This window comes from Gossypium raimondii, chromosome 9 (genome assembly GCF_025698545.1).
Source record: "Gossypium raimondii isolate GPD5lz chromosome 9, ASM2569854v1, whole genome shotgun sequence".
Taxonomy (NCBI): domain Eukaryota; kingdom Viridiplantae; phylum Streptophyta; class Magnoliopsida; order Malvales; family Malvaceae; genus Gossypium; species Gossypium raimondii.
The window spans coordinates 25,526,105-25,598,193 of record NC_068573.1 but is presented as its reverse complement, the minus strand read 5'-3'; the positions used below and the strand labels follow the sequence as shown (position 1 = coordinate 25,598,193).

At 33.3% G+C, this 72,089-nt stretch overlaps 2 protein-coding genes across 2 annotated transcripts; one reads left to right on the top strand and one right to left on the bottom strand.

The window, feature by feature from the left end:
• The first annotated feature begins 27,289 nt into the window (after positions 1–27,289).
• On the top strand, positions 27,290–59,624 carry LOC105798591 (myosin-8). Its single transcript, XM_012628710.2, has 37 exons — positions 27,290–27,430; positions 29,054–29,197; positions 35,467–35,612; positions 35,687–35,846; positions 36,008–36,066; positions 36,166–36,325; positions 38,853–39,002; positions 39,086–39,222; positions 39,320–39,466; positions 39,578–39,679; positions 40,009–40,066; positions 40,156–40,257; positions 41,187–41,224; positions 41,355–41,481; positions 41,990–42,160; positions 42,252–42,383; positions 42,461–42,570; positions 42,716–42,776; positions 42,994–43,171; positions 43,283–43,488; positions 43,739–43,858; positions 46,184–46,408; positions 46,538–46,656; positions 46,773–46,887; positions 46,994–47,014; positions 47,119–47,199; positions 47,295–47,471; positions 47,663–47,803; positions 47,999–48,172; positions 48,350–48,484; positions 48,574–48,644; positions 48,729–48,828; positions 48,982–49,038; positions 58,605–58,661; positions 58,928–59,008; positions 59,100–59,182; positions 59,259–59,624. The coding sequence occupies exons 1-37, from the start codon at positions 27,290–27,292 to the stop codon at positions 59,374–59,376; spliced, it is 4,404 nt and encodes a 1,467-aa protein (XP_012484164.2). The 3' UTR covers positions 59,377–59,624.
• A 1,548-nt stretch (positions 59,625–61,172) lies between these two features.
• Positions 61,173–63,019, bottom strand: LOC105798593 (persulfide dioxygenase ETHE1 homolog, mitochondrial; the record flags this gene model as incomplete). The annotated part of the gene is given in 8 exon segments (XM_012628716.2): positions 61,173–61,348; positions 61,469–61,493; positions 61,902–61,955; positions 62,035–62,094; positions 62,200–62,228; positions 62,231–62,240; positions 62,874–62,920; positions 62,923–63,019. Coding segments are annotated over 8 exon segments (498 nt in total), but the record flags the coding sequence as incomplete, so codon positions are not given.
• Between the last annotated feature and the right edge of the window lie 9,070 nt (positions 63,020–72,089).

The window sequence follows — 72,089 nt, the reverse complement described above, 5'->3', positions numbered from 1 at the left end:
TTCTAATTTGTACACTTTGTCGACAAAGCTCATGGGATCCAAATAGAGATTCATACAACCTGCAATTACAAGAACGCATGAAAAACGAAGTGCTTCAAATATCCCACTGTCGCAAGTCCTATTTCTCAGGTGTACCCAATACACTCCCTCAACAATTCCTTGGTCTGGCCTGTCGAACTCCGTCACCCGAAACCATAGGTTGTCGCGTGAGTGATAAATTGTCATCATGCAGTTAGCTCATGCCTTACCATTATTAATTTGTTCCAGTACCGTCAGGCACTATACATGACCTCCCTGCAATTGCCTGACATAACTCGTTGCTTGCTTTGGGAACAGTTCTGCCAAATGGAAGTATGTCCTTTCACAATCGAGGTTATCGACAAATGACACATTCCTTTTATAATAGAATTGATGCATTCAGCTAGGTTTGAGATTGTGTGGCCATATCGTAGCCCACCGTCGTATGATTGTGTCCACTGATTGAAGGGTTTGTTAGTGAGGTATGTTGTCCCTGCCGAGCTAGTTGACTGCAATATCTTTAACATATCATGAAAATGGTCCTTCATGATCTCATACCCTGTCAATATAAATAGATAACGGCGATTACATACCAAAAAATTTAAAAAGAAACAAATGAAATATTACAAACCAAATAATATTTGTGGCGATTAAATACCCACATTGGTCACTTGTCGTCACTTAGCGATAGACCAATATTACTGGTAGTAGTTGGACACAACCTGCCTTAGACAATACTAATGGTGTGCGATATCCCAAAGGCTTTCCTGTCATTCAATTGCAGATAGTATTCCAGTTCCTCGATTCAAGATGACGCATATATCAGGTTGGGGGCAGACATGCCTCGTCAACCTAGATAGAAAGAAATATCAGTCGTTTACTTTCTCCCCCGGTGTTATTGCAACTGCAATTGAAAGGATCCTCTGATTACAATCTTGTGCCACAGTCAATAACAGCTGATAGGTATGTCTACCATACATAAAGGTATCGTCTATTTGTACCAATGGCTTGAAGGTCCAAAACAGACACTTGAACATTTGAAACCTACGGAGCAAGCAATCATTGTAGTACGCGAGACCCATTTCAATATCTATTACGCAACTTAGTACGTACCTCTCCAACACCTGACACTACTGTTATACCTCGTTATATAACACGTACCACCCACTGTGCATCTTCTCTAAGGCCTTCTGCTTAGCTATCTATGCCTTGCGGTACGAAGACGTGTAGTTGAATTGGCTACAAATATTGGCAATTAAAGCTAACACAATAATCCTCGGATCCACTTTTACCATTGGTAGTATTAAGCCCGTGATCATATCTAAATCCAACTTCAGATGATCCCGTAAAACACTTGCAACCCCACGAGTATATTAAATTAATTGGAACTAACCCTAAACCTTAAATAAAACCCTAAGAATCCAATTATACTGTGCCAGAGGTAATACATGTATGCAGACCGGTAAACTTTTTTATCGTCCATAACTCCGTCTTCTTCTTAACAAAAGCCATGGTTTTACATGCGCAGCTACCATCTCACATTGCACACTTGGCCTCGAACTTATCAGATTTAGATTTAACCACGTGGAAGTTAACCCCGTTCTTAATGTTGTATCACTTTAATGCAGCGAGAAAACCATCTTTACTAGAAAACTCCCAGCCCACTTCCAAATCACCCAAATCCAACGATGCACTTTCATGGCCAGGCCTGTTGTGTGGTAGTTCTGCAAACCCCAACGCATCCTTTACCAAAATATCGACATTATGCATGTGGGCTGGAGGCAAGTACGCCGTGAATTGTGGATTTTCTTCTTCATTTTCACCTCTTTCACCGTCTTAAGGTTCAATTGGAACATGTTTTGATTCAGAAAATAATGCAACTTCTAAACCATTAAAACCGAGATCTCGGGGTGGATCTATATCAGATTCATTACCATCTTCGTTCTCTGACCCACCAACATCTGACATGTTGGAGGTCACCTCACTGGTGGACATCGTAAGGAGTAAATCATCCCTTCCCTTATACATTTCAAAACGTCCAAAATCACATGTCGATTGCCAACAAGTGGAAGTTGATGTCATTCCCCAGTAAGAATTCCTAACGTTGAACATAGACCCATCGAGGTGCATGTCCTATCCACTCACTGAGTGTCGTGCAAGGGTCATGTATTCTATTCTACCACCAAAACCCGGTGGTTCGGTATTCTGCCTCTCACGATTGAAACCTAAGGCTGAGACAGATGAGTGTCTTCCCATTGATGATTTTGGATTATCATAATGGGAACTTGCTAACAAAGTGATTGGACTATCGATATTTTCAACTGTTCTCGCCTCTCGAACAGGAAGAGATGTTGAAGTCGCAAGTCTTTCATCTAGCCTTGAAAATTCCACATATAACTCAAGAAATGGTAATTCATTGTCGAGGTACATCTGCACCATCACCTCCAAGCCCCGAGCACCTTTGATATCAAATGAGTCATATCTCATAGGATCGACCAAAGCACAAAATCGACACTTAATAGACAAAACTTTCATTGCCATAGATCCGAAGATTTTTCGCCTAATTCTTACATTGTGTTCTCCAATAAAAAACCACGTCGTTCTCGGTGTCACAAACATCACCGTCATAATAAATAATAACACTAATCCGTCCACTCCTTTTTAACCAAATTATCTGTCGAGAGAAATTCAAAACAAAAATATTATGCAAAAAATTTAATGCTTCATATAAATATTAACTCGAAAAATCAGCTTATACCTTCCCTACGAATGTATATTCTTCTAAACTTCTTCAATTTCTATTGCTTCAACTTATACCACCAAAGACTTAAAATATGGGTCATTTATAGCCTAAGGGATAACATCTCACTCCTTTTTGTAAAATGTTCCGGATAGTGGAGGTTGAAATTTGTAGAGGAAAAATGCTCCAAGCAGGACGCACTATCAGCAGCAGTACCGAAAAGAACGTCCAGTTGAAATTGTTTTTCTTCTATAAACCTCAACCCCCACTATTCGGGGAATTTTTCACAAACCTTTCAAAAATCCTAGGAATCTCAGGATATTTTTTCAAAACCATCTCCTCAAATTTATTTTTCGGAAGCAGCAATACTTAAAAAGGCATCCAGCTGGAAGCGCTTTCAATACTTTTGATGACTGTGCATCCTGCTTAGAGCGTTGTTTTCTTCAAAATTATTTCTTCAGAACCCATCTCCTCAAAATTATTTTTTTCAGAACCCCTAAAGCCTAGAAATTAAATAAAACCCTACACCCCATAATTAATAAACACTTGAAAATAAATAAAACCCTAAACCTAAACACTTACAAATTAAAAAAACCTAAACTCTAATTTAAAATTCCCACAACCCAAATTTCATAAACCCTAAGCCCTAATTAGCAATTAAACCAATGAGAAAACACGGGAAAAAGCGCGCTTACGTGGAAGCAATTTAGTAAAGCACACTGATGTGGATGCTATTTACAGGTCAAAGAGGCAAAAGCACTGAGCTGGACGAGCTTTTCTGATTTTCCCCTAAAAATGACTCCAACTCAGCGCATTTTACAAAAAGCGAGTCATTCCAATAAATATCAAGCAAAATGACCTATTTCCTTAAGTTTTTTTTTGGAAATGGGCATTTTCTGGTAAATTAGTCTTTGTTTTCTATATTTATTTATATTAAATAAAAATATTTATTAAAACTTGATGTAAATAAATATTTTAATTATTATAAATTTTAAAATTACTTTAATTACTATTTATTTATAAAAGAGTGATTAATATAAAATATAGTATATAAGAGAAAACAAAACAAGAAAAATACTAACATGTGACACAAAGCCTCCCACGACGCAATGGAAGATAAACAGGTAAAATCTTTAAACTTTTGGTTTTTATTTCTTTATATTTTTCGAAAAATAAAATAAAAGAAGGGCAAAATACCAAAAAAAGTCCTATTTTTTTAAATTTTATCGAAATGGGCCCGGTATTTTATTATTTACCGGAATGGGTCATTTTCCCCGAAATCGCGTCCACGTCAGCGCGATGTCAGGGGACGTGTCAGCAAATCGCGTCCTCGTAAGCGCGATTTGTTGCCCCCCTTTTTTTTGGTATTTTGCCCCTAATAATACATATTAATGTATTACTGTAATATGTAGCTCAAATTATGTATTGTAGTTAATATTAATAATATTGTAGCTCAAATTGTCAATCCTTCTATCCTATTGTACTAATAATATATATTAATGTAATATTGAAGAGTTAATTGATTAAAAAATAAATGCAACAAGTACAAAAAGATTCAAAATTATTACCAACAAGATTTGAACCAAGGTACTAAGGAAAAGAGCAAGCATCTTAACCAACAAAGCTAAACTAATTAACTAACATATTATAAAAATACTATTATTATCTTAATTATATTACTTACGTTCTAATGATTTATCAGACCTATTCCATACACGTGTCAAATCATAAAAAATAATACAACAATTCTGTAAAAAAAAAATACGGTGTTTACTTCAAATAAATAAGGAAAATAATGATTTGAATGTTTCAAAATTCAATTTTAAACCGAAAAAATCAAAATTTAGAGGCAAAAAAGGATCTTTTTCTACGAAAACTGCGGCAAACCGCCTTCGGTTGTTTGTCAGCGCGTATATCTCGAAAAGTTATTCGAAATAAAAAAAACCGTCTCAATCGGACAATCGAGCCAAAAGTTATGGGCTTTCAAAGTTTTCCAAGCTAAAAACATAAACTGTTCATGAATTATATTGCTTCCACGTCAGCAAATCGCGCTTACGTGGACGCGATTTGTTGCCATGTAAGTAATCGCGCTGACGTGGACGCGATTTGCTGACACATCCCCTGACATCGCGCTGACATGGACGCGATTTCGGGTAAAATGGCCCATTCCGGTAAATAATAAAATACCGGGCCCATTTCGGTAAATTTTAAAAAAATAGGGCTTTTATGTGTAATTTACCCATAAAAGAATAAAAAATGGATTACCCTTTTTACTTTGTTGTTTTTTCTTTTTATTCTATTTCATACGGATGTTCAAAGGGTTACGTGCCTTTTTATAAAACTAACCTCAAAAAATTAATTAATTACGTAAATGATCTATTTTTTGATAAAATACGTAAATAACTTAAAATTTACAGTAAAAGTTGGTGGAGCCAAAGTATTTGGCGCCACCAACATGCTACGTCAACAACCGGTAAAAAAAATTAATTTTTTGGTAGAGCCATGTAGAATGGCGCCACCTGTATAAATACTCGGGAAATACTATGATTTTTGAAAAAATGGGGAGGTTTTAAACAAAATTTCCTCTTTTTGGTGGAGTCAAATATTTTGGCGCCACCAGATTCCAATGCCTCTGTTACCTTATATCCTTTTTCTATTTTTTTATTTGTTTATTATTTATTTTATAATATTTTATGTATATTTTTTTTGGTGGAGCTATTCTAAATGGTGCCACTAGTATGTATTTTTTAATTTATTTTTTTATATTTAAAATTTTTAAAAAATAATATTTTATTTGGTGGAGCCATTCTATTTAGTGTGACCAAATTTGTATATATAAGCCTCTCAATGACACATGAATCTGAGTTAAAAGAATAAAAAATTACTTATACTTTGTTAGAGGATGAATGGGAGAGATGTGAGAAGCCTTTTTTTTATGTATTTGTGTTTTTTTTTTAATTTGAAAGTATGTTTTATTTAACGATAACCCGATGCAGCTTTGACACCAGTAAATTTAATGGTTATTTTCCGATGCCAATTATTTATTTGGTAACGAGTTCAAATTGGTTATGTAAGTGTTTCTGTTGGTTGTGGTAGGATGATAATGCGTTCAAATTGGTTATGCAACCAACGGCTAAATTATTTGGGATTCCCTAGGTCAATGGGATATTTAAAGGTTAAAAGGAATCTCAAATCGAACTGCACAGGTGAGATCATCAATATCGGCAGCATTCGAGCTACAATTTAATAACACGAGAAAATTGCTTTTGTTACAGTTAAACAATTTATTTTTCAATTTGTAAGATAGAATGCTGTCAGTTTTGAACAAAATTATTTAATTATGTTTTGTTTGTAAGACACAATATTGTCGGTCTTGAAAAAAATCATTTAATTTATTTTTAGTATTGAGAAAGTTGTTCATGTTGTAAAATGATATATTGTAAGTTAAGTGAAACTATTTAGGATGTTTGAAATGTAAAATTATATTTTGTAAAATATATTTTTGAATAATGTAAATTGATAGTTATTTTGTGAAATATATTTTTCATGTAAATAATTTATGTCATGTGAAATCAAGAAAATTAAAAGGAAATTTTAATAGAAATAAAAAAACTGAGGACCAAAAAATAAAAAAAATTGAAAAAAAAATTAAAAAATAGAACGTCGGTAATGACAATTTATTGCAAAGAAAAAGAGAGAAAAATAAAGAACACACAGATTTTACATGGAAACTCTTTCGGGAAAAAACCACGGGTAGAGGAGAAGATAATCCACTATGTCAAATTCGAATGATTACAAGAGGAGTAGACTATGTCTATTTATAGGCTTGTAAAACCATATTCTAATAGGAATGTAGTAAAATTGAAACACCTTATTCTAATCAATATCAAATAGATGGAGCATAATAAGTTTTAAAAACTTTATTCTAAAATAAAATAAAAGAAGTTCAGTTCTATATGGATTTTATTTTTATTTTATTTTACCAATGTATTTTATTTAAATAAGGATTCGGGTCACTTAATTCTAACAATCTCCACCTTGGCACAAATTCTCAATGAACAAGTTCTTCATCGCGAACTCTCAACGAATAAGTTCTCTACCACTTCCATAAAACCCCTTAAGGGTTTAACTTTAACAATGAACACCAACCAAGTCTAAGCAATGCTCAAACTTAGTTATAGGAAGTGACTTAGTCATCATATCTGCAGGATTTTCATGAGTACTAATTTTGCTCACAACAATATCACCACGAGCAATAATATCACGAACAAAATGATACCGAACATTAACGTGTTTTGTTCTCTCATGAAACATTTGATCTTTTGTAAGGAAGATGGCACTCTGACTGTCACAAAATACTGTATTGATTTGAAGGTCTTCATCGAGTTCACTAAAGAGTCTCTTCAACCAAATGACTTCTTTACAAGCCTCAGTAATCACCATGTAGTTAGCTTCAGTGGTAGACAAAGCAACTGTAGTTTGCAAATTGGTTTTCCAACTGATTGCACAACCTCCAATTGTAAAGACATAACCTATGAGAGATCTTTTTCTATCAAGGTCTCCAGTAAAATCAGCATTAACATACCCAATGACTTTATCTCTAGTTCTTCCAAACTGTAAGCAAACATCAGTAGTACCTCATAAGTATCTTAAAATCTACTGAACTGATTTCCAATGTTCATTACTAAGATCGCCATGTATCTGCTAACTGCACTGACTGCATATGATAAATCTGGACGTGAATAAACCATAGCATACATGAGAGATCCCACTACACTAGAGTATGAAACATGTGACATGTACTCAATCTCATCATCTGATTGTGGAGACAAAGCCGATGAAAGTCTGAAATGGGCTGCTAAAGGAGTACTAACAGGTTTAGCACTCTGCATATTGAACCTGCAAAGAACTTTCTCAATGTACCTCTTCTGACTTAGGTACAATTTACTTGCTTTTCTATCTCTGAGAATCTCCATACCAAGTATCTTATTTGCTGGTCCCAAATATTTCATCTCAAATTCTTCACTTAGTTGGGCTTTGCCCTTTCTTATCTCTCATTTATTTTTCACTACTATCAACCTGTCATCAACATAAATGGGTAGATACACAAAAGAACCATCAGTGTTTATCTTAAAGTAAACACAACTATCAAAGCTATTTCTTTTGAAATCATGAGAAGTCATAAAGGAATCAAACCTCTTGTACAACTGTCTTGGTGATTGTTTCAAACCGTAAAAGGACTTTTTCAGTAAGCAAATATAGTCCATTTTTCCTGAGACTGTAAAACCCTCTGGTTGTTACATGTAAATATCCTCCTCAAGTTTTCCATGCAAAAATACAGTTTTTAGATCTAACTGCTCAAGCTCCAAATCATGCATGGCCACAATTCCAAGTAAAGCTTGAATCGAATTATGCTTCACAACTGGGGAGAACACATCTGTGAAGTCCACTCCTGGAATTTGACTGTAACTCTTTGCAACAAGCCTTATTTTATATCTGGGTTCTTCAACTCCTGGAGTCTCTTCTTTCTTTTTACCTTTAGGAAGTTTCACAAGATCCCATGCTTTGTTTTTGTGGAGTGATTACATCTCCTCTTGCATAGCAAACATCCACTTTTCTGAGTCTTCACAACTAGTTGCATCAGAATAATTAGATGGCTCTTGGTTTGCATCTATAACTTTAGCCACATTTAAAGCATAAGCAACTAGATCAGCCTCAACATACTTCTTTGGAAGTTTAATTTCTTTTCTAATTCTATTTTTGGCGATAGAGTATTGTGGTGAAGAAGCAACTCTATTTTGAACTTTTGTACTGGCTTGAGAAGTAGACTCTGTTGTAGATTCTGAATTAATCTGATGCTCCACCTGTTTTTGATTTTCTTTATTAGAAGAGTCTTTAAGAGATAAGTTAGGTAGCATAGCAGTTCCATAAAAAAATATCTCTTCTAATCACAACTTTTCTATTTTCAGGACACCATAACTTATACCCTTTTACACTAGCTTTATAACAAAAAAAAAAACACATTTAGTGGATCTTGGTTCCAATTTTCCATTATCAACATGAGCATATGCAGGACAACCAAAGATCTTTAAATTAGAATAGTCAATAGGATTACCAGACCATACCTCTTGTGGAGTCTTTTTCTCAATGGCAATGGATGGAAATCGATTGATCCAAAAAAATATAGTAGAGGCTGCTTCGGCCCAAAACAACTTTGGCAAGTTGGCATTAGACAACATACATCAAACCTTCTCCATAATCGTTTTGTTCATTCATTCTGCAACACCGTTTTGCTGTAAAGTATGACGAATTGTCAAGTGTCTTATGATCCTTTCTGACTTGTACAGTTTATTAAACTCATTAGAATAAAACTCTAAGACATTGTTTGTGCGAGGTATTTTATTTGTTTTCCCATCTGTTTTTCAATCATAGTTTTCCAAGACTTAAATACGGAAAACACATCACCTTTCTCCTTCAAGAAGAATGCCCAAACTTTTCTGGAAAAATCATCTATAAAAGTTAGCATATAATTAGCTCCACCTCTCGAAGGCACTCTGGATGGCCCCCACAGATCAGAATGAATATACTCCAACATTCCCTTCGTGTTATGGATTCCTCTGGTGAATCGAACTTTCTTTTGCTTCCCAAAAATGCAGTGCTCACAGAACTTCAGTTTGCAAATTCCTTACCCATCAAGAAGTCCTCTTTTACTCAATTCCGCCATGTCATTCTCACTCATATGCCCTAAGCGTATATGCTAAAGTTTAGTAATATCATTATCTGATAAGGAAAATGAAGCAACAGCTGCATCATCAGTAACAATAGAACCCTGCAAAACGTATAACTTGGCAGTCTTTCTCTGCCCTTTCATCACAATGAGGGAACCTTTGAAAATCTTCAAAACCCCACTTTTAGCTATGTATTTGTACCCTTTTGAATCAAGAGTACTTAACGAAATTAAATTTCTCTTCAATTCTGGAACATGTCGTATGTCACTAAGTGTTCTGACAACTCCATCAAACATCTTAACTTTAATTGTTCCAACATCTGTAATTCTACATGAAGCATTATTTCACATCAAAACAACACCTTCAGACACTGTTTCGTAAGTTGTAAACCAATCCCGATTGGGACTAATGTGGAAGGTGCAACCTGAATCAAGGATCCGCTCCTCGCTCACTTTAGAATTGTTGACTTTACCAAAATTTTTTGCTTGTTTTCCATTTTGATTTGCAGTCTCCCTTTTGATCTTGTTCTGTAGCTTATAGCACTCAGATTTAATGTGTCTTTTCTTCTTATAGAAGTTACAAGTTTTACCTCTATTTGACGACTTTGATCTACCCTTAGATTTACTGCGAGGATTCTATTCCTGTGTCCTTCCACGATCATCATCAGCATTCCGATCATGTCTTCCACGAACAATGAGACCTTCTCCCTGAGAGTCAATTTTAACCACAAGCTGCTTCATCTTATCATACGAGGTTAAAGAATCATAAATCTCATCAACTGTGACAGACTCACGGCTATATAAAATCGTACCTCTAAAGGTTGAATAAGACGGGGGCAACGAACAAAGTAGAATTTACCCTAGATCTTCCTTATCATACTGAACCTCCATGGCCTCCAAGTTTAAGAGAATTTTTTTAAACACTGTTAAGTGTTCGTACACAAACGCACCTTCCTCCAAACAATGAGTATAAAGACGTTGCTTTATATGCAGCTTGCAAGTTAGAGTTTTCAACACACATATTTGTTTTAACATTTTCTATAATCTAGCGACGGTCTTCTCCTTCATCACATTCTACAAAATTTCGTTAGACAAATGCAGATGTAACTGTGTTAACGTCTTTCAATCCTTGCTCTTCTTCTTTTCCTCCGTCAATGTTGAAGGCATCTTATCTACCCCTAGCAGGGCTTCCTCTAAATTCATCTATGCAAGAACTGTCTGCATCTTTATCTGCCACAACGTGAATATGGTGTTGCGATCCAACAGCGAAATTTCATACTTCAAAGACACCATTACCGTGATTGAGATGAACAACCCAGAAGCTCTAGTACCAATTTGAAAAAATAGAACGTCCGTAATGACAATTTATCGCAAAGAAAAAGAGAGAAAAATAAAGAACACATAGATTTTACATGGAAACCCTTTCAGGAAAAAACCACGAGCAGAGGAAAAGATAATTCACTATGTCGAATTCGAATGATTACAAGAGGAGTAGACTATGTCTATTTATAGGCTTGTAAAACCATATTCTAATAGGAGTGTAGTAAGATTGAAACACATTATTCTAATCAATATCAAATAGATGGAGCTTAATAAAGTTTAAAAATATTATTCTAAAATAAAATAAAAGAATTGTAGTTCTATATGAATTTTACTTTTATTGTATTTTACCAATGTATTTTATTTAAATAATTATTCGAGTCACTTAATTCTAACGAAAGCGAAAGTTGAATTGATTAGAAAAAAATTTTGCTAAAAAACTATGACTTTTTAAAATATATATATTAAAGATTTAAAATACATATCATGACTAGACACATTGTGTCAGTGACATCAGCGATGTGACTGGTCAATAAGTTTATAATGTTAAAAATTGTTAGTTTAAAAAAAAAATAGAAGGAGAGAAGAAGAACCAACGTCTCTATTTAAGAAGGTGGGGTTTTGGTCCCCTTTCAAATATTTTGTATTTTGTAGAAGAAGAGAATGAAGAAAAGAGAAGAAAAAAAAAACTCGTAAGGTATTTATAGTTTGTATTTTGTATTTTACAATTATTGTAATATAATAATTAATTATATTTATTTTTTTTTTTAAAATTATGCAGATATCAAAATATATTCTCGAGTAAATACGAATCACACTTCATCGAGGATCAACGAAATAGTAAAATTAATTATAAATTAAATAAAAAAATTCGTTTTAGTTTTTCGTTTTTCTTGTTCAACGCTACTTTGCTCAATGTGTTTTGATTGCATAAAACTGCTTTTTATTTGGTTGTTGTTAACCCTTAACTTCTTTTTGCATGAAACTGATCTCTACGTGTTAATAATATTTTTTTAATTATGACACATTCATAAATTTATATATTAAATTTTTTAATACAATGACCTTTCTGCTTAATTTTGCATTGATGCTATACTTGGTTCCATTTGTGGGGTGCAAAAAAGTTACATTTATCTTCCACTAATTTGACACCATCTAAATAAAAACTAAAAATTGCATTCACATAAGGAAGCTAAGATTATATATTAATTTGGCTTCAATTAATCTATATATCATATTATAAGTGTTCAAATCAGATTGAATCAAGCTCGAAATTATTAGAGTTACAATTAAATTTATCTTTAACAAATGAATATATATATTTTATAAAAGTTCTCGTATTTAAGATAAGTTTTGAGTTTGAATATGCATGGTTTATATTATATGTAAAACTCTATGTATTATTATAGATATCGATTCAATAATATTAAGTCTTTTTATTTTTATATTTACCCATACAACCTATGTTTTTTAGGACATTATTGTTTTTTTTTGTTTGATGTACTTTTGTAGTTATATGGTTGCCTTATGTTTTAATGCTTAACTATAATTTGGACATAATAATGAAAGGGAATTAATGGTACGTAAGCTTCAAAGAGATTTGGAAATCACATTTGATCTGTGCGTGTTTTTATTAATATTTATGACAAATCTTCTTTCTATTATTAATATTTTATTACTCATTTAATTTAACTTAAATAAAAAATACTTAGAATGGCTACGTTTGTATAAGAAAAGTCTGATGTTTTTTGTTTTCTCAAGCTTTAAGTTTTACTCTTCAATATATAATTTTATGTTTAAATTATATAGATAATTGATTTATCATATTTTTATAAAAATTTTACCATACAAAATGGATATCGAGTTTTGAGGTTGCGGTTTTATTTTCCCAAGTACAATTCAGATGAGCTAATCATGTCATACTTACAATTGGTAGGATTTGGGGATGTCACATTGATCTGAAGGTTTGACCTGAGGGCGAACTTAATATCCGTCTTGGTTGAGCGGTGGTATACGAAGACCCACACCTTCATTATACCGTGCGAGGAGTGCACTATCACATTGGAAGACATCACTATGCAACTTGGGTTACGAGTTGATGGTACTATGGTCACGAACCACAAAAAAAGTGTTGGAACCTTCAATACTATGCCACAGATTGCTTGGATAGTCCCCTAGTGATGGGGAACAGAATTTCACATGCTTGACATTGGCATGGTTGAGAGCAAAATTTAAAATGTTATCAAGTACCGCCACTAAGCACAAGGTGATGTGTGTTGCTCGAGCCTATATTATGCAGCTGATCAGAGGGTACTTATGCCAGACAACACGTCTAAGAGGGTCCACTTAAAGTTCTTGCCTCTATTGGAGGATTTCTCTAATGTCGGTACTTACAGCTGGGGATCAATATGTTAGCCATATTGTACCATGAGCTTTGCCAAGCAACAAAACATGGGGTCAGTAACATGGCTAGTTGTTTTGGTCTGCTGCAGTCCTGGGCTCTATACAAGATGCCGTTTCTAGCGGCTGTTAGGCACCAATCAAATTTGTGGCCACTTGTAAATAGGTAAAAACAAAATTATACTTAACATTTAACGACTCATAAATGTGGATAATATTTTCTCAAGTTTAAGTGCTAATGTGTTTGTTTCGGTTTCAAATAGGCCACATCTTCGGGAATTGATGTGAGCTAGACATTAAAAATTTACCGCCGAATGATAGAGGCGTCCGCCGGAGAGAAAGTAATATATATTAATATGGTTTAAGTAACGTTGATTTAACTTATCCACTTGCAGTATGTGATGTGACTTGACTCATTATGTTATATTGTGCAATTCTTGTAGATGTTGTATTCTGCACCGAACATTGCAACCCTTATTCTTCAATGGGTTCACGTCGAAGCCCATGTGTGGTGCATTAACACGCTGGTGCTCAACTTCTCAACCATTGACTGGTACAACACCGATCGAGTTATGCGACAGTTTGGGTGTAGACAAATTGTGTCAGTCGATCCACAACAATTTGATGATGCCTACAGTAAGACAATGAGGGGAAAAGATGCAACAGATTGGAGCGTTGTACATAACTCCTGCATATAGCACTATGGAATTCTCAGTACGACAGGCGGCCTGATATGCACTCCTACATGTTTGACTTCAATCCCTCGACTGAATACATGCAATGATATATGACTCGATGGCGCGTTTATTTATATGGTGGAAAACTTATGATAGTACTGGATCACGGCTACAGACATGGAAGTCAACCTATGGGGGAGCTCGACCCAAAGGATCAACATATAACGGAGCTCGACTTGGAGGACCAACCTTCGAACACATCGGACCAATGGGTTGACACTTTTTGTGATGGGTCGCAGAGTAGTTTATATCACCCGGACATGGACGATTCGAGTTCATATCACCCAAAGCAACTACCGATATGATTTGATATGTTTGGTAATAACATGTACTCCACCCCGCCTCAAGTCACATTCAATTTTGCTGCCAATCCTCCTGATTGTACAGTACACCCCAACATCCACCCCGTCAATAAAGGCCCGTAAACCGCTATACCTCAAACAACGATACCACTCCCCGTTCATTCAAATTTTGATACATGTAAATTTTAAGTGTTATGTAGTATTTATTGTATTGGTTTATAATTCCACAACTTATGTATTAGTCTTTTTTGTATAACTTATAATAGCTTTTAAAGTATTAAAAGTTGCAACAGTTAATTTTAAATAGAAGCTTAACACTAAATAATACAAACTTTATTTCCATAAGACCGTGAAATGCAAACATTGGGTACAACATTTAATTTCCTTCAAATCAAGAAGATTGACCAGTATAGACATTTCCATGGGGACATTTACTCCGATTGTGGCCAATTGTTCTACATATGGTGCAACGCTTTGGATCGACCTATTCTTTGATATCCATGTCGTTCCAAATTCTCATTATTTTCGGTCAACCTTTGACTTTCCTACATAGTGACCGATATGACAACATCTCGAACGTAGGCGATTGCACTTCCCATGTTGATACATCCCTTAATACGGGGAACTCGTTACCCCAAATACGCAACATACATTCAAGGGTGTACACATCATCGATATATTTTTTGACATTCAAATTATAGGTAGTACACGCTACAACCACATGTGCACACGGGTACCGTAGTGTTTGGAACATCTCACACTTATATCGCCTGTTTTAGAGATCAACTCTATAGGATCGTGGTGGGGTCCCTGATCGATGATCAATGTACTCTGTCACTCGAAAAGTTTCCAAGTTTCGTGAATATAGTTTTGCATTCATCGGCCTGGCCCTTTGAGTGTTCTGTTTCATGGCATCCCTGATATATTCGACGTGTACGTGTCCTGCCTCAAACTGTTGTGCTTGTTTCAACCTTATTTTTGGCATTAAGGTTGCTAACATGTAAAATGTAGCTGAAAAAACTTCTGAAATTGGCAAGTGACACGTACGCCTTAAGACGGGGTTAATGGCCTCAATGAGGTTGGTCGTCATATAACCATATCGGTACCCCTTGTCAAAATATTGATCCTATTACCATGGCTCCATGCTACCAAACCACTGTCTAAGAAAAGGTTTAGACCCCGCCATATCAATCTCTAACCTCGCCAACTTATGTCTGAATCGGTGTGCTTCCAGCTCGTATCCAATGTATGTATTCTGATAAAACACGTTGTCATCCCAATTAGGAAATGGACTCGAAATATTTACAAATACGAATTTAAATATGATATTTTTACCCATGTTCACGATTCATTTGCGCCAGTCTTTGTTCTTGTACTCATTGTGAAAGTTGACAGCGATGTGACGAATACAGTAAATGGACCTCCAGCAACAAAGCCCTTCGATCTGTCAGAGATAATACAAATGTTGTCTTGCCTGACAACATGCCTCCGTAAGTTCTGAATGAAATATTCCCACGATTTAGAGTTCTCCGACTCTACGATGGCGAAAGTGATCGGCAGTACATTTCTGTTACCGTCTTGTACAACCGCAATCAGAAGTATTTGCATGTATTTTCCATAAATCAACGTTCCATCAACCTGCACTAACAGTTTGCAGTGGGAGAAGGCCCTAACACATGGATCAAAAGTCTAAAAAAATGACAGAAAATTTATCTCCCTAGTTCCAATCGTCTATTCGAGGCTCTATAAGGCAACATTTGCAAGTCCACGATAGTTCATGGGACGTACTCCATCATCGCTAAAATCCAACCTTGAAGTTCATTGTATGACTCATCCCATTCACCGTACAATTGTTGCATGGCCATTTGTTTTGCCCACCACGCTTTCCTGTACGACACTCTGTACTAGAATCGGGCTTGCATGTGCCCAATCAATGTCGACATAAGAATGATTGGGCCATCTTTCACTAGTGGCATGATGTAATTGTAAATACTTTTGGCATCCAATTTCCAGTAGTCTTGAGACATACGTGTGGCAGTGCATGTATGACGCCCTTCTAATTTTTGTATTTGCCACTGTTGAGTCTTCTATATAAATGTAGCCCGAACCCGCGCGACACCCATTGCCGGCTCTCCAACATTCCCCAACATATAATGTCGGTATAGACTTGGAAACCTTGTAATCAATCGACAATTTCATGTTGTACTGTTTGATGGCAAACACACAGTCCATCTTGTTCTCAAACCGTTACCCAACGAACAACTCTTCCAATTGTGGATTTGACGTCAATCTATGAACAGGTACTATATCGAAATACTCAAGGAAATCGGATGCATGCGCTGCATCTAGATCTACGTTTAACATGTCGCCTCCAAGTTCATTTTGTAAAATAATGCCACAAATCGGGTTACTGAATGAAGGGCCGTAAACATCTTCAACCTCCTCCGAGCCTTCATTGTCGTTATCCTCTGGAACCTCATCAACATCGGGGTCATTAAAATCGTCAACATCTTGATCAGAATCTTCACCATTATTGGTCCTTTCTTCGACATCTGTCTCTGCTCTTATTATCACCTCCGGATGTATTTGTAGACAGGGACTGGGGGTATGGTTGTTATACGAACTCCTACCATAATTTGGATTTTTGGGTATCTATGATGTCTCTCTGCATTCTTACTGGTTTGTCCATTCAACATTAAGATCAAAGTCAAATCTATGATGTTGACTTTTAGGACTAACATTCTCAACAGGCTCTAAGTCCACTAACTCAACAAATAGCTCAACCGGTTGGGGGTTCTCACTCCTAGTCGACCACCATATTTTCATCATAGTGCCCAAGTCATCATCATCTAACAGTTGCATCTCACAAAATTTCAATAGATTTGTAGAGATCAGAAACTTGTAAAATAATCTGGGCGTCGCCCTTCCACAACGGATTGCTATTTTCGCATTAATCTTTCTTTTCATTTCTGTCAGCTTCACTTTTTTTTAATCGCAACCCTACTCTTTGTTGACCTTGAAATGCACAATCAACATCACCTTCTACAATTTCACCATAAAAAAAGTACAGCAAAAACATCTCGTTATTCATCTTCAACAGAATTTTTGAACTCTCCTACTAAACACAATAATTTCACCATTTTATATATGTTAGAGAACCAAGTGGTGGAGCCATAAAGAATTGCTCTACCAAAATAAAATATCAAATTTTAAGTTTTTATATTAAAAAACACATTTTAAAAAGCACACTTGTAATAAAGTGGTGGAGCCATTTTAAATGGCTCCACCAAATAAAATATTATTTTTAAAAATTTTAAATATAATTTAAAAACGTATAAATAAACAAATATTATAAAACATTTAAAATATTATAAAAATAATAAGCAGTTAAAAACAAATTTTCAAAAAAAATGTTTGAATAAACAAATATTATAAAACATTTAAAATATTATAAAACAAATAATTAAAAATTAAAAAAACAAATAATACACAAATAAAGAAAAACAAATCAAATAATAGAAAAAAGATAAAAGGTAGCAGAGGCGTTAGAATCTCGTGGCGCCAAATTATTTGGCTCCACCAGAAAAAAGAAAAATTTGTTTAAATCCCCCCATTTTTTTCAAAAATCACAATATTTTCTTAGAATTTATATAGGTGGCGTCATTCTACATAACTCCACCAAAAAATTGATTTTTTTTATCCTGATTGTTGATGTGGCATGTTGGTGGCACCAAACACTTTGGTTCCACCAATTTTTATTGTAAATTTTAAGTTATTTATGTATTTTATCAAAACATAGGTCATTTACGTAATTAATTAAATTTTTTGGGTTAGTTTTATAAAAAAGTCCAAAAATTTTGTTTTTATAGCTGAAATACATTACAATATTTTTTTCTTTTTGTTTGTTTTTTTTTCTTTATCTCTATTTCTTTGTTGTTCTGCTTATGTTTCTCTTTTTTTGCAAGTTCTTCGTGGTGACGGCAAGGGGGTCGAGTCAATGACAATGGGAGCCATGCCCCTTGCCATTTCGGTGAAATGGTGGTAGAGGAGGCACACCTCGGGACGTGGGTGACTTCGAGAGGTGTGCCTGCTAATGTGACAAAGGCGGCGGCTAGAGACTTAACGGAATTAGGGTTTTCTGTTTTAGATTTAGGATATTGGGCTATTGTGCTTTGGGTTTTTTTGGGCTTTAGGGTTTTAGGTTAGCAGATTGCGTCTTGGGTTATTGGGCTTGTATATTTGGATTTTTTTGTAACTGGATTGTTATTTAATGGACTTTTTATTTGTGTTTTATTTTATTTATTTTGTTCTTTTTAGTTTTATTTTATTTGAGTCGGACGAATTTGACCTGTTATAGGCAGTTTGAAGATTCGATCAGAATGTTTCAAGGAATCAATTCAAAATTTGATTCATACTTATTTATGCGATAATTAAAAATTTTGTATATTAAATATATATAATTGTAGAAATTATATTTTTATAGAAATATAAGTGTATATGTAAATAATGTAGTAATTAGAGGTGTTCATGGGTCGGACCGGGTTCGACTAAAAATTTAGGCCCATTTACTAGGCTCGACCCAGAAAAATGGGCCTAAAATTTTGCCCAAGCCCGACCTGGATAAAAATGCTAAAACTCGGGCTCTACCCGGCCCGCCCGTATTAATTTTTTTATATAATTTTTAAATATATATAATACATCAAAAATACTAAAAATATCAAAATAAATATTTCCCAACAAATTGAAAATAAATTTTAAAAATATGTAGACTTAAATAACACTAAGATAAATGTAACTTAACAAGCAAATGCCTCTAAAATAATAACAAAATTAACCATAAAATAAGTTTAATACAATATCCAAACAATAACAACAAAATAGTAGAAACATAATAGTAAAATTGTAGCAAAATAGGGGGAAAACAACAAGAAAATAACATTAAAAATATATATTTCTTTTGTACTTTAGTGAATTCGGGTAGGGCCAGGCCAAAAATGCCTTACCCGAAACCTGGCCCGTTTTATTTTTTTTGTTCAAGCCCATTTTTTGGGCCTATATTTTTGCCCAAACCCTCCCACATTTCGGGCAGGCCTTTGGGCCGGGCCAGGTGGCCTGACCCATGATCAGGTCTAGTAGTAATGTTTGCATATGATATATATTTTATTAATAGAGAATACATTTTATTGTTCATTATATTACTAAGTTGACATTCAAAAGATAAATTTTTATTTTTTTAAATAATAGAGTTTTTATTCATTTGAACTATATAGTTGAGTTGGATTTGAATTCAATATATTAAGAATAAGCAATATTAATAGTTGAGTTGAAAATGGGAGATTCGTATCCGACATATCCTGAGAATTCTTAATGGTGTTGTTGATCACATGACTAAATGTGCTGATACAGGTAGCTCTTTGATATGTTTATTTAGATCCCCACGAACTTCGGTCATGAACTTGTTGGGAAGAGATCGTAACATGTCTATTTACTCTTGATATTGCTTAATGCTATTGTCGAAACCATTTTTTAAAAGGTCATCGACTTTTTGTTTAAAAACGAAAATAGAGTCACCACCAATCCTTTTTATTTAGGTGTGATCGGATCACCTCATAATTTAATCATTTTAATAAAAGTTTAAATTTACTAAAACCATAATTTTTGGTCTACAAAATCCCAAAAAAGGGTTTGGGAGTCGGTTACGCACGAGGAAGGATTATCACCCTCGATACGCCCAAAATTGGTACCTAGTTGATTACTTAATGTCTTAATGTCGAAAGTTGAAATTTTGAAAAGATTTAAAAATACGATCCCTTTTTTATTAATGTTCATTTTAAAAATGCTTGAATGAATCGAAAAGAAAGTTAAAGACCCTCTCGTCTCGAGGTAACGGAATGTCACGTCCCGTAAGTTAGGACACGACACTTGGAACTCTCGAGAATAAGCTTGCCTTTAATTTTTATTAAAATTCCATGTATTTTGAAATTTAAAAAGGATATTTTGCTATTTAGGTTTAACTAGAAAATTGAAACCCCGTAAGTTAGGGTACGATTTCTCGAAGCTCCAAAAAGGAAAATATTGCTTTATTTTAAAAATTTTCCTTTCTTGAATAATAGCGAGTACAATACTTGAATGAGGTGCATTTATTTTATTAGGAATAAAATAGAACAGTTTATTATGGGTATATAAAAATTAAACACGACTTTTGAGGTGATGAAATGAAATGGAATGATAATATAGAACATGGAATAACGATTTATGAATAAAATGTTACATCAATGAGTGACAATAATATGAAAACGCGAATAAACAATTATAATACACATGGTGGCAATAATCACACAAAGCATGTCACTTTAATATCAATATTAACAATCAAGGAAAGTGAACCAAAATAATATATAGAACAATTTGAAGTAAATAGTATAAAACAATTTAAAGTAAATAATATGTAAAACAAATTAAAATAAACAACATACAAAACAATTTAAAACATATAAGACAATTTAAAATAATATATAAAAGTTTAAAATAAATAATATGTAAAAAGAAGTTTTAAATAAATAATATACAAAACAGTTTAAAAATAAATGATATGTATAAAAATAATCCAAAATAAATAATATATATAACAGTTTAAAATAAATAATATAAAAAATGAATAATAGTTTGAAATAGTTTAAAATACATGATATGTGGAAAACTTGAAAAAAACAATTTAAAATAAATAATATATGAGAAAAAGGTTTAAAATAAATAAATGAATAACAAATTTGAAAATAAATTGAAATCAGACAGATTTGGGACTAAATCGGGACAACAATGAAATTAAAGGTAAAAACTATAATAAAATAAACAAAGAAGGACCAAAATGGAAGGGCGCGAAAGGGCAGAGGGCCAAATGGGTAAATAAACCAATCCTTGGACACGTGTCCACTTTCCAACGCGTCAGTGGGCCGGGGACCCGATTGAAAACCAAACAAAATTCTGTGGTCAAATTAAAATAAAAATAAAAATAAAGGGACTAAATTAAAAAGAATAGAAATGTGGAAGGGCCAGGGGTGTAAATAACCCAAAAGGCGAAAACACGCGAATCCCCCTGGAGCGGGTCGGGTCGCGTGCTGATAGGCCCCGAACGGCGTCGTTTTGGCGCCTGGGTCCCTAACCCAAAACGGCAACGTTTTGCTTCTTGATTTAAGTCAGATTTTTTTTTCTCAAAACTTCATTTTTTCTTCTTTCTCAAAAAGAAAAAATCAAAACTCTCTCAATCCCCTCCCCTTTTCTCTGGCCAATAGGGCCATCGTCCGTCCGTCATGGCTACCGGCTGACGATGGCAGATCGCCGTGTATGGCGGCCAGAGTTCAAATAAAAAGGCCATTTCGACCCTTTCGACCTCCCTAAGCCCGTTTTGATCTGAAACTTCCAATAACCAAACGAGGATGCCCAGACAAGCGAAGGACTTCTTGACTTCCGGCTACCTTTCATCGGAGGTGGCTACCTCAGACAACCACAACGGTGGAGCGCAACCCTCAAGTACGCCTCTTTTAGACTCTTTTTCTCTTTATTCTTTGACCCTTTTTTATTAAGATATTTAAAATAATAATAATAATAATAAAAGAGATGAGAAAACGAAAAGGAACCAAGAAAAGATCAAAACCACCACCTATTAAACTTCTGTTTTGCTTTTTGATTTGCTAGTGTGCGTAAAAAAAAACTTACAAAGAGAACATTTCGGCTTTTATAGCCAAGTTACAATCTTTTAATTTCTATTTTTTTTATTTTTTTCTAGTTGTTTCTTCGGCTGTTTTGCATTGATTTCTCTCTGCAAGTGTCAGACGCGTGTGGAGGAGGTTGGCGTGCGATAGCGCGGCGACAGCAGTGATAGGCCTAGGTGCGGCGGCAGGCTAGTGTTTAGGGTTTATTTTTGCTTAAATGTTTTAGGCTAATTGGGCTAGGGTTAGTTTTGGGTTATTGGTTTTAGTTTGGGTCATCTGATTGGGCTAGCTTTTGGGCCTGATATGTAATGGGTTTTAGTTTGGGTTCTTTGGCCTGTAAATGGACTATTAATTTTGGACTCTTTTATTTATTTATTTATTTGGTTTGGGTTTTGTTTTGAAATGTGGCCTAGGTCAAAATTAGCTTATTACAGCTATCATTTTCTAACAAAAAAAATATTTTTTTATATTTTTGTATATGATTTTATTAGTTTGAACTACACAATTGAATATATTAATTATCATTTAATTAATGTTACAGTTAAATACTAATTAAAATTAAGATTAACATTCGAACTTAAGTATTTTCAAACAAATACAATCTAAATAATATCAACAAAAAGTGGAGATTATTAATATTGGTAAGTTTGAAGTGTCTCAAAAATAATAGAGTATTAAAGTAATGGTTTTCAAAAAGAAATTTCAATTCATATTCAAATGAGTATGACAATGGCACAAGAAAGATGAAAGATTATTTTAATCAATGATCACACTTATTTAGTTTATTCTACGTATTATACTACGTTTATTTTAAACTTACCCTTATTCATTTTCCTTATCATTCTATTGTTTAGTGTGAAAGTGTACACTCTTATTAATTTTAGTTTTACTTTATGCTATTTTTCTAATTACTATTATTATACTTATAATTTATAAAAATATCAAATTTACAGTGATAATAAATTTATATTTAATTATTATAAATTTATAATTGTTTAAGAAATTTGTAACTACAAAATAATTAATTACATTAAAAGTCCAATGTTGATTGAAGATAATGACGAGGATTATAAATTAAAGAAGAAGATCAAGATAGAAGATGTTGACGAGAATAATAGATTGATGTAAAATATTAACATAGAAAATTTAAATATATTTTTAATATCATTAGTGTTTATACATTTTATTTTATTTTAAAATTTTAGGAAGCTAGAATTTTTAAATTGTCTATATATACTTCTATTTAAAATATTTTAGAAACTTGAAGTTTTTAAATTTGTTTTAATTAATTTCATATTTTTATAATACAACTAAATGATTTAATAGTTATTTCAATTATAAAACAAACTATTATAAAATTTTAAAATTATATTGTAATAGTCTCATCTCAATTAAATAAGTTGATTTTGAACAAAATTCACAAATTTAATTTGATTATATTTGATGCAAATTGAAGTTATTTTTTTATTTAGTAGCATTGATATTTGGTCCTAAATTAGAAAAAAATTTAATATAAAATGTTGAAAATAATTTTTAATATTAAAACTAAAAAATGAATTTAATGTTTTAACATTGAATTTAAAATTAATAGTAAATTCGATAATATCAATACATTAAAATTGTAATTAATTTCATCTATTATTAATGCACACATTCAAATTGAATGAAACTCTAATTTCAATTCTCAAAATATTTTCTTTTAGAATTTAATCTTTAAGATATTTGCATAAAATTTTAAGATAGAGTTGCTTTATCTTTATTCAAACTCGTGTTAAATAATTTATCCTCAAGTACAATATTTTTATTATAATTTAAACTGTTCAATTTAATTAAAAATAATATCTTATTATTTTAAATTATTTTTATTTAAACCGGTGTTAATTTTATTATCAGACAACAAAACACATAAAAAATATATACACAAATAATACCATATACAAAGAGGAACTATTATAAGCAAGTACATATATATAACATATATTTTATAATTGAAAATAATACATTATTATAATAATTACGGAATAAAATATATTATTAAATAATAAAAATATAAACATGTAATATCGAAAACTTAGTGATAGTAAAATGTATAATACATGTTTATGTAAATGCATCATCTGTTAAAGTTAAGTTTTATTTTATAAATGTTTTGATATAACAAATATAATGTTTTTGAATAAAATTTGATAAATTTTAAGTGACAAGTTGTTTCAAAATATTTTTAAGAGAGAAACTTTTAAATCTATCTTTCAAACACTTTGATAAACATTTTTTTCAAATATTTTTATCAAGTGTAAAACTGCTCTCAGGGATAAAATATCGATACCTTTTATATGGTATCGATATCCTGACCCAAATATTGATACCCTTGCCTGGTACTGGTACCAATTTGAGCTTTGAAGTTTAAAAAAATTGAGCAAAATTTAAAAGTAACAATACCCTTAACAAAGTATTGATACTATTTTACGATTTTATATTTTGAAACTTAAAGAAAAATTGCCCGAGTATTGATACTCTCCCTAAGGTATCAATATCTCATACAAGTATTGATACATTTCTTATTGTATCGATACTTCAGGCTTAACAATCACTGAATTTAAGGATTAAATGCCCAAAGTATCGATACCTCTTCAAATGTATCGATACCTTTTGTTGCAAGAGTCATTAATATTCTGATTTTTACACCTCTAACAGCTGAATTCATTTTCCCAACAACCCCAACTGTTGAAAATCAATATGAGGCTATAAATACCAACTTCTAAAGCTTCTACAACAATAAGAGAGATTACAAGAGATTAAAAAGCTATCAAGAAACATCAAGAAATCTATTACCAACTTTTTGTGGTTAAAATTTTCATCTCTCTTATAAACACTTACGAACATTCATTATATTTTCTTAGCTCAAGTGTTTTTATTGGGTGTGTCTTCATTTGCAAACATTCTAATCTTATGAGGATTATTTCTTTATTTGCTTATTTATTTGTTGTTTGGGAGGGTTTGTGTCTTAAGATCTGTGTAGAAATCTTAAGGGAGTTGTAAGGTTAAACTTTGTCCTCAAAGATTCATCAAATGAGTGAATCTGAAAAAATTCTTGGTGGTATAAAGCTAAAATAGTTGAGTAGACAATTGGAACTGAACCAGTCTAAAATCACTCTGTTCATTGTCTCATTTTCTTATCCTTCCTTCCACAAAATTTTTAAAGGCTCAATTCATCCCTTTTGGCTATTTTGGTTGATCAATTGAGCTAACATCATCAATTACATAAGTTATTTTGATAGATAGCATTTTTTTTCTTAAATTACTGAGATTTTTTTAGTACATGATATTTATATATGTAATTGTCATTAGATTTTATCATATTCATGTGGGTAAATGAAAATATTTTACATTAAAAATATAATTATAAAAATATTTCAACAAATGATTATTGATGAGGTAGGTAATAATTTTTATATCTTGTTGGTGTTGTGTTCGATTTTCAACTAATATTTTTCAGTTATTTTATTTGAGGACTATATAAAATATGAAAAGATAAAATATATTTGTAATAATATTAATTACCTTTTAAAGTAAGAATGTTTTAGTAATTTCACAATTTAGTTGGCATCTATTTGACTTGTGATACCAATTTAGTCATGTTTTATATGTAGTATAGTATAAATAAAGTAAATATATTTTAATAATTTTATGACTTTGTTTGTATTGAGTTAATTCAATGACACCAATTCAATCAACCATTTTATATATAGTATAAATAATAAATTTTTAATCCAAGGAATTGTAATAATATTGTTATAATAATATCTAAAAATATTATGAACTTGTACATTTTCAATAGTCCGGAAACTTTTTCCACTCCCTATAAAACATATGTACTTCATTATCCAAACGGAAGCATTTTGTTAATTCGCAAAATCCAGTAAAAGGAAGGCACTCTCAGTAAATATCCTCCAAATTCAAGGGTAAATAAGGAATTTTGTATTGTAAATGTCGAGTTCACGCTTTTACGTCGTTCTGGAAAACTAAAAAACGGGAGGGAGAAGAAGAACGAAGAAAAGTTACAGAGACGAGGGAGTGTTTGTGTATATTTTTGATGTTTGCACTCTCATGCATTGACATATAGGTGTTTAAAGGTCTGCAATTGTTTTATATATACAAATATATTACCGAATAAAAGACAATATATCATATTATTGGATAATCAATGTGACCTCTTCTTCACCCCTTTCACTTTCCTATGAAAACGAAATGGAAAGGAACGGCATTGCCAATAATGATTGTCTACAATTGTAGAGAGGCAAGGAAGAGATGCATTTGGTCCAATTAGGGAAAAGATATAGGGAGGAAGCAAGGAGTGTGGAAGTTGTGTTTCTTGGTTGACCATAGAGGCAGGGATTTGGAGGGATTTTTTTTTTTTTATGACGATTCGTTTCGCATTTATGCGTTGAAGGATATCAAGGGTTTATTGGCTCTGCCTTGGATCTGAATCTAATCAGAAACAATGGTTTGCATTTTGTTTCCTCTATGATTTTATTTATTTTCACTCTTTTCCTCTTTTTTTCCTATGTACCGTTAATTGTTTCTGTTGATTTTGGATTCTATTTCGTGAATGAAGAGGTAGCTCATTTAACTCCAATTTTGTAATCAAATTGAAAACTGTTTCTACTTTTTTTCCTGGATGCTGTTTGTTTCTTCTATTTCGTTGTTGGGTTGATTCAGAAATGTTTAAATGTGAATTATTGGGTTTTGAGATCTCTTTTTTTTAAAGTTCATTATGATTATACCCTTTTTTTTTATGAGAGAAAATTAGTTTTCTTTAACTAATTTCAGTTTCTAGAGCCTCATTTCTCTTTTTCTTGGTAGTCAGGATTCTTGATAGATAGTAATCTGGAAATTCTTATTTGAAATCAATAGAAAAATAGCACTATAGGAATTTTCTTAACGCAATTCAGTCAATAATTTTCCCACAGCAGTGTGAGCATAAAATACTAGCCTCGTGTGAAGCAGCTAGCTTAGTAGAACTTACGGCAGCTTAGGGTGTTGACAGCCTTAGCCCTGTCTTTTAAGAGTTCGTTTTATTGACTTGAATATGTGATTTCCAAGTAAAAAATTAATAATGTTTTACTTGTTAATTGAAGGATGTTACAAAATTGTTTTAGATAATTATAGGGTGAGAAAGATGCAGAATAACCAAAGAACAGAGGCATTGGATGGTGGTCAGAAGATGCACTGTATAACCCTTTTGCTAGCCCTATATATCTAATTGCACAATGCAACTTAATTTTATGTTAATGAGTCTCTATTCCTTCACCTAGATATGCTGATGATTTGGCATGGTGTCACAGGTTGCTCCATCCAATATTATTGCTGGATCTATTGTTTGGGTGGAGGACCCTGAGGTAGCTTGGATAGATGGGGAAGTTAAAGAAATTAAAGGGGAAAAGATTACAGTAAAATGTACATCAGGGAAACTGGTGAGTATTTGTTATACTCTTTTTATTTTTTATGTTATAGAAGGACCAAAATATAATATTTTGATTACCTTTTATTGCTAAATATGTTAAACTTCCATCCAATAATAGTTTAGATACAAACCAATGATTTACTTATTTCATGAAGGATTTTTTGCTTTGTTTCTTGCGGTTATGAAACATGTTTATGTATATTAAACTGGAATCGAAGACTTGGCATACAGAAAATCACTATCATCCTCGTTTAATGAACTTGGAAGTTTTAAATTATATTACTGAATTTCCTTCACGAGATGATATGATTTTCATTTTGTTTTGTGAATATCTAGAGATTATGGCTAAACAATATATCATTCCAAAAAAAATACAAATGTAGCAAACGTGGAAGACTATAGAAGATGTTATTGGTCTTCTAGTACTTGGTTACCAATTGTTTACTATATGTTACAAGATAAGTTGGTGGAATTTAGTTTAAGCTGGGATTTCTTTTGACCTTGTTGATAGGATACTTTTAGGTAAAATAAGATATAAGCACATATAGAGACCTAGAAATGAAACCTTCTAACTTTTGAGTTTCGTCTAGGTTTCTGCTCAAAATTACTTTGAGACCATTATGCTAGTGTTGACATATAAGTTAAACCCCCCTAATGTTTTACTCATGATTTTATATATATATATATATATAGGTAGTGCCATCGTATCTAATGTGATGGACTGTGGCAATAGAAGGGCTCCTTTGTTAAGTCATATATAGTGTAGGGTGTTAATTTCTTGTAGTTGGAAGTGCAAGGAGGTGTTAGCATTTTGAATCAAATGTGGGTGGTCTTGCTAACCCTTCAAATTAGGGGATATTGCTTATGCTTGGTTTTTGGGTTAGAAAGCAAAATGTAATTTTTATTTTAAAATATGAGCTAATGCTGAGAAATTGGAACTATTTAAATGTGTAAGGCTACACGAGATAATAATTTTTTTGAACAGAAAAAAGGGTGGTAGAACGGATAAATGCATGTTGATCATGTATCATTTGTGCTAAATATGCACTCGGAAGTTCATTTTACAGCTCTTGTTGCATAACTATTCATGTTGGCTGTCCAGAATCCAGATATTCAACTGTTCATTTCCTGCGAAAGAATAAATAAATAAATTAAGAAAAGAGGCTTTCCATTCATTCAAAAATCAAAATACTGCAATAAGCAAACTAATCCTAGATATGTTTTATGCTTTAGAGAAGGACCTATTGGAGTGATTAATAAGGAAATAAGAATAGGATCTTCACTGGAGCAGTAACTTCAAGAAATATTAGGGCTCAGAATATTCAGCTAGCGTATAATCTGGTAAAGACAACAAAAGGCTTGAATTGTGGATTTTTCCTTATATTTACTTTTATTCTTACTTTCTTCTAGGAGGTCATGCTTCATTGTTGCTGCTGGTTTAAAACTTCTTGTTAAACTTTTGTTGTGTAAAATGTAGATCTTTCAATGGTAAAACATATGTCTTCAGATTATAGACATGGTTCACTTTCAGCGATAGGCATCTTTCTTCAAGCTCTAATTTTCCTTCACTATATAGCATGAAATCAGAGTTTGAAAGGCTTTTGGGTTTTTCGTTCCCTTTTACCTTGTGTAGGTTGTGAGCAAGACATCTAATGTGTATCCAAAGGACCCTGAATTTCCTCCCTCTGGTGTTGATGATATGACAAAGCTAGCATATTTGCATGAACCTGGAGTTCTACAGAATTTAAGATGTCGATTTGATATTAATGAAATATATGTAAGTATATAAGACGATTTGCATCCTGTTATCCATTTCATTTTATTGTTAAAATGTTTAGAGTTGGCAAAGGTTTCTCAATGTTGAGAGAGAATCTTTTAGAGAAAAAAGAGTTTTTATTCTGTCATTTTTTGTTAGTTACAATAAACTCTATATATACATGGTAAAAATCCTAAAACAAGAAACAACCATAAAGCATGATATCAAGCCCTTATAATGGGCACAAAATACAACAAATACTCCTAAAATATCTCTACCAAGCACCAGTTCACATCCCTTGATTTTGACACCCCCTCAAGTTGGGATATGAATGTCTATCATGTGCTACATGGATTTCATGTTCTTGAAAATAGTTTGAGGTAATGCCTTTTTAACAATGTTTGTAATCTGGTGACATGTAGCTAGGTAGACTAGTAACACAATTGGTGGCCCTAGCATTTTTAATTGTCTTCCACAAGTCCAATATCTGAAATGCACACATAATTGGGAGGAATCAAGCAACACAATTGGTGGCCCTTGTAAACTTGTATGTAGCAATTTACAATCAAGATTGAGCACAAACAGTAATGCACCACAAATTATATCCTTAACTGAAGTTGTACCAGTCACCTTAGGGAGAATGATGAGCAATAAGTGTAAAAACACTCAGAGGAAAAATTCTGTTATATTGCTACTGCTTTAGTTTACGACTTTATAAAGAGAAAATAATCATTTTAAAGGAAATAAATCCTAATCCCTAAGAATCAAGAATTGATATCGTAATTTCCTAAGAATCAAGAATCGAGATTAGTTTCTATTTACAAGAGATCACAATGATTTCTATCCTTAATTATAGGGATTCCAATACCATCGATTTCTATCCTTAATTATAGGATTCCAACACTCCCCTCAAGTTGGAGTGTAGATGTTAATCAAACCCGACTTGCCACTAAGTTCTTCAAACATGTTTCGCTCAAACTTTTGGTTAACATGTCGCAACTTGTTGTCTAGTAGGTAGGTAGATGATGCATACTTCTCCGAGTGTACTTTTTCTTTTATAAAGTGACGATCTATTTCCACATGTTTGGTCCGATCATGATGCATGGATTATGTGCTATCTTGACAAAGACACTGGTTGTCACAAGACATCTTCATAGGTCCGGTAAAAGGCACTTTTAGTTCTCCCATAAGTCTTTGTATCCAAACTCCTTCGCATATACCATGAGATAGTGCTCGATACTCTGCCTCTGACCGCCTGCGTGCTACCACAGATTGTTTTTGCTCCTCCACGTCCACGAGATTACCCCAAACATAACTACAATAGCCGCTTGTAGGCGCCTATCATTAATGTAACCCCGCCATCTGCATCGATTGTAGACTTCCACGCTTCGTTGATAGTCTTCTTGAAGTACAGGCCTTTACCAGAGCTCCTTTTAGGTATCTTAGTATTCTATATGCAGCTTCAGTGCTTCTCCTCGGGCATGCATATCTTGGCTAATAACACTCACATTGAAGGCTATGTCTAGACGGGTGTGAGATAGGTAGATGAGCCTTCCTACTAGACGTTGATATCTCCCCCTGTCGATTTCTTCTCCATCCTCATTAGTTCCCAATTTGAGGTTAAACTCCATAGGAGTTTCTACCGGTTTGTCTTGCCCATGAAACCAACTTCCGACAAGAGATCAAGAACATATTTCCTTTGGGAAATGAAGATACATTTTTTCGACCTTGCTACCACCATACCAAGAAAATATTTAAGACTCCCCAAGTCTTTAAGTTCAAACTCTGTACCAAGAAATTTTTTCAATCTCAAAATTTCGCTCGAGTCATTTCCTGTTATTATTATATCATCAACATAAACGATAAGGATGCAGCATTTACCCTCTTCCGAGTGCTTGTAGAACATGGTGTGGTCTGCCTGTCCTTGAATGTAGTTTTTGCTAGTCATAGCTTTTGCAAATCGGCTGAACCACGCTCGTGGAGATTGTTTCAGCCCATACAAGGACTTCTTCAACTTACACACTTGGTCCTTGTTTTCTTCAAACCCTAGTGGGAAATCCATATACACCTCCTCATTTAATTCCCCGTTGAGAAAAGCATTTTTTACATCCAATTGAGTCAAGTGCCAATCAAGGTTGGCAGCAAGAGATAGCAGGACCCGAATGGTGTTTAGCTTGGCAACCGGTGCAAACGTCTCGTTGTAGTCGAGACCATAAGTTTGGGTGAATCCCTTAGCCACAAGTCGAGCTTTGTATCGGTCAATACGGCCATCGGGTTTAAATTTCGTAGTGAAAATCCATTTGCACCCTACGGTTTTTTTCCCTTTAGGCAGATCCGAGACTTCCCATGTTTCATTGTTTTTGAGGGCCTTCATTTCTTCCATCACGGCTTGTCTCCACTCAGCTGATTCAAGAGCCTCTTCTATATTTTTTGGAATTTTTACAGAATCAACATTAGTCACAAAAGCTTTGTAAGACTTAGATAAATTTCCATAGGATACAAACCGAGAAATAGGATGTTGAGTGCAGCTCCTTGTACCCTTTCGAACTGCAATTGGAAGATAGATGGATGGTGACGGAGGTGGGACTTCTGCTTCAGAACAGTCCTCGGTTGGAGATGTAATTGGCAATCTTCAGACGGTTTAGGAGAACGATTCCGTCGGAGCAAACCCAGATTCTTTGTTTTCCTTGATCAAGTGGTCATTGTACTTGATGGAGGTATTGTCATTGGGAAGGACGGTGTTAAATTCTTGTCAGTATAGGGAAACAACTAAATCTGGGATAGTAGTAGTAGGATCAAAGGTATAATGAGGAGAGTATTAAGGGTCTCATCTTCATTAAAATCTCCCCGAAGATGAGATGTCGCAAAGTATGGTTCATTTTCAAAGAAGGTAACATCTCGAGAGACAAACATTCGCGCAATGTTGGTGAGTAACACTTATAGCCTTTTTGTGTAGGGGAATATCCAATGAAGATACAGGTGTGGGCTCGAGGATCAAGTTTGGATTGATTTGGTTGATGGTTATGGACAAAAGCTTTACAAATTAATATTTTGGTGGAAGATTAGGGACATGAAATAGAGGAAGGCCTTTAAAAGAGTATTTAGAGGTGTTTGGAAATTGAGGATCTTTGATGGCATTCGGTTTATGAGATAGCAGCAATGGGATGACTTCTCCCCACAAGTATTTTGGAACATTCATAGTGAACATTATGGCTCGAGCCACATCAAGAAGATGACGATTTTTCCTCTCAGAGATCCCGTTTTGTTGAGGAGTGTCAGGACAAGAGCTTTGGTGTATAATGCCTTGGTCAGAAAGGTATGGACTTAAGACAGAGTTGAAGTATTCTCTCCCATTGTCAGTACGGAGGGTATGTATGGTAGAGTTGAATTGGGTTCGAACCATTGAGTGAAAATTTTGGAATACTTTGGGTGTTTCAGATTTTTCTTTGAGTAGATAGACCCAATGACCTAGTATGATCATCAATGAATGTTATAAACCATCTAGCCCTGTAATATTTTTCACTCATTGGCTCCCCATAGGTCACTATGGATTAACGAAAAAGGTTGGGACCGAATATGTGGTTTTAATGGGTATGGCACACGGTATGTTTAGATAATTGGCAAATTTCACACTTCAAGGAATTAATACTTTTATTTCAAATAACAATGGAAGATGTTTTTCAAATACACAAAGTTTGATGTCCTAACCTACGGTGCCATAACATAATAGTGTCCTCTTTTGCAAAGGGATAGAGCCAATCCCCTTGTGTAATGTTTTTATTCCAAATATATAGTCCATCATCAACTTTAGCAAAGCCAATCATCCTCCCGATTTACATCAGATCACACAACCAATTGCGTAAAATTCAGCAAGAACTTTTTCATCCTTAGTAAGTTTACTAATTGAAAGTAAATTACAGGACAAGTTTGGAACATGTAGGACTTTATCGAGAGAAAATTCTCATCATTTGTACTTCTCCTATTCCATACCACGGTGAGTAAGAACCGCCACCTATGCGGATTCGGATTTGTTATGACAAGGAGTGTAGGTGTGAAACAATGTGGAGTCACCGTCATGTGATCGAGGCGCTCGAATCGAGTATCCAAGGAGATTGATTATTAGATTCAAAAGCAATGTTGAGGGCGTACCTTGAGTTGCTAGAGATCCATGAGTAGTGGGAGTACCAAGTATCTTATGGAGAGTCTCAAGTCGTGTTTTGTTAGCGAACATCAAGAACATCATCGCAGTAGTGGAGGATAACATGGCGATCTTATTATCCTTCATTTTTTTCGGATAGCCATGGAGTTTGAAGCATTTTTCTTTTGTATGACCAACACGATTGCAAAGACTACACCATGGTCTTGTTGATCCGTAATCATTTCCAAGACGCTTTTGTGGTCAGGACCTTTGGAGATGAGAGCAGAGGTTTCATGGGACGATTAGAAATTGGAGTCATAGGTTTAGGTTCCTTTGAATCTCCCATCATGACAAGACGACGCTTTTCTTCTCTTCTAACTTCGCAAATGCTTCACCGATCGTTGGAAGAGGTGATCTACCTGAATTCGCCACGGACCTCATCTAACTCACGGTTCGATCCTGCTAAAAACTCATAAAGACGTTCATTGTTGAGATGGACCATAAACTGTTGTGTTCTAAGCCTTCACCCCAATCGCCTCATAATACATATCCGCTTCTTGCCACAAAATTTTCAAATTGTTATAGTAGTGAGTTACCTCGAGTGTTCCTTGTCGGATGTCCTTTAACTTAAGCTTGATTTCAAATACTTGGGAGGCGTTTCCAAGATCTGAGTAGTTTTCTTTGACTGCATCCCACATGTCTTTTGCAGTTTTGAAAAAAAGATAGGTGCGGCTTATATGGCCTTCCATCGAATTGATTAGCCAAGCCATTACAATTGAATTGTTGAGTTCCCAAGTGGCATAAGTAGGATCAACCATGGTTGGTCGTGGGATTTCTCCATTGATGTACCCTAATTTGCCACGACCACGAATCACCATAAGAACCGATTGAGACCATTGCAAGAAGTTCTTCCCATTTAGCCGATGATTGGTGATTATAAGGGAGGAATTAATTTCACCTTGAGTGATTCCCTGATTGATATTCTGAGTTATTTGTGATGTCTCAGTTTCAGAGAAATTCTCATTGATATCACCCATTGGAGGACTAAACCACGTAAATTTTAGTAAGGAATTTAGAGAAAAAATAGGATCGAGTGAATCCTATAGCCCGATGCCATGTAAAAACACTCGGAGGAAAAATTCATTATATTGCTACTGCTTTAGTTTACGACTTTATAAAGAGAAAATAATCATTTTAAAGGAAATAAATCCTAATCCCTAAGAATCGATAATTGATATCGTAATTTCCTAAGAATCAAGAATCGAGATTAGTTTCTATTTACAAGAGATCACAATGATTTCTATCCTTAATTATAGGGATTCCAATACCATCGATTTCTATCCTTAATTATAGGGATTCCAACAATAAGTACCAATGCATTATCACAACATGGACTATATTTATGAAAAATAGTGAAATATCTTGCCATATGATTGAAAGTCCTTGAATCCAAAAAACCACAAGCTGGTTTTCCCATGTCTAATACTTATAGTAATTGGATAATTACCATTTTGTGCTATTGAGATTCTCAGGTAGAAATCATCTCTAAGACTGAGTTTCTTCTGTTGTTCACCATGGCTGATTTTAGGATTTTTGTTGTTTTTATCTTCTTAGGAATGATTCTGAACCCGCTCTAATAACAATTTGAGAGTGGATTTTTTAGAGAGAAAAAAGTTTTATTCTCTATCATACAGTTTTGTTAGTTACAATAGCCTCTCTCTATATACTTGCAAAAAATCCAAAAACAGGAAACAATCACAAAGCATGTACTAAGTCCCTGATAAAGGGCGCAAAATGCGGCAATTTCTCTTAAAATATCTTTACCAATCATTAGTAAACAAAACTTACTCCTAAAATATCTCTGCCAAGTATCAGTTAACATCCTTGATTTATAGACTTAGATTATTTTCTCCATAGCATGTTTGTCAGATTGCATTCCTTTCTATCTTGTTCAATTTAGTATGAATTTATGGAACTATTTACTCAGATTAGTTACTTCACATCTTGTTTCACACATTGCAGTCCTTTTGACCATGGTTTATGATGTCCAACTGTTAACATGTGGCTTTACTTTGTTGCACGGTTGTTCCATTTTTATTCTGGAGATAATGCATTGTTTTCTGAAGCTAAATGTGTTGATGTGTTATTCCAGACCTACACAGGAGGTATATTGATTGCTATAAATCCTTTTCAAAGATTGCCACATTTATATGAAAATCGCGTGATGGAAAAATACAAAGGGGCAAGTGTGGGTGAACTTAGCCCACATCCATTTGCTATTGCAGATTCTGCCTATAGGTAACCTGTTTTTGTGTTCTCTTTTCTTTTGCATTGTTGTTGTGCATTATTAGTGTAATAAATGTTGCAAACAGACAGATGATTAAGGAGCAAATAAGCCAAGCAATTTTGGTAAGTGGGGAAAGTGGAGCTGGTAAAACAGAGAGTACAAAGATGCTTATGCAGTATCTAGCTTTTATGGGAGGGAGAAATAACAACACAGGGGAACGATCTGTGGAGCAAAAGGTCTTGGAGGTATCTCAAACTCCGTAACTTATTCAGTTTTGCAATATGTGAAATTGATCAATTTGATGTTGCATTCTTGGATGTGAGGTTCCCCCTTCCCCTTCTTGGAAACTAAGATTTCTTGAATAAAAGTATTCTTTTTCATATCTTTTTTGTTCTTACCTTTGTAGTCGAATCCTGTTCTAGAAGCATTCGGGAATGCGAAGACTGTCAGAAACAATAATTCAAGGTTGGAAATATTTTCTCATAATTCATTCCTCATGTTTGTGCAAGTCACTTGATTTATTTGACGAAAGACTACCGCTGATTGAATATAATGTAATTTTAGTCGCTTTGGCAAGTTTGTGGAAATTCAGTTCGATGGAAGGGGGAGAATTTCTGGAGCTGCAATAAGGACTTATTTGCTAGAACGATCTCGTGTTTGCCAAGTGTCTGATCCAGAGAGAAACTATCATTGCTTTTACATGCTTTGTGCTGCACCGCCAGAGGTAAAAGTATCTTTGAGTTTTAATAATTCGCATCTAGTTTAAGATGTTTGTTTTAGAAAGACGTTAAGAAAGTGAAACATGTCTAGAACCTAGGATCAAATAGGGAAGGTTCATGGGGGATACGCTGGCATTTTTCATGAATAGACTAACCAAAGATGTTAATGGGGAAAAGGATGTCAATGCTAGTGTGATGTGTAATAGGATGGATGATTTATTAACAAGTGTTGAGAAAGAACTTGGTGAATCAAAGGGCGTGGCTCAGCCATATACAAATGCATCATGGTGGAATAAGGAAGCAAACAAAACTATTAAGAACAAAAGAATCTATTGAAGAATCTTATATATGGATACAATGAGTTTTGAGAATAAAAAAGTAGCAAAGGAGGCCAAGAGAGTTGTAAGGGAAACTAGAGTGAGAGCCTATAAAGGCATTTTTGACAAATTGAACTTAAAAGATGGAGAGGTATATTTATAGTCTTGATTAGATGAAGGAGAAAAGGACTAGATTTAGGAACTAGTAGGTGTTCAAGGATAACAATCTTGTGGTCCTCATTGAAGGTTGAAGAGATTACAAGGAGATGAGGAAATATTTTGATAAGCTCCTCTTATAGCCTTGAATATATTGTTAAAGGACATAAATTGCAATTTTATGTGGATAAGGCCTTTTGAGCTCAAAGGCCTTGTTGTCAAATGAAGATTGGAAAAATAGTAGGTTCGGATGCAATTCCTATCTATGTTTGGAAATTCACCGGCGATGTCAGGGTTGAGTGGTTGACAAACTTATTTAATAGGATATGGAGAAGTGATAAGATGCTTGATGACTGGAGGCAAAGTACCTTGGTGCCTTTATATAAAAACAAGGGCGATATTAGTTTGTTTTCATGCCATGAGATCCACCATTGAAGTGATTCATCTTTTGAAACAAATCATTGAGCGGTTTAGAGTGTCATGGTGAGATTTGGACATGATTTTTGTTTATTTAGAGAAATCTTATGACAGAGTACCTAAAGGCATTCTTTGGTGTGCTTTGAACATGAAGACAGTTTCTTTCAAATATGTTAGGATAATATATGTAAGAGGATGTAGTAATTAACATAAGAACTAGTGGTGGATTTACAGATCAGTTTCTGATTAAAGTAGAGGTGCATCAAGGATTGATTTTGAGTCTTTTTCTCTTTGGAATATTAATGGATGAAATAATGAAAGTCATTCCAAATTAAACAACTTGATAAACACTAAAAGCTTGAAGACCTATTGAGCAGATTGAAGATTGATTACATGAAGTTTATGTTTAGTAGAAAGGGAATAGTGATAAAATGTGATTACACTCGATGGTCAAGTGATATTAATATATATATATATTTGGACAAAGAAATCAATAGTTGAGTGCTTTAAGTACCTAGGTCAATAATTCCTAAATGATGGGCTGATTGGAGAAATTAATCATAGGATCAAGGCTTGGTGGCTTTAGTGGAGAATCACAATAGGAATTCTATTAATTGTAATATACTTTTTTGTTTGAAGGGGAATTTCCATAGACGGTTACCAGATTGGCTTTGCTTTATGGTGCAAAATGTTGGGCTAAAAGAACCAACATACGCAAAAGATAAGTTTGGCTGACATGCAAATATTAAGATGGATGCGTGATAAGACTTGGAAGGATAGGGTTAGAAATAAGGATAGTTGTCTCCAAATTGGAATAGCTCTTATATAGGACAAGGTGAGAGAAAATTGTTTATAGTGGTTTGGCTAGATAGGGCCCGTATTGGGGAATTCAATTTGTTAGAAGGATGGAGCAAATGGACATTGCAAATGGTAAAAGGTTGAAAGGGAAACCAAGAAATAAAAAAGGTTGGATGTGATGCATAATGATGTGAAACTATTAGAATTTGAAGAGAGGATGGTGGTGGATGGGAATGATTGGAAGGGGAGAATTTGTGTATCCGAAGTAAATGTTTCTATGTTTTGGTTCTAGTAGCTGACCCCATATATATTAGAACTAAAGCTTTTTGGTTTAGATTTGGTCTTCACAGGTTAATTCAGGTTTTATTTTGTAAGGAATTCTAAAAAAATCAAGTAGAAGTCTTATTTGCACTTAAGCTTGCTCTTTTGTTTAGATATACGTTTTTTTAAAACAAATGATTATTCTTTTAGACTGAAATGTAGGGTATAAGAAAAGCGGTGATCTTTAAGTTGCTTCAAAAGATCTCTAATAATATATCCTGCAGCACTTTCAAGTTGTATGGGTTAGCGGTGATGAATTCTGGTCATTATTTTGAATTTTTTTCCAAGCTAAAATGTGTTATAATAGCCATGTTTAGAGCTCCATAATCTAGGTTTGCAAAGGACACAGTTAATGCTACATGAGACTAAAACTTTTTTTTAGCCTTGGTGATACCTTTAGTGGTAAAAATGTCAACTCCATTATTCTAACATCAAGTGTTATTTTTGCCTCCATTGAATTTTTTTTGTTATTAAAGAGGCATCTAAAACTTTTATGGTTTTATTTTCTAATACATGTTATCAGGATGTTGAGAAGTTCAAAGTTGGAAATCCACGAACTTTTCATTATTTGAATCAGTCAAATTGTTTTGAGCTGGATGTACTAGATGATTCTAAAGAGTATCTTGAGACAAAGAGAGCTATGGATATTGTTGGGATCAACCAGGCAGAGCAGGTAATGCATCTTGATTGTTATTTTAGCTGGGATATTTGACTATGATTTTTTTTCTTTTGAACCTCTTCTTGTTACTATCTCAGGAGGCAATATTTCGAGTTGTGGCTGCTATTCTACATTTAGGAAATGTTGAGTTTGTAAAGGGAAAGAAAACAGATGGTGCTGAACCTAAAGATGATAAATCTCGGTTGCATCTAAAAACTGCTGCAGACTTATTCATGTAATTCATCATTGCTAGTTTTATACTTAGATATCCATGTTATTGTCTTCAAGGGTATATTTGAATGGAAAAACACTAATATGCCTCTCTTGTTTAGGTGTGATGAAAAGTCTCTTGAAGACTCCTTATCTAAACGTGTTATTGTGACTCGTGGTGATCGCATTACAAAATCTCTTGATCCAGCTACTGCAGCTATCAGCAGGGATGCTTTGGCCAAAATTGTTTATTCAAAATTATTTGACTGGTAACTTTCTATGTACCAGTAGATTCATTCTGGAGAGAAACATGCAAAGGCAGATATTAAATACATCTCATTTATGATTTTTCTGGACATTCTGCACTTTGGTTTTCCCAGGCTCGTTCAGAAGATAAATATTTCTATTGGTCAGGATCCGGAATCAAAATTCTTGATTGGTGTTCTGGATATTTATGGATTTGAGAGTTTCAAGACAAACAGGTGCTTAACTGGTATGCTTTGTTTTCATCATTTACAAACATCAATTTCTTTCATGGCATCCCCTTGCTTTTTTCATGATTGGGATGTCTAGATAGGGAAATTTAGTATTTTAAGTCTATCAGATTTTAAAAATTTCCTTAACGATTATGCAGGGTCTATATTGTTGATTAACTTTGTGGGTATTACTATTGCTCTTTCTTTGCTAGTTTGGGTTCATCCTTCCTGCACATTGTGTCTGTTATTCAAGTTTTACAGTGTGCAGAACTATAGACAATGTTCCTTTGTCTGGTTCTGTAAATACCTACATGATTCATTTTCATTGTACGCAGTTTTGAGCAATTTTGCATCAATTTGACGAATGAAAAGCTGCAACAGCATTTTAATCAGGTTTATACATTACATTGATGCTACTGTCTTTAGGTAATTTTCAGCTTTTAAAGCAATGCTTAAAATGACCAATGCCGTCATTTTTCCAGCATGTTTTTAAGATGGAGCAGGAGGAATATAAAAAGGAACAAATTGACTGGAGTTATATAGAGTTTGTTGATAATCAAGATATTCTTGATCTTGTTGAAAAGGTACAACATCAGTCCTTTTCCATTTTGTCATTTTTATGCCAGTGTCTTATTTGCAATATGCAATTTATGCGAAAAACTCTGCATATATATATAATACACATATATGCCTTGAATGTGTGTGTGTTGGGGTGGTGGGTGGGGGTAGTTTTTCTAAAATTCATATGGATATGTAAACCTTTTAAAGAAGTATGAGGAACTTTAAATGATGCTATCTGATGACTAAGATTATAACTTGGGTGATGGTGGTTTTATTTATTGGATGCTAAAATCATGAAAGATTATTGTCTGCTTATGTTAATGAGAATCTTTTAGAAAATTTATGTTACAATTGTAAATGCAAGTGACAGTGTTAAAGAAATATGATTTGTTGAATGCAGCAAGATATTTACACCTGAGAAAAAGCCTACTTCTATTCTGTAGGAGACTTATTTCTACAAAACACTAACAAACGACAAAATTTAAAAAAAACGACAACAACAGCAAATTCAAAATAAATGATAACACCAGCAAAATTTAAAATAAAGGATACACTTGAAAATTTAAACACATGCTTAATAACAAGCTAATGTCATGAAAATTTCAAGGGAAACTCCCTTTTGGTTTCAATTCTTCCCATAGCACTGTGATTTAAACACTTGCTTAATAACTACTAATGAATAAGTACTGTTCTCATAGGGTTTAAGCTGTTAGTTTTACATGAGAAAGTTATGAAAATACCCTTAACTGTAAACAAATAAGATGTGACTTTTCTTTTGGTCAGATTAACAGTCTAACATCTTTTCGGAATATATCTTAATCACATGGTGCTAATTGGAAAAAAAAGTGTTATGTGGGAGAAGTTGAAACTGTAGGGGGTTGGTGGAATTAATCCATATTTTAGTACTCTATTGGATAGTTTTATCTTATAATGTTTACTTTTCTGCTTGCAGAAACCTGGTGGCATCATTGCTCTTCTTGACGAGGCTTGGTAGGTATCAGATACATAACAATGTTAAACCACCATTTCCATTTTAAGAAATTTGGTTTATCTAATTTTGATTTTCTTTTGATTTTATAACCTTTGAAATTGTGACAATAACTCTTGTTATTTTTCATAGTATGTTTCCTCGATCAACGCATGAGACATTTGCGGAAAAACTCTATCAGACTTTTAAGGACCATAAACGCTTCGTTAAGCCTAAGTTGTCACGCACTGACTTCACCATTTGCCATTATGCTGGTGATGTAAGTATCTTTATGCTGTGGCATCCTTATGAATCACATCAAAGAGGCACTTAATGTTAAGCTAAAAGATAAGGCTGTTGGGAATATCTATTTTGCTCTACTAAATTTATATTATCTAGTGATTTTTTCCGCTTATGACACCTTATACCCGTTGACATGATGATCTCCAGCTTGGAAAAGACAAGTTAAACTTGACTAACAAGCACTGCCTAAACTGGTCAAGATTAATGGACAAATCCAATTAGCTAATTCTACTCAAACTTCAATTAACAATCCATTTTAGCAAATGCTGAATCTCCTAAAAAGCTTCGATTCGAAAAATTAAATAACATAAACCGGTAGCATTATTTTGTACCGCAAGTAATTCAACCGACAATATTTGATATTATATAAATGTAAAGTGGTCTCAATATTAGCTAGAAATGTTATAGTATCAGATATCATTCTGTAATCTACTTATGAAATAGACAATTCTTGAGCATTTACTATGAAGTGATTTTTGCTACAGGTGACTTACCAAACCGAGCTATTCCTGGAGAAGAACAAAGATTTAGTTGTTCCAGAGCATCAGGCTCTCTTGAATGCTTCCAAATGCTCTTTTGTTTCAAGCTTGTTTCCTCCTTTACCTGAGGAAACTTCCAAATCATCAAAATTTTCCTCAATAGCTACTGGCTTCAAGGTCTGTCACTGCTCCAGTGTCTAAATCAAAGGCAAATTATATACATCATTTGTTTTATTTGATTTTCACTTATACTATCTATTTTACACAGCAACAACTCCAATCTTTACTTGAGACTTTGAATGCCACTGAACCACACTATGTACGTTGTATAAAGCCAAATAATGCTCTTAAGCCAGGAATATTTGAAAATAATAATATACTACAACAACTTCGTTGTGGGGTGAGTTTTCATGTTTTGGTCAATCCTTGCTTTGAGCAGCCTGTTTGTATGATGGTTTGGCACATATTTTATTCCAGGGAGTGATGGAAGCAATTAGAATTAGCACTGCTGGATTTCCCTCTCGAAAGTTGTTTCGTGAATTTATAAATCGGTTTTCCATATTGGCTCCAGAGGTTCTCAATGGGAGGTAACTTTTCCAAGATTTTCTTTTGTAGTTCAAAATTATTACTTCTGTTTTGGTGTATCTTTTATTATTTAGAATTATGTTACCAGAATCCTAAGTTACCTATGAGGTGCATTACTCTCTTTATTTGTTGCTTATTTTGTGGTAGCTATAATGATGTTGCTGCTAGCAAGAGGATTCTGGAAAAGAGTAACCTCAGTGGTTATCAGGTACTTCTTGCATTTATAGATTTTCATAAAATAGCTTTGGAAAAGTTATTGTCATTCCATTTGTTTCTTTAGTAGTTCTTGAATATCATGCATGTCACATCTCTTGTTGGCTGGTTAATCATATCAGTTTTTGCATATATTGCATTTTGCTATTATTGCTTCTGCTATGCTCTTCCACCGCTTAATACTATGGCTTACAGGTTTGCTGCCGTTGCAGGTTGGTAAAACAAAAGTTTTTCTGAGGGCGGGTCAGATGGCTGAACTAGATGCACGTCGAGGTGCGGTTTTAGGAGTATCAGCAATTGTTATACAGAGAAAAGTCCGTGCATATTTGAGTCGCAGACACTTTAACTTGTTGCGGTTATCTTCCATAAAACTTCAAGCCTTCTGTAGAGGTAATAAGCATTTCATATTGTGCATTTGTGATAGTATCATTAGTTATAATTGCTGCCCTGTATCCAGTGACTTATTTATTTTCCCTGTTATTTTCTATAACCTGGTTGCAGGACAAGCGGTACGCCATCAGTATGCTAGGATGAGAAGAGCAGCTGCTTGTCTGAATATTCAAAAACATTCACGCAAGTTTCTTGCTAGGAAAGCATACAAGAATTTGTACTTCTCATCTGTTACCATCCAAGCGGGTATCCGTGGGATGATTGCTCGTGATAAACTTCTATTGAGGAAGCAGATGAGAGCTGTAACAGTAATTCAGGTAAAGATAAAATTTCTTTCAATTAATGAAATACTAATAGCTCAGATTTTACTCATTCTTTCTAAGAAATCTGATTTCTCTTCAATGAAGTGTTATCTTAGTTGTGTTGCAATAAATATTGACGCTGGTTAGTTCAACAAAAGAAATACTAATGCTGTTTTTTGTTTCTGCAATGTCTGGTTTCTACTTTTGTTATAGTTGTATATCATTATCAACATACTGATATAATTTGATTTCATGTCTGTAACAGAGTCAATGTCGCCGATTCTTAGCCAGCCATCATTACTTGAGGTTAAAGAAAGCAGCAATCACCACACAATGTGCTTGGAGAGGAAAACTTGCACGTAGAGAATTACGGAATATAAGAATGGTGATTTTTCATTTCTCTATTCTTGAATTAGTTTAACCTCATGATGTCTTGCATGGGAATTTTCTCAATTTTTGCTTCAACAAGTTCTCAATAAATGATAGCTTTGACTAATGTACTCCATTGCCATGTCAATACTAATGTTATTTTATGCTTTCTAACTTCAATGAGGAAAAATGATACATATTTATAGTATACATCTTAGGCTAAGTTAGTGAAGCAAACTACCCCATCTTCTATGTTTTCTTTGATAAAATGGTGATCTATCTCGACATGCTTTGTTCGGTCATGATGAACTGGATTATATGCAATACTTACAGCTGCCTTTCCTTCCATTAACCTCTTTAACCAAATCAGCTCACAAGTCCCTGCGCAAAGGCTCTAAATTCAGCCTCGACGCTACTGTGAGTTGCAACCAGTTGCTTCTCCAAGTAACCAAATTCCACCAAAGCATTGTGAAATAATCTGATGTGGACCTCATACTTTCAATTGAACCTGCCCAATTTGCATCAGTGAGTGCCTCCACACTTGACTCCTCATTTTTCTTAAAGAAAAGCCTTTACCTGGAGTAAATTTTAGATACCGTATGATTTGATTGACTACTTCAAGATGCTCTTCGCATGGAGAATGCATGTATTGGCTGACTACACTTGCAGCAAATGTGATATCTGGCCTGGTGTGTGATAAATAAATCATTATTCCCACTAGAGGTTGATATCTCCCATATCTACTGGAATTCCATTGCTTGCTTCTCCAAGCTTCATATTCACAACTATGGGTGTCTTAGCTGGCTCGCAACCAAGCATTCCAGTTTCCTTAAAAGATCCAAAGTATAATTTCTTTGAGAGATAAAAATATCACTATTGCTTCTTGCCACTTCCATTCCTAAAAGGTATCTTAATACCCAAGGTCTTTGATTTCAATTTCACTTCTAAGAGGCTTTCTTAGCCTCTCTGTTTCCGTTTTCGTTCCTAACATCACACCTTTCTAGCTTTCTAACTTCTACATATCATTGGACATGTCCTATATCTCCTTTGCTGTCTTGTAGAATACATAAGTGTGGCCAATCTTGGGTTCCATGGAATTAATTAACCATGATGTGACCATTGACTTCTTTGATTCCCAAGTTGAGTAACCTACTTCTCCTTCATTTGGTTTTACCTTTTCATCTTGCAAGTAATCAAATTTTCCTTTGCCTCGAATTATGAACTTAACTAATTGAGACCATTCAAGAAAATTGGTTTATTATGTTTGTGTTGGGTTTTTTAAAGAGAATGAGTTTCCCCACCTATGGGAATTACAGATGAAGACATACTTTGCATCAAATGAACTTGTTTACAGTACTAACAACTAAATCTAGACATGCATGTGACAAGTAATTAACTTCTGAAAAAGTCTTTGAACTTGATCTTTATTCAGTACTTCCTCATTCTTGACCGGTTCTTGTTGCAGATTAGGTTCAATAGGCATCTCAGCAGCTTTACACCCTAAAAAAACCTGTTTCACCAAGGACATACTTTCCCTTGGAAACAAAAATACAGAAAATACTTCAAAGCACCTAGGTCTTTGATTTCAAAGGCATTAGCTGATACCTTATTTAATCCTTCAACACCATAATCTCCTATCACAATTATGTCGTCCGCATAGATTATTAGATTAGCAACTTTACCTTCATTTGAGTGCTTATAAAACACGGTGTGATCAGTTTTGACTCTTAGAACACCCAGGAATCTTCACAGTTCTCCCAAAACATTTAAATCTAGTTCTAAGAGATTGTCTCAAGCCATAAAAAGATTTTTTTTAATCTACACACATTTTAACTATAAAAGTTACCTTCAAAACCAGGTGGTCTATCCATAAACACTTCTTCTAGATCACCATTTAATAATGCATTCTTTACATCTAATTGGTGTAATGGCCAGCTTGAATTCACAACTTGTGAGGGTAATACACGGATGTAGTTAACCTTAGCCACTGCAGGCAATGTTTATTGGTAATCAGTTCCATGGTTTTTTGTGAACCCTTTTGTAACAAGTCTTGCCTTGTACCTCACGACTGACTACACTCTCACTATCCTTGCATTTAATAGTAAATACCCACTTACATCCCCCGGTCTTGTTGTCTCTTGGTAAGTCAACTATCTCTGAAGTGCAGCTCTTTTTCAGTGCATTCATCTCCTCTAAAACTGCTTCCATTCTGGATGATCAAGAGCTTCCTTTATAGGTGTTGATTGTTTTCACCTGTTTGATGTGATGTTCTCATAGGTTCACTCATAAGGTGATAGTCTGTGCATGATTGTTGCAGTTGATTCTCCTTGCTTGTCTGCAGGCTGCCAAGGAAACTGGTGCCCTCCTAGAAGCCAACACTAAGCTGGAAAAGCAAGTTGAAGAACTTACATGGGAGTTGAAGAAGATGCAACGTGAAAAAGAGTTGCTAATGAAGGAAGGCGGAGGCACAAAGAACATTGCTGGACAAGTTCCTATAATTAAGGAGGTCCCAGTAATTGATAATGAATTTATGGTTAAGCTTACTGCTGAAAATGAACAGCTTAAGGTATTGTTAGATGGTTATTAATTCTGAATAGGACCTTACTTGGACAGAAGGCTTGCTTAAGGTCATTTTAAATTTAGTGATATTTCATTTATGTTTCTTGAAAAAAATTTCGCCAAAATGCCATTTCAGGCTCTGGTAACTTCATTAGAAAAGAAAATTGAAGAAACAAACAAGCTTAGTGAAGAGCGGCTAAAGCAGGCTTCGGAGGCTGAGATGAAGATAATTGAGCTGAAAACTGCAATGCAAAGGTTTTATCCCTATTTTATGTTGTGGTAATAGATGTTTGATGTTTATGATAGTATGACTGTTTAGTCAATTGAATTGTTCCTTTTCTTCCATTCAAATAATTATCTATATTTAACAGGTTAGAAGAAAAGATCTCAGACATGGAAACTGAGGACAAGATTTTGAGACAGAAAGCATTGCTGAGTGCACCTAGTAGGAAAATGTCACCAGAATCGTCATTTGCGTCATCTACAGTAAGCTATGTTTAAACATGTTCTTATCTTTCTTCAGTTGGTTTGTTGGTTGTGATTACTTTCATTTTCCTTATTTTTCATTGTTGGTCTTTTTTTCACATTGCAGCCTTTGCAAAATGGTAATCATGTAAGTGAAGAATGAAGAGACTCTATGATTAGCTTTTAACTTCAGTGTATCAGTTATATCAGCATCGTTGGTTTGAACCTGAGATAGAAAGCTCTTTTTGACAGGCTCAATTGAATTCTGGTCCATCAAAAAGGTTTGGTAGAGAAGATAGCAGAATGAGGAGATCTAAGATTGAATTGCCACAAGTATGAACTCAAATGATATGGATTTCTACTTTTGCATTTTTTTCAACTTGTATTGGATCAAAGTTTTTTGGGATTAATTTTTGTCGTATGCCTAGGCTCAAGAGGGTGTTGATTCTCTAATAAAATGTACCACACAGAATCTTGGATTCAGCCAAGAAAAGCCTGTTGCAGCATTTACAATATACAAATGCCTTGTTCACTGGAGAACATTAGAAGCTGAAAGGACAAGTGCATTTGATAATCTTATTCAGATGATTGGCTCTTCACTAGAGGTAACTTATTTATCACACAAAGCCCATCTTTTTCATCAATATTAACTACCATTTTCTTGCTGATACCTATGATATCACTGTACTATAGTCGTATTCAGAGACTGGGAATGAATGTTGAATTACTCTTTTTGCTAGGGACTTAGATAAATAAATCAAATATGACATTCATGATCTGGTTTGATGTTCTGCAGAAACAAGATGACAATGATCACATGGCTTATTGGCTGTCGAACACATCTGCTTTGTTGTTTTTGCTTCAAAGTAGTTTGAAATCCTCTGCTGCAGCACAGAAGCCTCCTGCTCCAACATCATTTTTTTCAAGGATGACCCAAGTACTCGGATAATTCACTTACAATGTCTGTTAATTGTTTGCATGATATTTCTGAACACTTGTTGAAAAGATCCCAGAAGAGGAAAGAAAGAAAAAATCTACTTCATATTTCAAAATCCTTTGGATATTTTATTTTGTGAATGTAGTGTTGAATGATTCTAGGAAAATTTTCTGATAAGGTGTTGTTCCTTTTCAGAGTTTTCGTTCATCTTCTGCAAATCTAGCAGTTGGTGTAGTACGCCAGGTTGAGGCCAAGTATCCAGCTCTACTTTTCAAGCAGCAGCTCACAGCATGTGTAGAAAAAATCTATGGAATCATTAGAGACAACTTGAAAAAGGACTTGTCATTGCTTCTTTCTTGTTGCATCCAGGTATAAGGAGCCATGCAGAATCTCTCCATTGATTTATTTGATTTACTTTCAAACTTCTGTTAATTTCTATATACATGAGAAACCATTGTGAGGCTTATTTTTTAAATCATCTCCCCAGCTTCTATAGTGCTCTATGTTTGAACTTTTAGAATGTTAATGCATTACCGTACATGTCAGGTACCTAGGGCATCAAAGGGAACTGCTTTTAAGACGTTCGAAGAGTCAGAAGAAGTCGATAGCTCTCCCGCTTGTCATTGGCAAAGAATTATTGAATCCCTGAACAAGCATCTGAGCACATTAAAAGAAAATTTTGTATGTAACTTGTTGTCTTAATGATATTAAAGTGGAGTAGTGCCATCATTTTAATGAACCTTGAACTTATGGTTACAGATTCTTTTCAGGTGCCCCCAACACTTATTCAGAAGATTTTCATTCAAATATTTGCATATATAAATATACAGCTCTTTAATAGGTATATCACTATTTTATCTTTCTATTCCTAACATAATATTAAGAATATATTACAAAAAATGAAAGTTAATATTTTCTGCTACAGCTTTCTTGTTCGTAGAGAGTGCTGCACATTTAGCAATGGGCAGTATGTGAAGTATGGCTTAGCTGAACTGGAACTATGGTGTGCCCAAGTGACAGAAGAGGTAATTTCTTTAATTCACTAAAGCTGTTGTTGGTCGCATTGTCACATTCAATGAAAAGTTTTCCTTTTCTTATTTTAGTTTTAGGCTTGTATCACCTTATTGAATTTCAATTCCTTGTTAAAAATTGGTGTTTGATGATTCCTCTAATTACAGTATGCAGGATCATCATGGGGTGAACTCAAACACACAAGGCAAGCTGTTGCTTTCTTGGTATGTTTCTTCTATTCATTTACTAGGTTAGAATTTGTGGAGTTACTAATTTATACTCTTGTGGTCTAATGTAGTACTTGTATTATGGCCCAAACCCTAGAAAGAGAAACACCATTTGTAACACCCCTAACCCCTTATCCATCGCTGGATTAGGGTTACGAAGTATTACCGTACAAAAGAAGTTATTTAAACTTAACTTCATTCCATAACATAAACAAATCATAAACCAATCATATGCATACTTATCGTCCCTAAATTGAGCCCTCGAGGTCCTAAAAATACCTTATAAATGATTCGTGACCAATTTTAAATCATTTGGAAAGTCTAAGAAAAAATCACAAAACTATGGAAACAGGGGTCACACAGCAGTGTGGCTCACACAGCTGAGACACATGCTCGTGTGCCAGGCCGTGTAACTCACTGACTTGCAACTTAAGAAATCATCAGATGACACACGCCCGTGTCTCAGGTTGTTTGAACCTAAATTTACCTAAAATCAATCCCTTTCCAACACCATTTCATGCATAAACGTTTGGATCATATGTGCACACTTTCAAGGCACCAAAATCCTACCTAAACATATATATTTATATGTCATTTCAGGACCCTAATTCAACTAACCAATATGTCATTCAAAGGTAACTCAACAGCATTCAATAACTTTTACCTAAACATATCAATTTTACCACATTTCAATAATCAATTACTAGTTAAATATTTTCCAAAACATGCCATAACTTTACCATAATCATACCAATTCAAAACATACCATAGAAGTCATTCAAAACATGCATCATAAGATAACCAAAATGACAACTTATACATTCAAAAACTTATACATGCCAAATCACCAACTAAACATTTAACAAAATGCCATTACAATTCACCTTATACATGTCATTATAAACCTTGGCCAAAACATTCAAAAACTACCGATATATTTGCTAGATAGTGTAATAGATATCCGACTAGCTTTTAACCAATTCGAACTTTCGATAATCTATAAAATATAGGAAAGAAACTATATAAGCAATTAATGCTTAGAAAGCTCGTATAAATTAAAACATAAGCATACTATAACTCAAATCATAAGCTTGTCGTAAGCTTATACATCACAATCAATACACAAGTTAGCACACTTGCACATAAATCAAATGAACCAACAATAATATAAGTCATTTTCCATATAGAATACATCAATTAGTTCATGCATTCTTTTCATAAGGTCATGCTTGCTTCCATTTGAATACTTACCATTTCAATAAATTTTCTTGCTCATTGAAATATCTAGGATATCATCGGATACTCGAGAAAGCTCATACGAAATGTGCCCTTACATATATAACCGTAATTTTTCCTTTACATTATTGTTCACACGAGTTGTGAAATGGGTCTGCTCATACGAGCTGTGGGTCGGAATGTAAGCTACATGAAATCTCTAATGATATATCATTTGTATCCTACAAATTCCTAAGGTTCAATCGGGAGTCGCTAACCGTCATAGTATTGATTTGTTTATACATCGATCAATTCACATTATAAATAAAATAATAACTTACAATTTAAATAACATTAATACAATAACTATTTGTACGAATTTACTTTGACGACTAGGGGCGTAGAAGTTAAATCAAGCTAATCCGAAGCTTTTGCTTTGCCTTGATCTAGGTTCTTACGTGACTTATCTTGATCTAGATAAGTAATTTCAATCAATTTAGTACTTCTAATATTCAATTTCATCCATAACTTATGTTTATGCAAAATTATCAATTTGTTTCTAATATTTTAACTTTTTACAATTTAATCCTTAAGTTCATATATTGTAATTTAACCATTTTAACTTAAATCCAATTTAACCACATATACAAGGGACCTTGAAACAACTTATAATTATCATCATTTCACAATAAAACCTATAGTTTCACATTTTAACAAGTTTATCCTTAATTGTCATTTTCATCAAAATTCACTTAACGATTTTTTTTTTTTCAATAAGGATGCATAAACTATAATTTAACATCAAAATTTACTCAAAAACATTCATGACATAAACCTCAACCTTTAACAGTTTTACAAATTAACTCCCAGGTTAGCTAAATTTAGCTATAACGAACTCAAAAACATAAAAATCATTAAAAACAAAATGAAAAACACATACCATGCACTATAAGGAAGCTTGCTGAACCAAGCACTCATTCATGGAGGTTTCATTCTCTCAAAATCAGTTTAGGTTTATGAAAATAAAAGATGATACCTATTTTCTTTTCTTTTGTTTTAACTTTAATTACTTAAAAACTAACAAAATTTTAATAAAATCATGCCATGTACATCCACTAATTCATTAAATGGTTTATTTACCATTTAAGTCATTTAGTTTAAGATTTCATAGCCTTTAGATCCCTTTAGCTAATAGAGCTCAACTTTTATCCATTTTACGATTTTGTCCTTTTATATAATTAACCATAAACATCAAAATTTCTTAACGAAATTTTAACACGACCTAATATATTCCCGTAAACATTAAAATAATAAAATAATAATTTACTCGTCAAAATTGTGGTTCCGAAGCTATTGCTTTTTCACTAAAAATGGGTTGTTACACCATTAATTTTGATTCTTTAATTAAGGTTTAAATTGTGATTTTATTTCTTTCCTTCAGTTTGCCTCAGTTAATTTATTTCCTTTCTATTCATGTAATAAGATCAACCCTTATTTAAAGGGACATATGGCATAAGAAGCCTGAAAGAGATCTAAATCTTTCTCTAATGACTTTTAAAGTTTCAGTCTCCCTTTGATAAGTTGAACTATCAACCACTATTAACCACAATAGGTCGTAACAATTTGGCATCAAAGCCAATAATCCTCTGTAATGTCAGAACAATGGCCGGAGAGTGGTGGGGAGAAATACACAAGGAGCTCAAGCATACGCAAGTGATGATAGACAGATGTTTGATTGTACGTTGCGGAATGTTGATGAAATTATTGCTGAAATGAAAATCAAGTGTTCAATCAAATGCGTAAGGAATAGATAAAATGATTGCCAATAAAAACGTTTGTAACTCTATGGTAGAATATGAAGGTGGACTCTATAACTAAACAAAAAAATAAACAATTATAGTCTCTACCTATATCTCTTTCTTATCCTATGCATCAAACACTCCTAAACTCATCTAGACAAAAGCGATGGCAATCATAATCAAGTTTACTTCCTTGTCTTATTAACCTCTTTTAAATTCATATCCAAAAACCATCCTTTTCTTTAAATATGATCCTATAAACGTCCAAATCTAAAAAGGTTTAATGGGTCTAAACTTGATGAATTACCTAGTGGAAGGGGTATCGGAGATAAAAGGACTCAATTGTTTGTCTTTTATCATCAAGAATACACAGTTTTTATTATCAAAGACATGCTTGGGTTTATGGGAGTTGCTGATAGAGAAAGCATTGCAGGGTTATTTTTTAAAATTTATTAATGTTGGTGAGAAGTTTGAAGTAGGTTATTCATGGGTGCTAATAAATGAGAATGAGTTCGTGGAGGTTCATGACTTTTATCGATTTCGATTGTTGGTAATGGGAAGAAATAATTGTGTGGCAGTGGTAGATTTATCTAATAAAATTGCTTTTGACTCAACTATGGTGATGATTGATAGATTTGTGAGCACTAGACAAATGTCAATCACTCTTGAGCAAGTTACCGTTAGCCAAGTTTATCTTGAGTTTGAGGAAAAGCTCTTTCAATAAAGGAGTACCCAACCCTAAAGGGAGACAGACCATTAATTCCAATTCCCAATTAAGGCTTTGATTGCAATTTAATTTTTTCGTTAGGTTTTTTATTGTGTTTTTTTTAGTTAACTTGTTTCCTTTTTAGAATATGTTTCCTATTTATGTAATAAGGTTGGTCATTATATAAATGGATGTATAGATTAATAAACCCTAAGCAAAATTTCTATAAAAATATCCTAAAGAGATTTAAGTCTCTCTCTAACTAGTCTTAAGGTTCTAATCTCCCTTTAATGAGTTGAACTATCAATCATAAAAGGTTGTAAGAATGTGTCTTTCTCGTTCAATGCTTTTTTTCTTTTCATTTTTTATCTATGATGAAATTAGAGATGAATATTCTAATATATTGAGGAAAACTCACTTAAAAGTATGTTTTTTAGAAATATGTACAACTATATATACATGAAGCATTGAATCAATTAAGGAAAGAATATCTCTAAATAAAATCCCTAAAAATCAGTTGTAATCTCTAAAGTTATGTTATTCAATGCTATCAAGTAATCAAATATTCTCAACATTTCTCCTTAAGTTGGTGTATAAATGTCTCGCATGTCCAACTTGTAAAAAATATTATGATAAGTTTTATAGTTGAGCCCTTTAGTAAAAACATCAACCTACTGTGTTTTGGATGTTAGATAAGATAGACTTAAGCACCACTGGCTACTTTTTCTTTGATAAAATGATGATCTATTTTGATGTGCTTGGTTCTATCGTGCTACACTGGATTTTGAGCTATGCTGGTGGCTGTTTTGTTGTCACAGTACAAAGCTGATCCATTTTCATTCAACAACTTTAGCTCTTTCAATACCTTTTACAGCCATAAAAGCTCACAAACACCTTGAGCCATGGCCCTATATTTAGCTTATACACTTGATCGAGTCACAACACTTTGTTTATTTCTCCTCCAAGTGACTAAGTTTCCTCCCACAATAGTACAATAACCCGTTGTAGACCTTCTATCATCAAGAGAGAGAGCCCAATTTGCATCTGTAAATACTTCTATTTTGAGATAACTATTTTTAGAGAAGAGAATACCTTTTCCCGACCTGTATATGGGTTTCACAGGATCATGCATAAATTGACTTATCAAATTAATCGCATAGGCTATATCAGGTCAAGTATGAGTAAGATAAATCAATCGTTCGATGAGTCTTTGATATTTCCCTTTATCCACCATTTCACCAATTCTTGCTTGTAACTTGTGGTTACTCTCAATAGGTGATTTTGCTGGTTTGCAACTTAACATGCCAGTTTCTGTCAGAAGATCTAAGACATATTTTCTTTGGGAAATAAGGATTCTCCCTTTCTATGTAGCCACTTCTATTCCGAGGAAATATTGTAACTTTCCCATTTATTTGGTTTCGAATTTTTGAACCAATTGTTTCTTTAGTTGGTTCATTTCTTCCTTGTTATCTCCTGTCATAATTATGTCATCAACATAAACTATAAGGAGAGTAATCTTACCCTTATGATGTTTTATAAAGAGGGTATGATCAACATTACTTTATCGATAGCCAAACGACACTATGACCTTACTAAATTTGTTAAACCAAGCTCAGGGAGATTACTTTAGTCCATATAGGGCCTTTTTCAGTCTACATAGCTTGAGTATCTTTATCCTCGAATCTTGAAGTAACTTTCATATACACTTCTTCTTTGATGTCTTCATGTAAGAAGGCATTTTTTACATCAAATTGATGTAAGTCCTAGTCGAGATTTGTTGCATATGATAGAATGATCTTAATCGTGTTCAATTTAGCAACTGGAGCAAATGTTTCTTGATAATCCACTCCATATATCTGAGTGAACCTTTGCGCTACTAATCTGGTTTTGAGTCTTTCAATTGAACCATCAACCTTATACTTGGTAGTAAACACTCATTTGCACCCAACCATTTTCTGCCCCTTAGGAGAATTAACTAGTTCCCACATCTCATTTTTTTGCTAAAACTTGTATTTATTCAATCATAGCCTTTTTTCATCTTGAATCAGTGATAGCTTCTCTCTAATCCTGTGAAACAGACATAAAGAACAAAGGCAGTGCAAAAACTCTATAGGATGGAGATAAGGGATCATTAGAGACAGAGTCAGAGATAGGACGTAAAGTGGAAGTTATAATACTTTTTCGTTGGGCTATTGGTAATTCTAAATCAGTAGCAAACTCAGGTAAAGAAGGCTGACCTGACAGTAGAAAGTCAGGGCATAAAGTAGATTGTATGATGACATCTGTTTTTTTTTTGTTTTTCCTAGTCTATGTTCTTAAATCAGGCCTATCCAACTACCTTCTACTAGTCTTCTCTTGAACCAAGTCTTTGTTGGAATTAAATTCTCCCTCGGAAGGGTAACAGAACAGGGTGTCATCTCTTCATTTTAAATAGTCTTCCATTGAAGAGATGGTTGTGATGAAGAAAAGTAGAGTTCATCCTCACGAAATGTTACATTCATATTTACATACTTTCTAGATGGCGGATGATAACATTTGTAACCCTTTTGTGTGTGAGAGTATCCAATGAAAACATATTTAACTGCTCGAGGATTCAGTTTGCTCCCATGTCGAAAGTGTACGAAGCAAACACAACCAAAGACTTTTGGTGAAACTAGGTAATCCATCTTGCCCTTTAAGGTTTTTATGTAACTTTTAAAATCAAGGATCCGAAGAGGCATTCAATTAACAAGATAAGTAGCAGCCAAAATGGCATCCCCAATAAGGCTTTGGGAAGTTCATAGTGAACATAAGTGATCTAGCAACCTTCAAAAGGTGTCGATTTTTTCTTTCGGCAACACCATTCTGAGCACTTGTACTTGGACAATTGGTTTGATGCAAAATCTGATATGATTTTAAATAATAATTAAAGTTATTCTCGGTTCCATTATCAGTTCACAAAATCTTAACCTTAGCATCAAACTAAGTAGTAATCAATTTATGAAAAGAACGGAAACATAAGAAAACATCACTTTTGGACTTGAATAAAAATACCTATATCATCCGAGTGGAACAGTCAATAAATGTAATAAACCAATGATTACCAGATAAAAAGTAAGGCAAATACGACTCCAAACATTTGAATGAATAATATCAAAAGGAACAATACTTTTATTATTACATAAAGGATAATTGTTTCTTGTATGCTTAGCAAACTTATAGGCATTACAAACTAAAGAGTCTAACTGAGTTATTAAAAACAAAGTAAGAAACATCTTGGTAAAGAACAGTAAATGATGGATGTCCTAACTGCCTATGCCATTGAATTATCTCCTGGTTGACATCTTTATTGTATGAAAATAAGGCTTGAGACATATTGGACGATTGATCCAAAAGATATAAGCTATTACACAATTTACCACTGCCAATTTGTCTTCCCTATCTTGAGGTCCTGAAAGACACATTGATCGGGAAAGAATTCAAGTTTATAATTTAAGGCTTTAGTGATAGTAATAACAGATAAAAGGTTAACTGAGAATTTAGGAACATGAAGGATAAAGGATAAAGTGAGATTTGAAGTACAAACAGCAGAACTTGTTCCAGAGACGGAGGTAAGGGAGCCATCTGCTATTTGCACACTATCTTTAGATGGACAAGTAATATAGTTAAATAAGCTTTTGTTTGACCCTATCATGTCTATTCGCAATGAAATCAATAATTCAAGATTTAGAAGTAGATGAAGCATTTAAAATAGTACTTGATTTCGTATGATTAGACTTGACAATCGAGGTAGAGTCCAATTAAGACAAGATGCGTCAGAGATGTTGAATCTCATTCGAGGTAAAAATCCCAACAGAAGTGGACTTGTCCTTTGTTGTCACAAAGTCTAACAAATTTGCCTGAGGCTGAGAATTACCCCATCATTTTCCACCACGACTTTGAGTGGGGTGACCATGCAACTTCTAGCACAGATATTTAGTGTGCCGAGGCTTACCACAGTAGTTACATGTCAAGTGATCCTTATCAGACTTACCATCCGATGGACCATCCTGGTTAACAATGAGACCAGTTTTCTCAAGAGGTGGATTATAGAGCATAACAACACAACAGCTCTCCTCTTTTTGTATATAGGAGTATGCCTTATGGAGAGAAGGGAATGAAGTTTTGCTAAGAACTTGAACCCAAATCTAACCATACCCAGTATTCAACCCAGCCAAGAAATAAAAAAAAACGTGCTCTTTTTCTACCATCTTTTGAAAATTTTCAACATCATTGGTACAAGACACTTGAAAATCTTGATAATAAACAAGTTCTTGCCACAACCCACTTAATTCAGCAAAATATTGAGAAATTGTTAGCTTCCTATGTTTTGTACCATGGACCTTATTACGAATCTAAAAAAAATTTACGCATCATTCCCAATACAAGAGTAGGTGAGAGCAGCAGCATTTTAATTTTTTTTTTTGCAGTATCAAGCAACAAATAAGTTTGGAAAATATTGGGTTACATAGAGTTGATAAGCCATGCCATAATAAGAAAGTTCATTGAATCTCACTGACTAAATGTTAAATCAGTGAGTTCAGGCTTCGATGTTATACCGGTGATGTATCCCTGCAAGCCATGAGCCTTGATAAACAACAAGTAAGACCTTGACCAAGCAAGGTAATTATATCCATCAAGCTTCATAGGACTAATTTGCAATGAGGGACTATCGGTTGGAATTATGAGCTTCTCGTCCTTAGACATAATGCTAGAAAAATAACAACTAATACTCAAAAAAGCTGCTTGGAAAATTAGGGAAAAAAACACACAAAAAAACACAAAAGAGATCTCAAAAAAAAAAAGCCAAAAAACACCTCCACTTAGAGGAGAATGACTGGAAGGGAGTAGAGAGCACAGCGTCGGCATCGGAAAAAACACGGAGGCAGCAGGTGAAGGCCACGCGTGGCTCGTGAAACAAAGATGTAGAAGCTTGCGACAGCGCGTGAGGCCTATGCACAGGTCTTCTGGTCACTGGATTCTGGGGTTTTGTCAACGAATGGATTCCGACTCCAATGGTAGGTGCGGTGAGAGAAAAAATAAGACTAGGATGGAAAGTACCAATTTTGTGTTTTCTAGGATTTTTTTGGAACAAAATTTAAAATGAAAAAAAAATCCCAAAAAGTCGGATAAAAAAACTGATATCATTATGAAATTAAAGATGAATACTCTAATGTTTCGAGGAAAAAATCACTCAAAAGTATGTATTTCTTAGAAATATGTACAGCTATATATGCATGAAGTATTGAATCAATTAAAGAAAAATTATCTCTAAATAAAATCCCTAAAAATCAGCTGTATTCTCTAAAGTCATGTGATTCAATACTATCAAATAATCAAAGATTCTCAACAATCTAAATTGTGTGTGCCTGGTAAGCTTGAAACGGATGACGCAGTGCAAGCTATATGCACTACTTTTTTTCTTTCCTCGATAAAAATCATGCTACTTTGTTTTTGTACTATTTAGTCGCAGTTGTGGCTTTTGAAGTGTATACACTGGCCTCGGTCTCTTTTTTATGTTAAAATATACTTTTTAGGGTTGGTATGTTGTGGAATTGAAAACATATGATCTTTTCTTGAATTTCAAGGCTTGATAAACTAGGATCTGCTAACCTTAACTTTTTAGTTCTTTTCTTCAAAGAAATGTGATTTTGTTCTTATCAGTTTTTTTGCAAGGTCTTTATAAATGCTGTCAAATTTTGGTTTTAGCTTGAGTATAAAACAGAATGCAATGAACTAATCACTAATTCTTGCTCTTTGTTTCATGTTTTAGTTATTCTGTTATCTTTCATTTCTCCTTTAAACAACTGTTCTTGTCTTGTCAGGTTTTGCAAGAAAAATCCAGCATAACTTACAATGAAATCACAAATGAACTTTGTCCTGTAAGTCTCTTTTTCTTTCTTCCTTCAACCATCCCTCAGATGATGGGGATGGTGAAAAATATGGTTTCATACAACATACCCATTAGAAAATCAATAAGAAATGTATTTGTGGTATTTGAACATGGTCCTCCTGGAAGTGAAACATGATACAAGCAATCCTTTGCTTTCTGTTTTCACCATGGAAATCCTTTGCTTGTATTATGAAATTCTTCAGAATTTCAAAACTATGTGATTCATATAATGATGAAGCATATGTCCTTCTCCAGGTTCTGAGCGTTCAACAACTTTACCGAATATGTGCACTTTTTAGGGATGACAGCAACAACGCTCCAAGTGTTTCACCAGATGTAAGTCACACCAAAATTAAATGGTAGTACAAAGTTTTATCAACAAAGGGACGACCTTCCTTTTTTTTTTTTTACCTCTTCAATTGTACAGGTAATTTCCAGCATGAAACATCTATTATCAGATGGTTCCGCCGATGATGGTGGCAGTACCTTTCTATTGGAAGATGATATCAGGTAAGAGTTGGAAAACTGAAGTTGCTTTTTAGTTCCTCTAATATTGAAAGGTTAATGGCTTCCTCTTTGAATGTAGCTTTCCATTCTCAGTGGAGGACATTATTGGTTCTATGAGAGTAAAAGAATTCGCCGAGGTAAAACCTGCTGCAGAACTTACTGAGAATCCAGCCTTCCAATTTTTACTACAGGATTAAGCCACAGGTTCTACTATCAATTTCACTTCTTTTTTTTTATACACTATACCCCATTATATACAAGTGTTATCCTACACTACGAGATCCACTACCTCAACTGTAATATAGTTCTTAGACTTCTAACATTTTCATTAGGGTATGTAGGTAGTTATTTGGTAATCTTTTGAGTAGCATCTTTTTGTAGTGAGGTAGGAGATGAAGAAAATTTTCATGTTAGTCTTCTCTTGTAGTAAGAGCTGAAGCTTGTTCGGCCCATTAATTTTCATTTTGTACAAAAACTATCAATTAGCAAAATTATTTATAGTATTTTTTATCTCACAAATACTCGTTGTAGATAGGTGAATAAAATTGAATAATTCAGTTGAATGAAAACAAAGATTTATTTGATTTTGTAACATATACAAAATTTGAAAAATATTTATTTATTTTATAAATAATAATTGTGTATGAATATTTTCATATTTTAAATTTCAAACCTTCTACAAATAATGAAATTAGAATCCCATCCTCCTTGTGCTTAAGTATTAACCATGGGATTGGTGTATATTTTATTTAAATATTTGTTACATTTAATATTTATTCAAATTTAATTTTGATTATTTAATTTAATTAAAGATGGAATCGAAAAATTCCGACTGTTCAGTTTTTTTTTTTGGTAAATACCAACCATTCAATTTTTAATATAATTGTTCTACATTGTAAGCATATGTATATTATTATCCACTATACTATTGATGATATATGACGAAGGATCTTGGATTTGAATATTAAATTAATTGAATGGAAGAAATTTCGAATGGATAAGATCAATTCTTAGTTAGGATTTAAACTATTCTAAAATCTAAGGGCACGTTTGGTTCGCTGTATTGGAATAGAGGCGTAATGGAATAGAGGCGTAATGTAATAGAGGCGTAATGGAATAGATGCGTAATAGCAAATCAATTGTTTGGTTGAATGTAATGGAATAGAGGCGTAATAGTATTCTAATGTTTGGTTGAATGGAATAGAGGTGTAATAGCGTAAGGAAAAAAGTTAAAATGACTAGAATACCCTTAGCAGAAATTTGTTTAGATAAATGATTATTGTTATTGTTATTAAATTTTAATAAGATTATTAATATCAGTAATAAATAATTTAATATAATATATAATACTATAAAATATAATTTTACATAATTATTATTAAATATAATTTAATAAAATATATAATTTAATAAAATTCTTAATATTAAATATATTCTTATATGAATTTACTAAAATCATAATATATAATACTATAAAATATAATTTAAAATAATTATTATTAAATATAATTTAATAAAATATATAATTTAATCTAAAGTTTGAATGTGTATTTACCTAGAAAAATCAATGAACTCTTGTGTAACTATAACCTTAATAATATATGATGTATAATTAATATTTCGTGACTAATTAATAGCATAGAGATAAATATAGTAATGACGAATTTATAGTATACGATTAAAATGCTAATAATTTATAGTATACAATTAAAATATTATAAATAAAATAATACTAAATGATATATAAGATAAATTAACATATAAATAATTCAGATATGTAAAGGATATGGTGAATATGGTTGCTCCAATAATAAAGGATATATAATATATCATGGTGTTGTTTTGTTTAGATAGTTCGGTAACTTAGGAGGGTATGTATGAAGAACACAAGTTGATGCGAGATAGAAAGACGACAATATTACATGATTACAATATGATATAATATATATGTAATTTATGGATTCCTTGCAATCACGTGGCTTCTCTAGCCATTTTATTTAGCATATCCAAGGATATTAAGATCCGTAATTATAATACAACTAAAATCATGCACACTTATGGATGATCCAAAAAAGCCTCGGTTGGCTTTAGGTTCCAAATCTTGGAACCCACAAACCATATTTGTTGGCACTGCAACATCAATCATCTTAGGATATGCCAAGTTAAGATCTGTTGCACCAACAAAAACAGAGGAGAAATTAGAACAGGCGATCCGAAAAAACCCAAGGATGCTTTTTCTTTTCTTTTTTTATAATCTTTATAGACTGGATATATTGAGCATCAACTTACTTTCCATGATGTTTTTGAAAGTCTCCTGCAAAAAGGGTATTCAACAAATAATATAATCAGACATATTGATAGGACAAATTGAAACTAGTATTCTATGATCATAATAAAGAGTAATCTTCAATCAAATGCATGAAGGTATTGAGATGTCATGCTTTTTCATGATTTCCTGTTTTACCATGGCGATGTTCATTGGAATAGTCCCATCCAAGAGAATCAAACCAATGCTCAGCAAGAAATGTTCAATGCATATGTAATTTTAATTACAGAAGTTATATGCAGCTTATATGAGTTCAAGATCATAAAAGACTTCATGGACAAAAGGAAACCCTTTCTTATCACTGAGATGAAAATAGGCACTCTTAATTTTCTATTGTCAAAAGTACTAAGCCATTTTCCAAAGAAAAGAGAAGATGGATGGTTCCAGAAAGAATACCTCATCCTTTATCAAGCGTGGATTATATAGCATCTGCTCTCCTACAGTGGTTACCTATAATCAATGAGGTTTATAAAATCAAGCAATCATTTATATATGCAAGAAATGATAGGAATAAAGTTTTATATCTTACTGAGAATCCTTTGTAGTCATGAGCTGGATATAGCAATGTCTCTTTCGGTAATGTAAAAATCTGGATCCATGAAACAAATAAGTCCATAATTTTTATTCAAATTTTGACAATTACAATAAAATTTTGAGAACTCAAAGAATGGGACCATAAAAGTCCCCGTCTTACTCGTGAATGCACCGACTTGTAGAGTTGTGTGAACTTCCACCCTGCAAAATGCATTAATCAGTGCTAGTCAATGGCTACTGAATGTGGGAGCATTAGAGAAAATTATCTTAAATACTTAAGTATAACAAAATTAGACAATGACATCCAGATGGAAAGAAATTGCCAGCATATAAGACCAGCATTTATGTACTCACGACTGAAAATCCTTTGCAAAAAGTATAGCCCTGATAGTTCAAACTTTTACTTCAAGGATGATTTAATTACTGATTAGTTTACCATGAGGCTTGTGAATGAAAAACACTTTATGTGCAACCACATTAACAAGGTAAGCACCAATAAGTAGAAGACTAGACAAATAGGTAACCAAGAGTTAGATATCTACGTATCGGTCCTATTGTTTGAAATACAAATAGGGCATGCAAATTAAATGCAAAAACAATCAATTATTGGTTCAAGAATCCCTTCCTGGGACAAATATCAGTGGATAAATATACATTCCTAATCCAAACATCACATGGAGACATACAAAAATTTTAAAACGCATAAGAAAAGCCAAGATTAGTTTACATGCTTAACATTTTAATTTAGACTGCTTCTTTTGTATTAATGACATTAATATTAATTCGTTCCATTTTTTTGCGATTAGCTGCAATGACATTTTCAAGAAATTATACCGGAAAATCTGTCCTCCCACATCCCCTTATCAACAGAGCATCTCCGTGAAAGCCATCCTTGGTGAGGTTGATCAGTCCATCTCCGTGACATAGGTAACACAACCCATTGTATGACCAGAGTAGCACAAACCGCAATTATTACCATATTATAGAAGATAGTATCAGAAGAGACCTAATGGTCATCATTCAATAATGCCCGTTAAACCACATTGGAAGTTAGAGTGTAATCAAAACAACAAAACCAAATTACCAATTAAATAACAAAACCATTAGAATGCTGATCATGGTTACCTACACAGTATACTCACATCTCTAACTCTATCTTCTTTTTCATCTTTTAGAATTCATAACGAGCTTTTCTTCAGAAAAAAAAAACAAAAAATTCATAATGAGCCAGCAATACGTAAATCACCGCAACATCATAGCTATATTCTCCCGAATTGTTTAAAAAGATCCATGATGGAAATCTGGCATTAAAACCTTTCCCTTTCGTTAATTCACTACTATTAGCTTCATTAATCAAATCCTATGTACAGTTGATCGATTGAAAGTGTAACATTTCAAAGACGAAATTTAAACACAAAACTGGTTAACATTGAAATTACATGTAAATATAACCTAAAAACCAAAAATTAATCATATTTTCGAGTTCAGTAAAATGGAATGAAATGAAAGGCAAATCCATTTTTCCCCAAAAAACAAAAATAAAGAAACAATATTTCAAGAATGATCATTAAATTCATGGTATATATAAAGAAATTTAATTGAAATCAAAGGAATAGAAGAAGGAAAAGCGTGCTTGGGAACCATTGTCACATCGTATGCATTACTCTGTTATCTCATACGATTCGTAATTGAAGGCCTTGTTGAGGGTTGTGAGGGTTTGTTAAAGGGTTGGTCAGGATAGAAGCATGAAAAGGAGGGAGAAGGTTAGAAGGAAATGGGAAGAAAAATGAAAAAAAGAAGAAGAAGATGTTGCAACGGCTTGGAGGGTAAAAGAGGACCAATTAGGTAATCCTTTCTTTTGGAAGGGATTACAAATCGGCACTGCATAAAGGAAAATGGGGAATCGGTGCGCTGCGTAATAGGCCCGTATTAGGGCAATACAGCCAACCAAACAGGGTAATCAGTGGGGCCACGGATTAGGGGTGTATTGGCTAATCCAATACACCCAACCAAACATGCTCTAAAAGTTTTCAAAAGTTAGTCCATTAATTCAAGAAAAAATTTAAAATAAAATAAGAAAAATACAAGATTAAAGAAAAGATGGATTGATGGAATTGAATTTGTTGATATAGTGTGCTATTCCCTAACTTTTAGAACTAAAGTGGTAAGTTTAGTAAACCCATCATACACACCTCAGAAATATTCCTTAATTTAGCACTTATAAGAGTCCTACTTATTAATAGTTAGTTTCAATTTCAACTATCATATTCCATTCAAGATGATTAAAAACATTTTCAATCATCATCTTAAGTTTATAGTGGCAAATTATCTGATTCACTTGTAAGAGCCCAATACATGGTGCATCAAGATTGAAACTAAGGATATATGAAGCTCAAAGCTCCCATAGGACAAGGACACATACACATACACACTCTCTCATACCTAATACATCATCTTCCCTTTATCTTCTCCCTCGATCCTATCCTTTTTTTCTTTGACTAGCGTCTTCGATGGCTCTCCACCTTGCTTCGAGCTAGGTGAACCACCCATCCTCATCTTTTTTCTCCTCCCAATTGGATTTATCATCAACAATTAGTGCGGTGAATATGGACTCACTCCCGTTGTGATATTTTTTTATGGAAAACCTAGAGGCAAATATCTCTACTGATCAAACTCGAAACCAAGCTCAAAATGTTAATCAAACCCAAACAAACCAAAATCTTAGGACTTATTACTATGACCTTTATAACCATTATGCCCCACCATACCCATATCAATAGAGGTATTATGAAACATACCCTAATCACCAATAGCAAAATCAAACTTACACAACCCAAAACCAGAATGCTAACTCTCAATAATTTTTAGAGCTATAGCGACAATTCTAGAACCTCCAAGTGTAATGCCCCTCGTCTGTCCTGATAGCCAGTACGAACGTGAGACGTTAATGGAACATTTTTAGAGCAAAAGTAATACTTTATTTTCTCTAATACTTTATTTAAGAAAATAAAGTGATAAAACATTTTTTTTGTAAATTTATAGAAAAATATTTAAATTCTATTCAAAATGAGTTTTATGCTTCCAAAACAAAATTTAAAAAAAAATCTTATCGTGCTAATTAATACAAAAGAATTAGGTAATCTATAAAATATAGGAAAGTTACTTAATTTTTTAAAGGTTACTTAATAACCTTAAATCTTTAAGGAATTTATAAGAAATTAAGTATAACCAAAAAGAATAACAATATGTTAAGTTGCAGCCCAAGCAGCAACAGCTCTCGCCTAGGCGATACTGGAGTTATTATTATTATTATTATTATTATTTGCTAAGGAGCCACTAGTAGGGGTGAGCATTCGATCGAATCGAATCGAGTCGAGTCAAAAATTTTCGAGTTAATCGAGTTTTCGAATCTCATTTTATCATCCTAACTTTATTTGAAGTTTTCTCGAATCGAGTCGAGTGAGATGGAATTCGAATCGAATATATTTGTTCGAGTTAAATTTTAAAAAATAATTTTGGGTCCTTGTAACCATTGTCACCCATCGTAATAAAATTTGTCCACCTTAATCAAATTTTTATTAACTTTCATCACCTCATAATTTATTTATTAATTTTTATATAATGGTTAGCTTATTTGTTTGCTTAGTTGTTTCAATTATCTTCGGATTCTTGTCACTATGTATTTTGGAATTAAAAATATATTAAATATAAAATATGATTTTTAATAAAATTTATTCTAAAAATAAAATTTGAAATTGATATCAATATAAAATTTTAACACGAATATTTTATGGCATAATTAAGAATTCAATTTTAATATAAATATTTAATATGACTAAACAATTCAATAATATAAATAATATAAAATGTGAAATTTAATTTAATAATATAAATAGTATATATAAATAAAATTATTACTATTTATGTTTAGTATTTTTTGAATAATTTTGATTTTTATTTGAGAGTAAAGGGTGAGAAGTAAAAGTTTAGGGGAAAATAAAAGTTTTGGGGATAAAAGTTTGAGGGAAAGTAAATAGGGGAGTAAAATTTTGGAGGAAAATATTAAAAAATTGGAGGGGGAGGGTTTGGGGTAGATGGGAGGTGGGATGGGAAGAGAATAAAAGTTTTAGGGAAAAGTGGGAGGAGTAAAATTTTGGGGAAAATAAAAGGTTTTGAGGGTTTTTGAGAGTAAAATTTTGAAAAAAAAATGAATGGAAGAGTAAAATTTTGGTGGGAAATGGATTTTAGGTAGATTGGGGGGTTGGGAGGGAGGAGGGAGGAGTAAAAGTTTTGGGGGAAAAGTGGGAAGGAGTAAAAGTTTTGAGGAAAAGTAAAAAGTTTGGGAGTTTAGGTAAAACGTAAAATATTATAGTTTGATATTCAATTATTCAATTATTCGAGTTATTCAATTGAAAACTCAACTCGCTTTGAACTCCAAATTCGAAAAAAAAATTCGAGTTGATTCGAATAACTCGATTAACTCGAATAACTCGATTCGTTTAACTCGAAATTCGAATTTTTTTCGATTTTTTCGAGTCGAATCGAATTTTGCTCACCCCTAGCCACTAGGTGACTCAAGCCACCACTCAAGCGATAATGTAGTTAGTACTAATTTTGTTAAGCTGCCACCTAGATGGTACTAAAACTATTTACAATTTTTGTATTTTTTTAAACTTTAACTAATTTATTAAACACTCAACTACTATACCATGACCCAAGTTTTCAAGTACTATTTTAACATGAAATAAGCATATTTATACACGTTGATGCTCTAAGTACATGCCATTGACATTACATTCTTTAAATTCTTCATGGGACTTAATATATATGCCACTAATATGATACAAATTACACTTTAACATTTCAAAAAAACCTTATAGGATTGCCGGGTGGTGTGATACTCCCTAGCTATCATAACAACTTCTTAGCAAGCTCGTACCTACGTGTTCTAAACAACTAATGCGTAAGGTATAAACCTTAATAAGTAACAAGGATAATCAAACTTTATCCTAAGTCTTAAATAAGCTTAAGCCTTTTAGATGAATCATAATTTTAAGTTTATTTAAGCCACATTGTTATTAGTTTAATCCTTTCATGTGAATTTGCAAGTTAAGCCCCAACTCATAGCTTGATGATTTATTAATTGTTTCTATTATGCATATACTCCAGTTTTGACATTTGTTTTGTTTATGAATCTTACCATTCAATTTCAGTTTTCATCTCAAGGTCTTACACAATTATTAACTCGCCTTAATAACGCATTAAGCCTTTTAATCATACCACAATTGGTTAAGTCATGCATTTACACCAATTTGTTAGTGGCTTATATTTCCATTAGGTTCTTTAAAATTCATATAGCTTATTACATTTTTATTACATACCATTATTGATACTCATTTTCTTATCTTCATGATCAATCTTATTAATCAATTTGCAAATAATTACGCCTTGAGTAGACTTAGAGACAAAGGTTGGATACTGTGGACTAACCACCCAACACATCATAATAATAGAAACATCATATCTAAGTATCCGAAGACCAGAACAATATCGCACCAAAATGCCAGTAATAAAAACACCGAAGTGTTATTAATAGAAGTATCGAAGTACTAATAACAAAAGTACATAAGTACTATACCTGAAGGCTAAATCATGGTCGAAACATCTCTTATCAAAAGTAACATAAATCCCTTATTGATATGTCAATCGTATCTTAGCTAACTCACTAAGCTATTAGGGCTTTGTTTTATTAATTCAATTTATTAGAAGATTTCATATCAAATCATTATCAGTTTTAGTATAACTTTCCATTTCATTTTTAGTTTTAGTTTTAGTACAAATTTCTCATGACATTTGCCACTATACCAGAATTCGATAAAGATCATGTGGATTGTGCCAATAGAAATCAGTGAAATTTCTAAGGCTCATGCCACACCCCAAAACTAGGCCTAGTAGTTTTAATTTAGTAGAAACAAGTTATTAAACCGAGGGTTGAGTCAGGTATTGGAACATAGGGTCGTAAGTAAGTAATTAAAGAAATAAAGTTGCATAATCAGGGTTTTATTTTATTAACTAGCTTAGAACAAAATTTAATTTTAAGGTCTATTTTTAAAAAAAAATGGATTTTAATTGATTTTGAGCCTAATTGGATGAAATAAAAATTAAGAGTGACCAAAAGGGCAAAATGCCCAATTTTTTAAGTTAGTCTCCTACAAGAGAACACACACGTCTCCCTTTTCTTCTCAAAAACCCCAAATCATTCAAAAGTTTTACAAAACCTAAAACCAGAGAGTTTTTTCGAGATTGATTCATTCCTTCAGCTTTGTTAACCTTCCAAACACCAAAATAACCCCCAATTTCAAACGAAAAACGTGTTTTCTTCCCCAAAATCTTCATTATTCTTCTTGAGTTTAAAACCCAAATTAGAGTTGAAGATCATCGTTTTCATCAAATCAATGTAATATTATGACTTTATATAGTTAAATAAAGAGTGTTGTTAATTCAAATTGAGTTTTAAATGATTATATTTAGATTTGATGTTTTTAAAGCAAACTTGGATTCAAAATTGGAAAATCTTGAGTAAACCCTTGTTTTCAAAGTTATTTCTGGATTATTACAACCTAATTAGAAGGTATTTCACTTCAATTTGATAGTTCATAACCAAAATTTTAAGAATAAAGAGTTTTCCCCTTTTTTATGTTCTTGAAAGCTTCAATTTTTCGAAAAATTTGGGACCATAGATTTAGGTGAAATTGATGGTTTAGATATGAAAGTAAATGTTATTTATGATGTTTGGAATTGAAAAAGAGGTTTAGAAACAAGATTAGGGTGTCAAAATTTCAATTTTGACAAAACTAGCTAGTTTTTTATAATGAGAAATGAGAGGCTTGAATTGTGTTTTCTTTGTTGTTTGGTTGTGTTTAAGGCTATTTTTGATGAGTTTAGAATGTGTTTGTTATGTGTTTAAAGTGTCAGATCAATTGGGAGCCATTATGAGCAAGTCTAAAGGTAAGGAAAAACTTGTTTGAGCTTTCGACTTGTAAGCGGAAGCATGATTGATAAGTGTCCAGTGTCGCTGCTGGTATGCGTGATTCATACTGTTAATCAAGAATTTAGGAATAGTTTAAACCCCTATCCTAAGTTTCGAGTGTAAGTTTTTCTTATATTGTTGTTTTGTTGAGAAATTACGTTCAATGAATGTCGAGTTATGGTTTGAGATGTTGATATAATAGGTAATGTGTGTCAATACTTGTATGTGATAAACTAATTTTAATGCACACGTATGTGGTTGGATACGTGATGGCTCAATGAGCATAATTGTGGCACTTAAAGTACAAATAAATGTGAATTTGATAAGTATGCATTGTGTACAAATTTGTGATATGAATTGATGATTATGAACAAAGATTATGTGTATTGAAATAGTAAAAAAATTGTGTAATTATGGATAGCTTGGTCTTGTGATCTCTTGAAACCGTTGGATATAGTTGGCATGCATAGGATTGTGAGTACTCACCTTTGTGTTTTGTGACTTGAGAATTGAGGTCTTGGGACAATTTGGAGAAATAAGGGAATGTGAGCTAAGCTCCATTCATCAAGACATGTTGGTGTGTTGTAGAGTGTTAACTCTGACCTACACTTATGAGATATGTTAGACTTCTTAAGTCATTGGTGTGATGGAGATTCATTTATCCAATTTGTGGTGAAAGAGCCCACTTTTATGTTTCAAATTTTCAAGTTACCAAATTATCTATAATGAATTATATATATGAGTTGTATGTAATTGCATGTGAGAATATTTGTTAATTTTATGAAATAATGAATCATGAATATATTTTCTTCTAGTAGAAAATATGGTTGTGAATGTGTTTTTGTACGCTCTTGCTTAACCTATTGTGTTGTGTATGCTTGTGGTTATTTCTACATTCATTAAGCTTATTTAAGCTCACACACTCTGGAAACACAGAAATTTACAAATTTTTACATACCTTTTTTAACTTAAAATCATACAGTTTCGATAAAATTCTTATCGAAAAAATAATTAATTTTTACAAAATAATTAAAGTGCACTTAAAATATGAACATGTCGAATTTTAGTTAATTTTATAATTAATTTTAATTAATTTTGGTTATTTTCGACAGATTTGCACAAAGGGCGAAAAATGACTCGGCAGACACTACTAGAAGCACAAAACCAAGAAGCAATTTGAACTATTGAGGCAAACTAAATTTCAGCCTAAGATGGTCCAAAATTATATGTATTAATTCATAATATAATTAATTTTAATTTATATCCAATTTAATTTGGGTTAATAAATTATTATTAATTAATTATGAAAAAGTGGTCCAGTTGAACTGAACCGAGTGAATCGAACAGACCAAGAAATGAACAGCCCAAAAACCGTCCCAAGAGCTGACCCAAATAACTTATTAGCTGATTATTTAAGCTTGCAAAGAGGCCCTTGAAGACTTGTTCAAGTTGCATTCAAACCCCTCCACAATTGGTGGCTTTATAGATTTGCCCCAAGCCTAAATTAGCAAAGTTGAAACTATCAACCTTGCCACATGCGTGGCCGGCCAAGGGCGGGCTCTTTGGCTGATAATTTTAGCTATTTTTAGCAGCCTTCCTCAGCTATAAAAACCCCCTTAGGCTGGTCATTTTAGAACACACCTCAAGCATTCACATCTTTCCTCTCTTCTCTCCACTTTCTCTCTTCTTTCCATTCCAAAATTCCCTTGCTCTTTTGTCGATTTCTCCTCTTGGGAAAGGGCCATTCAATAGCTATTTGGAGCAGTAATTAAGTGTTCATAGCAGCCTTGGTCGACGAGGACAACGGAGAAGGAAGAACGGAGCAACTAGTCAAGCCACGGAAAAACACCGGATTTGATTCTTGTTCCCTATCTCTTTAATTTTTATTGTTGTTATGCTGAACATATCTATAAATATTTATGTTGTTGGAATGATTAATTTAATCAATTTAGCTTGAATTTAATTCGTGTTAGGTTGATTGCATTTCGTTTGTTAAAATTATTAAAATTGTGTTTATGTTGTTATAGGCCTCGGTAAGATGCTTGATTAAGTAAAATCATGACTAAGTTATTCTTGCATTACAATTGTTAGGTAACTAATGAATTAATTATTTAAACGGATTGGAATTGTAATTAATGGACACAGTACCTAATCAATGCATGTTTAATCATCTAAGGTAGTTGAGGGTTAGATTAGCAACGGTATCTGACGATACATTTGCCTTGCATAACTTGCAAGATTATTGTGATTAAACTGTTTCAAGGTAAGGATACTTTGTTACCTCACATAGTCTTTTATGTGCTTATTAAATCGAGTTAATTGTTTGAATTGACATAGGGATATGTACAAGAGATTATTTCGATTTAATAAATATGTATGTGCAATAACGTATTTGCCTATTAAGATTTGTTTAATCGGTTGAATTGACATAGGGATATAGTCAAGAGATAAATGGATTTTGGTAGGTGAGTACGTTCATAAGTTAGCAAATTATTGAGTTGTCGTGAACTTAGTCGTAACAATATAGACATGAGTTTAATAATTCTAAGTTAAAAAATGTAATTAATCTAACACAATTATGTCATCTTGATTAAAATCGTAGTTTGAAATCGTGCATTTGAGATTTATTTATTTAGTTTACTTAGCTTAAAATCTTAGTTTTTAATCACCCTCTTCAAACAGAATATTTTTCTTCACCAAAATGTTTTAAGTAGCATTCATAAATAATTCTTTTCACAGTCCCTATGGGTACGATAACTCGACATTTACTTGTCACTTTATTACTTGTTGCGATTGTGTACACTTGCACATTTCTGTCGTTCTAAGTTTTTGGCGCCATTGCCGAGGACTGTGTTTTAAAAAATATTCATTATTTGTGACGTTGTTAGTTTTGCATTTTGGTTTATTTTTCTGTTCAAATTTTAACTTAGTTAGTTTTTCTGTGATTATTCAGGTGTTTTTGAGTATTGACCGAATCATCGATTTACTCCCTGTCAACCCTAAGATTGAATGAACTTTTT

Bases quoted from the DNA above. Each gene is read 5' to 3' on its own strand.
- LOC105798591 (XM_012628710.2), top strand. From the start codon at position 27,290: ATGGTGTCACAGGTTGCTCCATCCAATATTATTGCTGGATCTATTGTT. The intron at 43,172-43,282 runs GTAATAAGCATT...ACCTGGTTGCAG, and splicing joins ACTTCAAGCCTTCTGTAGAG to GACAAGCGGTACGCCATCAG. The intron at 48,485-48,573 runs GTATGTAACTTG...GATTCTTTTCAG, and splicing joins GCACATTAAAAGAAAATTTT to GTGCCCCCAACACTTATTCA.